At 42.2% G+C, this 72,089-nt stretch overlaps 4 protein-coding genes across 11 annotated transcripts in view; 2 read left to right on the forward strand and 2 right to left on the reverse strand.

Moving 5' to 3' along the window:
* Nucleotides 1-4,053, forward strand: part of LOC106584797 (acyl-CoA Delta-6 desaturase) — a 21,168-nt gene extending 17,115 nt beyond the window's left edge. For all 4 annotated transcript variants that reach the window (XM_045705980.2, XM_045705978.2, XM_045705981.2 and 1 more), the window contains one exon: nt 61-4,053. In XM_045705980.2, coding sequence (XP_045561936.1) covers nt 61-112 — 52 coding nt within the window. In that variant the 3' untranslated portion in view covers nt 113-4,053. The remainder of the gene's footprint in view (nt 1-60) is intronic.
* A 9,232-nt stretch (nt 4,054-13,285) lies between these two features.
* On the reverse strand, nt 13,286-36,233 carry fadsd5 (delta-5 fatty acyl desaturase). 3 transcript variants are annotated; one of them, NM_001123542.2, is given in 14 exon segments: nt 13,376-14,501; nt 14,631-14,756; nt 15,167-15,246; nt 15,484-15,580; nt 15,742-15,839; nt 23,197-23,273; nt 23,402-23,462; nt 23,717-23,842; nt 24,183-24,284; nt 26,440-26,637; nt 34,342-34,452; nt 34,726-35,037; nt 35,401-35,503; nt 36,036-36,053. In NM_001123542.2, coding segments are annotated over 12 exon segments (1,365 nt in total). In that variant the 5' UTR covers nt 34,963-35,037; nt 35,401-35,503; nt 36,036-36,053; the 3' UTR covers nt 13,376-14,449.
* A 21,500-nt stretch (nt 36,234-57,733) lies between these two features.
* Nucleotides 57,734-68,320, forward strand: d6fadc (delta-6 fatty acyl desaturase-like). Its single transcript, NM_001171780.1, is given in 12 exon segments — nt 57,734-57,979; nt 59,107-59,217; nt 60,205-60,402; nt 62,095-62,196; nt 62,539-62,664; nt 63,930-63,990; nt 64,119-64,195; nt 64,402-64,499; nt 65,791-65,887; nt 66,122-66,201; nt 66,614-66,739; nt 66,870-68,320. Coding segments are annotated over 12 exon segments (1,374 nt in total). The 3' UTR covers nt 66,922-68,320.
* Nucleotides 68,321-68,595: 275 nt separating this feature from the next.
* The window catches only part of LOC106584800 (epidermal growth factor receptor kinase substrate 8-like protein 2), a 102,480-nt gene continuing 98,986 nt past the window's right edge, over nt 68,596-72,089 (reverse strand). For all 3 annotated transcript variants that reach the window (XM_082968196.1, XM_082968195.1, XM_082968194.1), the window contains one exon: nt 68,596-70,886. In XM_082968196.1, the coding sequence (XP_082824322.1) occupies nt 70,812-70,886 (75 nt within the window). In that variant the 3' untranslated portion in view covers nt 68,596-70,811. The remainder of the gene's footprint in view (nt 70,887-72,089) is intronic.

Below are 72,089 nucleotides of genomic sequence, written 5' to 3' on the forward strand. Positions count from 1 at the left end.
CTGCTGCTCTCAGTTTCCTGTGATTTACCTGGTTTGTTATCCACCTTTGTTCTTCTCCAGGTCACTGAAGAAGTCAGGGGATCTGTGGCTGGATGCATATCTCCATAAATAAATCCCTTCCTGACTCTGGACGGGATTTTAAATCCATCGCAGATTAACAACCTGCGAACAGAGAAGACATTTCCTAGATGTTTTTGATGATAATAATCGCTGCAAACATTATTGTGATATAATTGTTTTAATCCTTGGCAGCAGTGAATGGGGATCCATAGCATAAATAGAGGGTTTATATAGTAGGGCCAGGCGTTTAAAAAAAAATAAAAACTGTTTTTATTGACCTATATTTCAAGCATTATCCACTGGGTTTGATGCAGGCAGAAAATCCTAGGAAATGCTCTGTAATTGACACAAGTCTCAGTCATTCCAGTCTGGTTGTCCGTTCGTTTTTGGTGGAGGGATCGCTTAACTTCTAGCGTCCCACCTGCGGGACACAGCCAGTGAAATATCAGGGCGGAAAATTCAAAAACAACCAAATGTCATAATTCAACTTTCTCAAACATACAACTATTTTACACCATTTTAAAGATAAACTTCTCGTTAATCTAACCACATTGTCCGATTTCAAAAAGGCTTTACAGCGAAAGCAAAACATTAGATTATGTTAGTAGAGTACATAGACAAAAATAATCACACAGCCATTTTCCAAGCAAGGACATGTGTCAATAAAACCCAAAACACAGCTAAATGAAGCACTAACCTTTGACGATCTTCATCAGATGACACTCCTAGGACATTATGTTACACAATACATGTATGTTTTGTTCGATAAAGTTCATATTTATATCCAAAATCAGCATTTTACATTGGCGCGTGATGTTCAGAAAATGTATTCCCACCAAAATGCCCTGTGAAATTGCACATCAATTTACAAAAATACTCGTCATAAACGTTGACAAAATATATAACAATTATTTAAAGAATTATAGATAGACTACCCCTGGATGCAACCGCTGTGTCAGATTTTAAAATAGCTTTACGGAGAAAGCACATTTTTCAATATTCTGAGTACATAGCTCAGCCATCACGGCGAGCTAATCGGACACACGCCAAGTTTGGAGCAACCTAAACTCAGAATTAGTATTACAAATATTCTCTTACCTTTGCTGATCTTCGTCAGAATGCACTCCCAGGACTGCTACTTCCACAAGAAATGTTGTTTTTGTTCGAAATAATCCATATTTATTTACAAATACCTCCGTTTTGTTTGTGCGAACAGATCACTTATCCAAAGGCATAACGCGCGAGCGCGGAACGAGAGACGAAAAGTCAAAATGTTCCATTACCGTACTTAGAAGCATGTCAAACGCTGTTTAAAATCAATCTTTATGGCATTTTTGACGTAAAATTGCGATAATATTCCAACCGGACAATAGCATATTCATTCAAGAAGAAAAAGAAGGAACGGCGTGCTCGCGTGACTGCGCATATCCAATCCCTTTGTTGCCAGGCAGACCACTCAGTAACTGAGCTCCTATACTCTGCCCAGTGACAGGAAATTGCTGAAACCACTATCTGAAGGCTTTAGACAGCCAATGGAAGCCTTAGGAAGTGCAACGTCCCCCACAGACACTGTAGCTTCGATAGAGAATTAAAAGAAGAACTACAATTCTCAGACTTTCCACTTCCTGCTTGGAATTCTCTCAGGTTTTTGCCTGCCATATGAGTTCTGTTATACTCACAGACACCATTCAAACAGTTTCAGAAACTTCAGAGTGTTTTCTATCCAAATCTACTAATAATATGCATATTCTAGTTTCTGGGCCAGAGTAGTAACCTGTTTAAATTGGGAACGTTTTTCATCCGGCCGTGAAAATACTGCCCCCTAGCCCTACAGGTTAATACATCTAGATGTTCCACCTCTCCAATATCCAATGATAGGGCATGGCGCGAATTACAAACACCTCAGAAATCCAAAAACTTCAATTTTTCAAACATATGACTATTTTACACCATTTTAAATACAAGACTCTCCTTTATCTAACCACATTGTCCGATTTCAAAAAGGCTTTACAACAAAAACAAAACATTAGATTATGTCAGGAGAGTACCCAGCCAGAAATAATCACACACCCATTTTTCAAGCTAACATATAATGTCACAAAAACCAAAACCACAGCTAAATGCAGCACTAACCTTTGATGATCTTCATCAGATGACACTCCTAGGACATTATGTTATACAATACATGCATGTTTTGTTCAATCAAGTTCATATTTATATCAAAAAACAGCTTTTGACATTAGCATGTGACGTTCAGAACTAGCATACCCACCGAAACTTCCGGTGAATTTACTAAATTACTCACGATAAATGTTCACAAAAAACATAACAATTATTTTAAGAATAATAGATACAGAACTCATTTATGCAATCGCGGTGTCAGATTTTAAAATAGCTTTTCGGTGAAAGCACATTTTGCAATATTCTGAGTAGATAGCCCGGCCATCATGGCTAGCTATTTTGACACCCACCAAGTTTGGCACTCACCAAACTCAGATTTACTATAAGAAAAATTGGGTTACCTTTGCTGTTCTTCGTCAGAATGCACTCCCAGGACTTCTAGTTTACACCCAATGTTGTTTTGGTTCCAAATAATCCATAGTTATATCCAAATAGCGGCGTTTTGTTCTTGCGTTCAAGACACTATCCGAAGGGTGACGCGCCGGCGCATATCGTGACAAAAAATGTCAAAATATGCCATTACCGTACTTCGAAGCATGTCAAACGCTGTTTAAAATAAATTTTTATGAGATTTTTCTCGTAAAATAGCGATAATATTCCGACCGGGAGACGTCGTTTTCGTTCAAAGACTGAAAATGTAAAATGGACTCTTCACATGCACGCGCGCACTCGTTTCATTGTTCTCAGATCGACCACTATCCAAATGCGCTACTGTTTTTCAGCCAGGGACTGCATCATTCCCCGTTCTGGCGCCTTCTGAGAGCCTATGGGAGCCTTAGAAAATGTCACGTTACAGCAGAGATCCTCTATTTTCCATAAAGAGGCTATAGAAGGCCAAGAAATGGTCAGAGAGGGCACTTCCTGTATGCAATCTTCTCAGGTTTTGGCCTGCCATATGAGTTCCGTTATACTCACAGACACCATTCAAACAGTTTTAGAAACTTTAGGGTGTTTTCTATCCAAATCAAACAATTATATGCATATACTAGTTTCTGGGCAGGAGTAATAACCAGATTAAATCGGGTACGTTTTTTATCCGGCCGTGAAAATACTGCCCCCTATCCTAAACAGGTTAAACCAGGGGAGGCGCAGCATACGAATCTTAATTTCACAAAGCCTATTATTTAGCAGGGAATGCTGTTTGTAGATGAGTGATTTTACACCTCGTTTTTCTCAAGCTGATCGCCTCCAACAGACAATTCCTGATCACAGGAAGTTATATAAATGGGGAAATTAGGACACGTAAAGGAGAAAGACTATGAATCCAAGCAGAAAATAGAAGTGTACAATAAAAATCTCTATCGCTTGAAATTCCCCGCCGGGATGCTCATTGCAGACTACAATATATTCTGCAAAACTTGCAATTTAGCGTTACATTTTCAATGGAAAGACAGGATAGACAGCCATCTGAAATAATTATGCCCTCTCAGAAGAATGCTTCGACCTTGAAACGTTGTGGAGGACATAGTGAAACAGTCTCGTCCGTACATAACAAGACAACATCAATCAACAACAATATTTCACAACGTAATCGTTGTCTGTTAATAACATATGGGTATGATAGGCATTTTTCTATCAGAAAATGTAGAGGGTGAAATATAGACTATTTTCAGAATACTAATGGCTCGCCTATTTTCATTCACTATAGAAATAACCCAATTTATCCATCTGTTTTTAACGTCTTCACCCAGCTCTCATACACAATGTGTGTCAGTGGATTTGTCCGTTACTATGCTTTCCGTTGTGTTTTTACCGGACTGCGGCTCCGTTCTTTACGTGTGTTAATGAATAAACGCAATTTGGGATTGTCAACTTTTTCGAGAGGGATGTTGGCGCTTGCAAAAGCCATATATATCCTCATCATTGACGTTTGTACCTGTGTTTAATGAAAATGGCTAGTTTGTACGGCTATATTTTCTTAGATAACATGCCTATTATTCCTTTATAATTTTGATAACAGACAATTAGTATCTAAAATATTTATGCTGGTTTGTCTATAGGCTAATAATTTGCTGCATTAGGCTAAAGTGTATGTTGTTGATGCAAATAATTTTATTTAATCTCATCTGGAGTCAATCCACATGGTTGGGAATTGATTTTGGACTAATTGGACAATTATGTTAGATGATCATGGTGTGAGAAGGTTCTATATCGGACACTTGATGATGGAAATGCGGGGTAGAAAAACAACAACCGAAGAACAACCAAAACGCCTGGCCCTAATCATTGGTGCCACCCTGTTTTAACAACATTTATGTATTTATGTATATTTAAATAAATATGTGTTTAAGCCTTATATTACATATATTTAAATATCTGGACATATTACAAAATTGGCCTTTTTGATATATTTCTACATATATGTTTATATATTTAAATATATGGAAATACATTTTGATAGCATGCTGTGGTAGCTAGTAAAATAAATGCCCAAATATATTTCATAAATATATGTTGCCATGTATTTTAATGAATGGAAATGTTTTCTTTTTACCTTAATACTGTAGCTAGGCTACATTAAAAAAAAATCAATGCATAACACTACAAAGGTCAGGACTAAATCACAATAGCCTGCTGTGGTATACTTTGAAAAATCTGAATGAATGACTAATGACTGATAACTAAAAGAGTGCTTTCAATATTCTTCATTGTTTGCTCAAATAACTTGGTCCATTGTTGAATTGTTGTTACATGGGAGTCATCGGAAGGTCGCATCTGAAACAATATAATGTATATAATTACCTCTGTACACTTAACATCTGTATTTGGAAATGATGTCTTTGTACATTCCAATTGATACTTACGACGTCGATTCCTTCACCTCCAGTGTCCATTTTCAGACTCACAAGTTGACAGTTACCCTGTGGATAATGCTGAGACAGGTTGACAGTTACCCTGTGGATAATGCTGAGACAGGTTGACAGTTACCCTGTGGATAATGCTGAGACAGGTTGACAGTTACCCTGTGGATGATGTTGAGACAGGTTGACAGCTACCCTGTGGATAATGCTAAGACAGGTTGGCAGTTACCCTATGGATAATGCTGAGATAGGTTGACAGTTACCATGTGGATAATGCTGAGACAGGTTGGCAGTTACCCTGTGGATAATGCTGAGACAGGTTGCCAGTTACCCTGTGGATAATGCTGAGACAGGTTTACAGTTACCACGTGGATAATGCTGAGACATGTTGGCAGTTACCCTGTGGATAATGCTGAGACATGTTGACAGTTACCCTGTGGATAATGCTGAGACAAGTTGGCAGTTACCCTGTGGATAATGCTGAGACAGAGGATCAGTGAAACAATTCCCCACAAGATGAAGAAGAAATAAGGAGTTAATGTTCATGAACATATTTTAATCATTTCACATTTTTATTTGTCAAATGATTTGCAAACAGTGGCTTTCAACGTGGCACCGTCATAGAATTCCACCTTTACAACAACTCAGTTCGTCAAATTTCTGCCCTGCAAGAGCTGCCCGGGTCAACTGTAAGTGCTGTTATTTTGAAGCGGAAAGGTCTAGAAGCAACAACAGCTCAGCCGGGAAGTTGTAGGCCACAGAAGCTCACAGAACGGGACTGCCGAGTTGTGAAGCGCGTAAAAATCGTCTGTCCTTTGTTGCAACACTCACTACCGAGTTCCAAACTGCCTCTGGAAGCAACGTCAGCACAATAACTGTTAGTCGGGATCTTGATTAAACGGGCTTCCATGGCCGAGCAGCCGCACACAAGCCTAAGATCACCATGCGCAATGCCAAGCATCGGCTGGAGCGGTGTAAATCTCGCTGCCATTGGACTCTGGAGCAGTGGAAACGTGTTCTCTGCAGTGATTCATCAAGCTTCACCATGTGGCAGTCCGACGAACGGATCTAGGTTTGGCGGATGCCAGGAAAACGCTACCTCCCGCAATGCAAAGTGAGAAATGGAAAGGAGTAATGCTCTTGGGGTGATTTTTATGGTTCAGGCTGTAAAGTTTGGTGGAGGAGTAATAATGTGCTAGGCCCCTTAGTTCCAGTGAAGGGAAATCTTAATGCTACAGCATACAATGACATTCTAGATGATTCTGTGCCTCCAACTTTGTGGCAACAGTTTGGGGAAGGTCTTTTCCTGTTTCAGCAAGACAATGCCCCCCCCCCCCTGCACAAAGCGGTGCCACTCTTCAGAATTGTAGTCTGTGGATGTCCCGGAGTAGGCTGATACCCCGTTTCATCGACCCAAGACCCATAGGTAATACTGTACAGAGCATTTAAGTATGCCCCCAATCCAATACTGAAGTCTAATACATCAACAGTGGGATTTCAACAGTTGTTTTTATCTTTGTGTAAAATTCAATATGGCCTGTTCCCATTATTTGTATCCGTTTGCATCACGTTCAATGGGGAACTTTTATTTTGAAGGCAAACTGCAAATTCCACTATTGTGACTGATCCTTATTGTGCTAACTTCACATAGGTGTGAATTCCCGAAGTCAGTTGCATCCCGCAGTTGTAGCCTATAGCATGCTGCCGACAGTATCTAAAGTGGCCACAAATGGTGGTTAAGGCTAAGGTTAGATTGAAATCACATTGTAAGAAGATAAATTGTAGAAATAGGCAGCCTGTATGACTTTGTGGCTGTGGTAACTAGTGACGGCTTAGAATTAGCTTGATCCTATTTGCTGCCCTGGTGACACAGATGGCTTCATCAACAACAGTAATGTGTGATGTGTGAAAAGTTGTACAAAAAAATACCCGGTAAGTTAAACTAGTTACCCAGCCAAGCAGATACCACTAGTAGAGTGATTTTGGTTGTGAAGTGCATTAGTAAAAATGCACTTGGGGTTCCCGAGTTGCGCAGCGGTCTAAGGCACTCCATCTTGGTGATAGAGGCGTCACTACAGACCCTGGTTTGATTCCAGGCTGTATCACAACCGGCCGTGATTGGGAGATCCACAATTGGCCTAGCGTCGTCCAGGTTAGGGTTTAGCCGGGGTAGGCTGTCATTGTGAGTAAGAATTTGTTCTTAACTGACTTGCCTAGTTAAATAAAGGTTAAATAATAATACAAGATGATGAATACTGTGACCAGGCTGGTTCCACCAGGCTGGGTTATGAAGGTGAATTGGGACAGGTTGGTTCCACCAGGCTGGGTTATGAAGGTGAATTGGGACAGGTTGGTTCCACCAGGCTGGGTTATGAAGGTGAATTGGGACAGGTTGGTTCCACCAGGCTGGGTTATGAAGGTGAATTGGGACAGATTGGTTCCACCAGGCTGGGTTATGAAGGTGAATTGGGACAGGTTGGTTCCACCAGGCTGGGTTATGAAGGTGAATTGGGACAGGTTGGTTCCACAAGGCTAGGTTAAGAAGGTGAATTGGGACAGGTTGGTTCCACCAGGCTGGGTTATGAAGGTGAATTGGGACAGGTTGATTCCACCAGGCTGGGATATGAAGGTGAATTGGGACAGGTTGGTTTCACCAGGCTAGGTTATGAAGCTGAATACTGTGACCAGGTTGGTTCCACCAGGCTAGGTTATGAAGGTGAATTGGGACAGGTTGGATCCACCAGGCTGGGTTATGAAGGTGAATTGGGACAGATTGGTTCCACCAGGCTGGGTTATGAAGGTGAATTGGGACAGGTTGGTTCCACCAGGCTGGGTTATGAAGGTGAATTGGGACAGGTTGGTTCCACCAGGCTGGGTTATGAAGGTGAATTGGGACAGGTTGGTTCCACAAGGCTAGGTTAAGAAGGTGAATTGGGACAGGTTGGTTCCACCAGGCTGGGTTATGAAGGTGAATTGGGACAGGTTGATTCCACCAGGCTGGGATATGAAGGTGAATTGGGACAGGTTGGTTTCACCAGGCTAGGTTATGAAGCTGAATACTGTGACCAGGTTGGTTCCACCAGGCTAGGTTATGAAGGTGAATTGGGACAGGTTGGTTCCACCAGGCTGGGTTATGAAGGTGAATTGGGACAGGTTGGTTCCACCAGGCTGGGTTATGAAGGTGAATTGGGACAGGTTGGTTCCACCAGGCTGGGTTATGAAGGTGAATTGGGACAGGTTGGTTCCACCAGGCTGGGTTATGAAGGTGAATTGGGACAGGTTGGTTCCACCAGGCTGGGTTATGAAGGTGAATTGGGACAGATTGGTTCCACCAGGCTGGGTTATGAAGGTGAATTGGGACAGGTAAAATGTCACCAGCCTGATTCAAGTGTCCTCACTGATCCATTTACAGCCCAGTTAATCATAGAAGCTAATCATAAAACAATGACTGTGTGTTCACAGATGCATCTATGGAGCCAGCATATGGAGACTTGCAAGATGATGTGATGGAGTCCTGATCGACAGACAGAGCTGATAGTGACACCTCTGAATGGAGAGAGACCTGGTACTCAGAATTAACATTTTACTAAGCACAACTTTCACTTTTATTGTCTTTTTTTATTGATTGAATTAAATGGTATCAGTCAATATGCGGAGGGAGAAACACTGTGTATTCTGCACCAGGATCAGGGAACTCCTGTTGTATAATGGACACCACACAGGAAGGTATAACCACTCTGACATGTTACCATAGTAACCCCATTACCACCAGACAGGAAGGTATGACCACTCCGACATGTTACCATGGTAACCCCATTACCACCACACAGGAAGGTATGACCACTCTGACATGTTACCATGGTAACCCCATTACCACCACACAGGAAGGTATGACCACTCTGACATGTTACCATGGTAACCCCATTACCACCAGACAGGAAGGTATGACCACTCTGACATGTTACCATGGTAACCCCATTACCACCACACAGGAAGGTATGACCACTCTGACATGTTACCATGGTAACACCATTACCACCACACAGGAAGGTATGACCACTCCGACATGTTACCATGTGTCATGAGGTTGGCCTGAGTGGGGGAAGTTTATGACCCCCATAAATACCTTTCCCCTTTTTCCTCTCTCTACTCTACCGATGTGACTATTGAAAATCCCTTGGTTGACATTGAGAGAGAGTCTGGTGACATCAAAAGATGGGAAACGGAACCATATTTCGGTAATCCAACCAGTTGAAAATATGTGTTGCTACGTAATGAATATGATGTCAGATCAGTTGGCGTCTGAGACATGATTACTGATGACATAAACTGTATCTTGGAAAATCTACACATTCTAGTTATCAGATTCACATGGAATTGTTGTGCAATTTAAATGTTTAAATATGAAACTATTTGTGAAAAGATTAAATGTAATTTTTAGCTTCTTAATGAGAGAACGGTTTGTCAGAAGAACACCACTCTGCTCACTCAGAGGCCCTGCCCATGTGAACAGACATTGGTTGTAAACGATGAAACACGCCCTTCTTTCACCACTATATAAACCCGTTGACGAAAATTCAACTTTCTGTTCTGAGGACGTTAAGGCGACAGTCCTACGTTAAAAGGGCTCAGATAATAAGCTGTTCCAAGGACGTGTGGACTTGAAAGGACAAAGACCACCTACAGAACTAAGCCAACCTCAGCAAGAATCTAACGAAATTAGCATTGAATTTCAATGTGAAGGTGATGACCAGAAGGATGAATTTCGACTATACCAGCCAAAATATAGCATGAGCTTAAAGTATGGCAAATTGGTATGAACTTTGAACTCTTATTCACTAAAGAAGTGATACCACCTAGCCGTCGCGTTAGCGCTGCGACTGTAAATGTGGGCTAGGAGATGACGGACAGAGTATTTGTTCTACCACACGATGACGGTACTACCAAGTATCCATTCTACTAGATCCATGCTGGACAAACCTGCCTTCTATCGACGACCAATCTACCGAAGCGCAGCTCAGAGTAAATATTTATTGCATGCTCCTTTTTCAAATGGGTGGTTATTTAGAATGCATGAGATACTGTATTTACGATAGCATAGCTTCTCCTTTTGTTCCTCAGTCTTCCCGCTCTTTCACTCAAACCCAACCCCCTCTCTTTGTGTAACCAGCCGTCGTATCTGTTCCATCCCCCAGGGATGTTTTCTTTATGACATAATTTGTAATCAATGTATGATCCATTCTGTGTGATTATTTAGGTATTTAGTAAATAAATAATTAAACCAAGTTTTGTATTGCTGATTCAAGTTGTTAGCCAGGGTTCGTGAAGATAACCAAAAATGTACATCTTTCAGATGAGACTAAATAAGGTGACGATTAAATATTGACTGCAATTGAGGTAAAGGATTACTAGGTCTTTAAGAGCTTATTCGGAAGATAACAGCTCTATAAACATTCTTTCGTGGTGCCCCGACTTTCTAGTTAATTATCTACCCGATTAGCTTAATCAGGTAATATTAGTTACAGAGAAATTATTTTATAGAATAGCATGTCATATCACTTAATCCGGCATAGCTAAAGACACGACACATGGTAACCCCATTACCACCACACAGGAAGGTATGACCACTCCGACATGTTACCATGGTAACCCCATTATCACCACTCCGACATGTTACCATGGTAACCTCATTATCACCACTCCGACATGTTACCATGGTAACCCCATTACCACCACACAGGAAGGTATGACCACTCTGATATGTTACCATGGTAACCCCATTACCACCACACAGGAAGGTATGACCACTCTGACATGTTACCATGGTAACCCCATTACCACCACACAGGAACGTATGACCACTCTGACATGTTACCATGGTAAAACCATTACCACCAGACAAAATGCAGATAGGCACAGTATGCAGATAGTCACAGTATCTTTAATGCCAAGAGTGTACAAAGCTGTCAAGGCAAAGGGTGGCTACTTTGAAGAATCTCAAATATAAAATATATTTTGATTTGTTTAACACTTTTTTTGGTTGCTACATGATTCCATGTGTGTTATTTCATAGTTTTAAGGTTTTCACTATTATTCTACAATGTAGAAAATAGTCAAAATAAAGAAAAAACCCTGGAATGAGTAGGTGTGTCCAAACTGCTGACTGGTACTGTATATAAATTCAACAATTTCATTCTCCTCATATTACTCTGTAGGCTACTGACCTATTCAAAACTTCCTCTGGCATCTCACCATACATTCTATCTGAATGTAGTTATTGAACTCAACCTGCAGGAGGTTTGTGTGTTGTGATTGAGTGGAGGAGGGAGTGGAGGGAAAACAACTGCTGGCAAGATTCTGACAGATGGGTGTGTCTTGGTGGTAGCAAGGATACACCCAAGACACACCCACATTAAACCACACCCCCAAACCAACTCAGGTTTGGCTTGTCATGGTCGCCTGCATTTCTTTAGGAGCAAGCCAAAACATTTGGCTAAATCAGTGGGTGCAGTTCCCCTTTAAAGGAGATTTGCCATATCAAAATCTCGTGTAAGGCAAGATTCTGTTCCAAGAGACACCCAACCCCTCTCTAAAGCTAGCAAGCAACACATTGCTTGGCTAGTTAAGATACATTTGTAATTAATTTTTTTAATTTTTAACAATAGCTTTGGCAATTAAATGATATTTAATACATACTTGACATTAACTGAACTCTACTCAACTTTAATTTTCATAACAATTCTTACCTTGGTTAGTCACACTGCACATTTGTGGCAAGCTAAAGAAGGAGCTAGCTAGCTAGCTAGTTGTTTTAGCAAGCTTAATGAAAACTTTTGCTTGCAGTTGAAGAAATCTTTTCCTCTGTCACCAAACAGGTTAAAAACATATTTTAATAACATTTTATGAATGTTTAGTCAAATAAAATAATCCAAGAGAAAGCTTTTTGGCATGATTTATCTTTTCCTTCTGAATAAAATTCTAAATTGTAAGGCTATTCTGTCAGTTGAAGCTGGGGATGGGGCTCGGGACCATTTCAAATTGTGATGGACAGCTCAGGACACCAAGGATGGACAGATAATATATTTACGAATATGTTCTACGTTCAAGTGCTTTTCGAAATAAACATCTTGTTTATTTTTACTATGTTTCATAAGTGGCAGGTAGGCTATACCTCAATGGCTGCAGAATTTATTTTCCACTAAAACATGTGTATACACAAAACACCACTTTAGAAACCTAATGCTGGGTACAATAGAGGTCAATAGAGCCTCAACCAGTGGTGGAGCTATAGGAGGACAGGATCATTGTAATGGTTGGAATGGAATGATTGGAACGGTATCAAAGACATGGAAACCATATGTTTGACTCCGTTCCATTGATTCCATTCCAGCCATTACAATGAGCCCATCCTCCTATAGCTCCTCCCACCAGCCTCCATTGGACTCAAACATCATCAGGGTAGAGAAGTGTGTATTTTACATATATATTACAAATATATTTACATGTTAAACTTATATTTTATGAACTTTTAAGTTGTCATTCATTATTCTGTTGTCAAACTTGTGAAAGTATAAGGCTGAACTTGGTAGTTTTATGCACTGGATTTTAATGTAGCCTAGCTACAGTATTAAGGTAAAAAGCAAACATTTCCATTCATTAAAATATGGCAACATATATTTATGAAATATATTTGGGAAATTATTTTACTAGCTACCACAGCATGCTATCAAAATGTATTTCCATGTATTTAAAGATAGAAACATATTTGTAGTCATATGAAAAAGGCCAATTTTGTAATATGTCGATATATTGAAATATATGTAATATAAGGCTTAAACATATGTTTAGATATCTGTAATTTACGTATACGTAAATACATGTTGTTAAAATATATATCAATATATTTTTCCGTTTGGGGAGGAATAGTCTATCTAGCCACCAATGATTAGGGCCAGGCGTTTCGGTTGTTGTTTTCCTTCCCCGCATTTCGATAAACCGACCTTAAGTGTCCGATATAGAACCTTCTCACACCATGATCATCTAACATAATTATCCAATTAGTCCAAAATCAATTCCCAACCATGTGGATGGACTTCAAATGAAATAGTTGCCAACAATTATTCTCATCAGCAGTATTAGCGTATTATAAGGACATTATCGAAATAATATTTTACTTATTCATTGCCAGGTATTAACATTACAATGGGAATAATATGTATTTTGATCTAAGAAAATGTAACACATTAAAGAACAAAGTAAGGCATTTTTAATTTGCTATAGAATAAATTATGAGGATATGGCTTTTGCAAGCTCCAACATCCCTCTCTAAAAAGTTGACAATCCCAAATTGCGTTTATTCATTAACACACGTAAAGAACGGAGCCGCAGTCCGGTAAAAACACAACGGAAAGCATAGTAACGGACAAATCCACTGACACACATTGTGTATGAGAGCTGGGTGAAGACGTTAAAAACAGAGATGGATAAATTGGGTTATTTCTATAGTGAATGAAAATAGGCGAGCCATTAGTATTCTGAAAATAGTCTATATTTCACCCTCTACATTTTCTGATAGAAAAATGCCTATCATACCCATATGTTATTAACAGACAACGATTACGTTGTGAAATATTGTTGTTGATTGATGTTGTCTTGTTATGTACGGACGAGACTGTTTCACTATGTCCTCCACAACGTTTCAAGGTCGAAGCATTCTTCTGAGAGGGCATAATTATTTCAGATGGCTGTCTATCCTGTCTCTCCATTGAAAATGTAACGCTAAATTGCAGGTTTTGCAGAATATATTGTAGTCTGCAATGAGCATCCCGGCGGGGAATTTCAAGCGATAGAGATTTTTATTGTACACTTCTATTTTCTGCTTGGATTCATAGTCTTTCTCCTTTACGTGTCCTAATTTCCCCATTTATATAACTTCCTGTGATCAGGAATTGTCTGTTGGAGGCGATCAGCTTGAGAAAAACGAGGTGTAAAATCACTCATCTACAAATAGTATTCCCTGCTAAATTATAGGCTTTGTGAAATTAAGATTCGAATGCTGCGATCCCTCCACCAAAAACGAACGGACAACCAGACTGGAATGACTGAGACTTGTATCAATTACAGAACATTTCCTAGGATTTTCTGCCTGCATCAAACCCAGTGGATAATGCTGGAAATATAGGTCAATAAAAACAGTTTTTAGTTTTTTTTAAACGCCTCGCCCTACTATATAAACCCTCTATTTATGCTATGGATCCCCATTCACTGCTGCCAAGGATTAAAACAATTATATCACAATAATGTTTGCAGCGATCATTATCATCAAAAACATCTAGGAAATGTCTTCTCTGTTCGCAGGTTGTTAATCTGCGATGGATTTAAAATCCCATCCAGAGTCAGGAAGGGATTTATTTATGGAGATATGCATCCAGCCACAGATCCCCTGACTTCTTCAGTGACCTGGAGAGGAACAGAGGTGGATAACAAACCAGGTAAATCACAGGAAACTGAGAGCAGCAGGTATCACCTTATGATGTACAATCTATTCCCAGAGGATAGCACTTCAAATATTCATTTAAAACACTTTACCTGACAACATCAGTCATGCCTTTCTGCAAAGTCTTGACCTGATAGGGAACTCCATGTTTCTCACACAAAGTACGCACCAGAGGAGCCACCAGGTGGTAGTTATGACGGGGCATGGTAGGAAACAGACTGGGAGACAGAGGGGGAGACAGAGAAAGAGAGGCAGAGAGAGAGAGTGGGGGGCAGGGGGAAGGTGACAGAGGGAGAGAGAGATTAGAGAAAGAGGCAGAGAGAGAGAGAGAGGGGGGTGGGGGAGGAGGAAGGAGAGAGAGGGAGGGAGAGACAGAGAGAGCAGACGTTATCAGAGTTTTTCAGAGAAACCTCAGTTTCTGAGTAGGATTGTATCGATATTATATCTAAACACTATTACGAGGTAGAGTAATTAGCACAAACAACTGTTAAGTTATATTTAAGATCAAATGAAGCTGAATACTGCTTAAACTATAACTTTAGTATGTCAGTGACCTGATAAATGACCATATAAATACAGTATATCCTGTTGACAGACAACAGTAAGGTGGGATATTTGTTCCACTTACTGGTGTTCAATCTGAAAGTTGAGGTGTCCACTGAACCAGTCGTTGAAGGTTGACTGTTCAATGTTGCAAGTAGCGCTCAACTAAGACCACAGAAAGAGACACGTTATAGCTCCCTCTGCTGGAGAACTACGGATGGCACAGCCCCAGAAAACACTCCTGGGCCTGTATTCAGGACTGCTGTTCTCAGATCAGTTTAGCCTTTTAAGATGATAATGAATAGGAATGTAAGGACAGGGGGAACCTGATCCTAGATCAGCTCTCCTACTCCAAGACACTGTGTATATGGACCCAGTTGTCTCATAATGATGACATGTTACCTGCATGGTGAGCCAGTCCTGGTGTCTCTCATGATCCATCTCCATAGGAAGGTGATTCATCTGGGTCACCCATACAAACCAGTGGCTTTCCAAAAACCTATATACAGTACAACATTCACAATACAATTATTCAGCCACAATATTATGTTACATTATTACATTAAGCACAGCATTGTGCTGTTTTCTAATACTGTAGATAGTTTGAATACAGTGAATGAATGAGTTAATCTTTGAGCTCCCTCTCAGTTCATACTTTACCTGACGAAGCTGATCAATGCTACTGAGCCAAAGAAACCAAAGAAGGGATAGTAACAGCAGAAGAAGCGAAGGTAGAAACTCATCGACCACGCCAGATCCTTCACAGGAGACAAAGATTGATATTACGGCCAGACATTATCAAAGCAACAATTATCACATCTGGGGTTCCTACCAAAGCAACAATTATCACACCTGGGGTTCCTACCAAAGCAACAATTATCACATCTGGGGTTCCTACCAAAGCAACAATCATCACACCTGGGGTTCCTACCAAAGCAACAATTATCACACCTGGGGTTCCTACCCTGGGGTTCCTACCAAAGCAACAATTATCACACCTGGGGTTCCTACCAAAGCAACAATTATGTTGATTAGGAAGTTGGTCATTTCTGATGGTACACTAACATTGAGTGGCTGCTGCCAACATACGGACTCAAATCTCTGACCACTTTAATAATTAAAAATTGATGTAATAAATGTATCACTAGTCACTTTAAACAATGCCACTTTATATAATGTTTACATACAGTGAGGGAATTTTTTTTTTTGATCCCCTGCTGATTTTGTACGTTTGCCCACTGACAAAGAAATGATCAGTCTATAATTTTAATGGTAGGTTTATTTGAACAGTGAGAGACAGAATAATAACAAAATAATCCAGAAAAACGCATGTCAAAAATGTTATAAATTGAAAGATTTAAAGATTTCTGGCTCCCAGGTGTCTTTTATACAGGTAACGAGCTGAGATTAGGAACACACTCTTAAAGGGAGTGCTCCTAATCTCAGTTTGTTACCTGTATAAAAGACACCTGTCCACAGAAGCAATCAATCAGATTCCAAACTCTCCACCATGGCCAAGACCAAAGAGCTCTCCAAGGATGTATGGGACAAGATTGTAGACCTACACAAGGCTGGAATGGGCAACAAGACTACAAGACCATCGCCAAGCAGCTTGGTGAGAAGGTGACAACAGTTGGTGCGATTATTCGCAAATGGAAGAAACACAAAAGAACTGTCAATCTCCCTCAGCCTGGGGCTCCATGCAAGATCTCACCTCGTGGAATTGCAATGATCATGAGAACGGTGAGGAATCAGCTCAGAACTACACGGGAGGATCTTGTCAATGATCTCAAGGCAGCTGGGACCATAGTCACCAACAAAAACAATTGGTAACACACTATGCCGTGAAGGACAGAAATCCTGCAGCACCCGCAAGGTCCCCCTGCTCAAGAAAGCACATATACATGCCCGTCTGAAGTTTGCCAATGAACATCTGAATGATTCAGAGGACAATTGGGTGAAAGTGCTGTGGTCAGATGAGACCAAAATGGAGCTCTTTGGCATCAACTCAACTCGCCGTGTTTGGAGGAGGAGGAATGCTGCCTATGACCCCAAGAACACCATCCCCACCGTCAAACATGGAGGTGGAAACATTATGCTTTGGGGGTGTTTTTCTGCTAAGGGGACAGGACAACTTCACTGCATCAAAGGGACGATGGACGGGGCCATGTACCGTCAAATCTTAGGTGAGAACCTCCTTCCCTCAGCCAGGGCATTGAAAATGGGTCGTGGATGCGTATTCCAGCATGACAATGACCCAAAACACACGGCCAAGGCAACAAAGGATTGGCTCAAGAAGAAGCACATTAAGGTCCTGGAATGGCCTAGCCAGTCTCCAGACCTTAATCCGATAGAAAATCTGTGGAGGGAGCTGAAGGTTCGAGTTGCCAAACATCAGCCTCGAAACCTTAATGACTTGGAGAAGATCTGCAAAGAGGAGTGGGACAAAATCCCTCCTGAGATGTGTGCAAACCTGGTGGCCAACTACAAGAAACGTCTGATATTACTGCACGGTCGGAACTAGAAGCAGAAGCATTTCGCTACACTCACATTAACATCTGCTAACCATGTGTATTTGATAAAATTTGATTTGATTTAGTCATGTCTGATGGTACAGTCAGTGTGTTGTTGGTGGTGCAATATTATGCTCGCTAGCTTTAGTGAGCAATGAACAAGGATTTAGTGCCCCCAGGTGTCAGCATAATCATATCTATCCTGCCCTGCCTTTCTAAGGTCTACGAAAGCCAAGTTAACTTCTTTGGGATAGGGGGCAGTATTTTCACGGCCGGATAAAAAACGTACCCGACTTTATCTGGTTACTACTCCTGCCCAGAAACTAGAATATGCATATAATTAGTAGATTTGGATAGAAAACACTCTAAAGTTTCTAAAACTGTTTGAATGGTATCTGTGAGTATAACATAACTCATATGGCAGGCAAAAACCTGAGAAGATTCCATGCAGGAAGTGCCCTGTCTGACAATTTGTTGTCCTTCTGTTGCATCTCTATTGAAATTACAGCATCTGTGCTGTTACGTGACACTTTCTAAGGCTTCCACTGGCTCTCCAAAGCCGCCAGAAAGTGGAATGGGGTGTCTGATGTCTCTGGGCAAAGTATAGGAGCAGAGTTTGTAAGTGGTCTGCCTGGGGACAGTGAAACTGGAGATGCGCAGTCACGAGAACTCGCCATTTTTTTCTTTCTCTCTTTGAATGAATACAACGTTGCCCGGTTGGAATATTATCGCTATTTTACAAGAAAAATAGCATAAAAATTGATTTTAAACAGCGTTTGACATGCTTCCAAGTACGGTAATGGAATATTTTGAATTTTTTTGTCACGAAATGCGCTCGCGCGTTACCCTTCGGATAGTGACCTGAACGCACGAACAAAACGGAGGTATTTGGATATAACTATGGATTATTTGGAAACAAAACAACATTTGTTGTTGAAGTAGAAGTCCTGGGAGTGCATTCTGACGAAGAACAGCAAAGGTAATCCAATTTTTCTAATAGTAATTCTGAGTTTAGGCTGCCCCGATGTTGGCGGGTCTGAATAGCTAGCCTTGATGGCCGAGCTATGTACTCAGAATATTGCAAAATGTGCTTTCGCCGAAAAGCTATTTTAAAATCGGACATAGCGATTGCATAAAGGAGTTCTGTATCTATAATCTATCCAGCACAGAAAAAAAATATATGAAATGTATGAAATTGTATGAAATGTATGCATTCACTACTGTAAGTCGCTCTGGATAAGAGCGTCTGCTAAATTACTCAAATGTAAATGTATAATTCTTAAAATAATTGGTATGTATTTTGTCAACGTTTATCATGAGTAATTTAGTAAATTCCCCGGAAGTTTTCGGTGGGTATGCTAGTTCTGAACATCACATGCTAATGTAAAAAGCTGGTTTTTGATATAAATATGAACTTGATTGAACAAAACATGCATGTATTGTATAACATAATGTCCTAGGAGTGTCATCTGATGAAGATCATCAAAGGTTAGTGCTGCATTTAGCTGTGGTTTTGGTTTTTGTGACATATATGCTTGCTTTGAAAATGGCTGTGTGACTATTTTTGGCTATGTACTCTCCTGACATAATCTAATGTTTTGCTTTCGCTGTAAAGACTTTTGGAAATCGGACAATGTGGTTAGATTAACGAGAGTCTTATCTTTAAAATGGTGTAAAATAGTTGATTGTTTGAGAAAATTTAATTGTGGTATTTTAGTTGGTTTTGTATTTCGCGCCGTGCGATGCCATTGGCTGTTGGCTAGGGGTTCCAACAGGTTAACAAACAGATCACAGAACATTTCGAATCCCACCGTACCTTCTCCGCTATGCAATCTGGTTTCAGAGCTGGTCATGGGTGCACTTCAGCCATACTCAAGGTCTTAAACGATATCATAACCGCCATCGATAAGAGACAGTTCTGTGCAGCCGTATTCATCGACCTGGCCAAGGCTTTCGACTCTGTCAATCACCACATTCTTATCGGCAGACTCAACAGCCTTGGTTTCTCAAACGACTGCCTCGCCTTGTTCACCAACTACTTCTCAGACAGAGTTCAGTGTGTCAAAACAGAGGGCCTGTTGTCCGTACCTCTGGCAGTCTCTATGGGGGTGCCACAGGGTTCAATTCTCGGGCTGACTATTTTCTCTGTATAAATCAATGATGTCGCTCTTGCTGCTGGTGATTCTCTGATCCACCTCAACACAGACGACACCATTCTGTATACTTCTGTCACGCCCTGACCAGGTGAACTCGGGTATTTTGGTCAAGGTGTGTCATGTTGGGTATTTTTCCTTGGTTTGTTTTCTATGTTTGTGTTATAGCCTTGTGTTAGCTCTATCTGGGTTATTTCTATGTTGGGTTCTATCGATTCCCAATCAGAGACAGCTGTCGCTAGTTGTCTCTGATTGGGATCACATTTAAGTTCCTTTTTCCCCCACGCTGTTTGTGGGGTGTTGCCTCTTTGTGTTTGAGCAGTTAACGTATCGGCCTTGTCTTGGTTTTGTGTACGTGTTTATTTCAGTGTAAAGAATAAACATGTGTTCGCACCCAGCTGCGTTTTGGTCCGCTTCCTCATCACCCGACGATGATCGTTACAGAACACCCCACCAAACCTGGACCAAGCAGCGGGAGGATAAGGAGCGCGAGAGATGGGCTCGCGAGGGGAAGGAGTTCTGGACCTGGGAGGAGATCATGTCGGGGAAAGGACCCTGGCGAAAGGATTCCCAGGTCGAGGAGGTAATGCCAGCCGGTGGACGGAGTCGCAGGCGGCGGTCGAGGAGGCCCGGAAGACACCCCCAATAATTTTTTGGGGGGGGGCTAATGGGGTGGTCCGGAAGGGCAGAGGAAGAGCCCAGACCACTGCTCTCGTGGGGTATGACGGCGGAGGAGGAGACGGAGATGAGGCGGTTGATTGAGGACCTGCTGAGGGAAGATCTGAGGGAGGAGCCATGGGATGCGGAGTTGCGCGCTGTGTCGCCAGTGCGCCCGCACAGCCCGGTGCGTCCGGTGGACATGCCCAGCACATGCCGTGCTAGGATGGGCATCCAGCCAGGACGAGTGGCTAAACCGGCTCCACGCTTCAGTTCACCAGTGCGTGTTCACAGTCCTGTCTGGCCCGTCCCTGCTCCCCGCACCAAGCCCACGGTGCATGTCCACAGTCCTGTCCGGCCCATTCCTGTTCCCCGCACCAAGCCCACGGTGCGTGTCCACAGTCCTGCCCGGCCCGTCCCTGCTCCCCGCACCAGGTCAGTGGTGCGTGTCCCCAGTCCTGTCCGGCCCATCCCTGTTCCCCGCACCAAGCCCATGGTGCGTGTCCACAGTCCTGTCCGGCCCGTTCCTGTTCCCCACACCAAGCCCACGGTGCGTGTCCCCAGTCCTGTCCGGCCCGTTCCTGTTCCCCGCACCAAGCCCACGGTGCATGTCCACAGTCCTGTCCGGCCCGTTCCTGTTCCCCGCACCAAGCCCACGGTGCGTGTCCACAGTCCTGTCCGGCCCGTCCCTGCTCCCCGCACCAAGCCCACGGTGCATGTCCACAGTCCTGTCCGGCCCGTTCCTGTTCCCCGCACCAAGCCCACGGTGCGTGTCCACAGTCCTGTCCGGCCCGTCCCTGCTCCCAGCACCAAGTCAGTGGTGCGTGTCCCCAGTCCGGCCCGGCCCGTTCCTGCTCCCCGCACCAAGCCAGTTGTGCATGTTCCCAGTCCGGCACGGCCCGTGTCCGGTCCACCGGTGCCCAATCCTGTTCCGGTCGACGGCTCCGCTCCGGAGCCTGAGCATGCCGCTCCACAGTGGTCCAGTCCGGGCCAGAGGGGTAGGGCTAAGGTGGAGGCGGGGGAAAGAACACGCCCGGGGCCAGAGCCTCCACCGAGGGTGAGGCGCCCACCCGGGTCCCCCCCTAATAGACTTAAGTTTGGTGCGCCGGGAGTACGCACCGTTGGGGGGGGTACTGTCACGCCCTGACCAGGTGAACTCGGGTATTTTGGTCAAGGTGTGTCATGTTGGGTATTTTTCCTTGGTTTGTTTTCTATGTTTGCGTTATAGCCTTGTGTTAGCTCTATGTGGGTTATTTCTATGTTGGGTTCTGTCGATTCCCAATCAGAGACAGCTGTCGCTAGTTGTCTCTGATTGGGATCACATTTAAGTTCCTTTTTCCCCCACGCTGTTTGTGGGGTGTTGCCTCTTTGTGTTTGAGCAGTTAACGTATCGGCCTTGTCTTGGTTTTGTGTACGTGTTTATTTCAGTGTAAAGAATAAACATGTGTTCGCTCCCAGCTGCGTTTTGGTCCGCTTCCTCATCACCCGACGACGATCGTTACAACTTCTGGCCCTTCTTTGGACACTGTATTAACTGACCTCCAGACGAGCTTCAATGCCATACAACTCTCCTTCCGTTGCCTCCAACTGCTCTTAAATGCAAGTAAATGCATGCTCTTCAACCGTTCACTTCCCACACCTGCCTGCCCGTTCAGCATCACTACACTGGATGGTTCTGACTTAGAACATGTAGACAACTACAAATACTTAGGTGTCTGGTTAGACTGTAAACTCTCCTTCCAGACTCACATTAAGCATCTCCTATCCAAAATTATATCTAGAATCGGCTTCTTATTTCACAACAAAGTATCCTTCACTCATGCTGCCAAACATACCCTCGTAAAACTTACGATTCTACCGATCCTTGACTTCGGCGATGTCATTTACAAAATAGCCTCCAACACTCTACTCAGCAAATTGGATGCAGTCTATCACAGTGCCATCCGTTTTGTCACCAAAGCCCCATATACTACCCACCACTGCGACCTGTATGCTCTCGTTGGCTGGCCCTCGCTTCATATTTGTCGCCAAACCCACTGGCTCCAGGTCATCGATAAGTCTTTGCTAGGTAAAGTCCCGCCTTATCTCAGCTCACTGGTCACCATAGCAGCACCCACCCATAGCACACGCTCCAGCAGGTATATCTCACTAGTCACCCCCAAAGCCAATTCCTCCTTTGGCTTCCTTTCCTTCCAGTTCTCTGCTGCCAATGACTGGAAAAAACTGCAAAAATCGCTGAAGCTGGAGACTCATATCTCCCTCACTAGCTTTAAGCACCAGCTATCAGAGCAGCTCACAGATCACTGCACCTATACATAGCCCATCTGTAAATAGCCCAACCAACTACCTCATCCCCCATACTGTTATTTATTTTATTTATTTTGCTCCTTTGCACCGCAGTATCTCTACTTGCACATTCATCTTCTGCACATCTATCACTCCAGTGTTTAATTGCAATATTGTAATTATTTCACCACTATGGCCTATTTATTGCCTTACCTCCCTTATCCTACCTCATTTGCACACACTGTATATAGAATTTTTCTACTGTATTATTGACTGTATGTTTGTTTATTCCATGTGTAACTCTGTGTTGTTGTTTGTGTCACACTGCTTTGCTTTATCTTGGGCAGGTCGCAGTTGTAAATGAGAACTTGTTCTCAACTGGCCTACCTGGTTAAATAAAGGTGAAATAAATAAAAAATATATATCATTACTCTCTCGTGGAAGCCTTATGTTCCAGATATGAATGAAGAGGATTAAGTTTACATTTAATTGGTATGATATCTCACCACCCAGTCCCGTTGTGAAAACATGGTCCGGAATATCTGGATGTTGAAAAACACTGGAACGATTAGTGGAGGTCCAACTGAGAGACAGAAGGAAAATATTGGTATTACATACATACATCAGTGGTCTGTCTTTTACTTGTATGTGTTCAATTGAAGTTGATGTGATTTATATACAGAAATCCATGAAACGTGTTCAGAAACTTACTGAGGAAGAAGTACTGGTGTTGGTGATGGTAGGGCATGTACTTCAACTTCTTTATACCATACTGCAATAGACAGAGACAAGGAGTCAGATGGATCTTACACAGAAACACTAATACTGTTTTAACACTACTGAGCCAAACTGTTACATGGATATCATTACATGGTTATTTCATGAATATTACATTAATCTAATGAACTATTACATGGATATTTAGATTATTATTCAAATATGACATGGAGTCAGATGGGTCATAAAGCACTACGGTTGTGGGTCCAGTTGGGGCAGGGTTCACAAATATAATATATTGATAACTACCTCTACAGGCTGTGTGTCTCCCAGGACGAAGACATGCAGTGAGTTGATATCAGGATCTTTACGAAACACGTTGGGTTTAGCGTGGTGCTGGAAGTGACGATGGTTCCACCAGTTAGCAGAGGCACCCTGGAAACACACAGCTAATGTTACTTATTAATGGTACACACAATTACACTTACTGTAACTTACAACTGTTGGACACTACACGAAATAAGGCTAATGTATAGCAGTCAACTTGGAAATGTAACACTGGTGAATGTGGGAAAGTGAAAGGGACAGTTTCCTGAACAAAGATTTAACATAGTCCTGGAGTAAAATGTAATTTCAAAGGAGATCATCCATTGAGAATGGTTTTCAGTCCAGGACTGGGTTTAAACTGTGTCCGGTTAACTTATCCAAAGATTAGCAGAAGATCAGCCTATAGAAACAGTAATGTCAAATGTCCAACCATTGTCCAGTAGCCTACCTTTAGGTGTCCAATGACAAACTTGTGCAGTTTGTGGTTCCAGCTGGATTTCTTGCAGACTGACAGGTGGCCGTAGTCATGCTGCAGCCAGCCAGCCTGGGCCTGAGAGGGAAAAAGAAAGGCAGATTTTGAACGGTGTCTGAAAGGTGGTTTGGTAACCTTATCTCTCTTCTCCCTCTTTTACCCCTGCCCCGCTACAAAGTTTCTCCCTGCAGGCGGTCACTGAGTCCGAGTTGCTAAGGGAGTTCCTGAAACTTGACCCCCCCAAAAAATTGAGTCAGATGGTTTAGACCCTTTCTTCTTTAAGGTTGCTGCCCCTATCATCGCCAAGCATATCTCTGACCATTTTTAACCAGTCTCTCCTCTCTGGGAAGGTTCCCATTGCTTGGAAAGCAGCCATGGTCCGTCCTTTATTGAAAGGGGGAGATCAAGCTGATCAAGCTGATAGGCCTATTTCTATTTTGCCCTGTTTATCAAAAGTGTTGGAAAAACTTCTCAATAATCAACTGACTGGCTTTCTTGATGTCTATAGTATTCTCTCTGGTATGCAATCTGGTTTCTGCTCAAGTTATGGATGTGTCACTGCAACCTTGAAGGTCCTCAATGATGTCACTATTGCCCTTGATTCTAAGCAATGTTGTGCTGCTATTTTTATTGACATGGCCAAAGCTTTTGATACGGTAGACCATTCCATTCTTGTGGGCCGGCTAAGGAGTATTAGTGTCTCTGATGGGTCTTTGGCCTAGTTTGCTAACTACCTCTCTCAAAGAGTGCAGTGTATAATGTCAGAACATCTGCTGTCTCAGCCACTGCCTGTCACCAAGGGAGTACCCCAAGGCTCAATCCTAGGCCCCATTCTCTTCTCAATTTACATCAATAACATAGCTCAGGCAGTAGGAAGCTATCTTATCCATTTATATGCAGATGATACAGTCTAATACTGAGCTGGCCCCTCCCCGGATTTTGTGTTAAATGCTCTACAACAAAGCTTTATTAGTGTCCAACAGGCTTTCTCTGTCATGTGGTTTGGTAAGAAGAATGCCCCTCTCCCTACAGGTATGATTACTACCTCTGAGGGTTTTGAGCTTGAGGTAGTCAGCTCATACAAGTACTTACTAACCCTGATTCAGATGACCATCCTACCCATGCTAGATTACGGAGACATAATTTATAGATGGGCAGGTAAGGGTGCTCTCGAGTGGCTAAATGTTCTTTACCATTCAGCCATCAGATTTTCAACCAATGCTCCTTATAGGACACATCACTGCACTCTATACTCCTCTGTAAACTGGTCATCTCTGTATACCCGTCGCAAGACCTACTGGTTGATCCTTATTTATAAAACCCTCTTAGACCTCACTCCCCCCTATCTGAGATACCTACTGCAGCACTCATCCTCCACAAACAACACCCGTTCTGCCAGTCACATTCTGTTAAAGGTCCCCAAAGCACACACATTTATGGGTCGCTTGTCTTTTCAGTTAGCGACTGGAACGAGCTGCAAAAAAACACTCAAACTGGACAGTTTTATCTCAATCTCTTCATTCAAAGACTAAATCATGGACACTCTTACTGACAGTTGTGTCTGCTTCGCGTGATGTATTGTTGTCTCTACCTTCTTGCCCTTTGTGCTGTTGTCTGTGCCCAATAATGTTTGCACCATATTTTGTGGTACTACCATATTGTGCTCCTGCCATGTTGTGTTGCTACCATGCTGTGTTGTCATGTGTTGCTGCCATGCTATGTTGTTGTCTTAGGTCTCTCTTTATGCAGTGTTGTCTCCCTTGTCGTGATGTGTGTTTTGTCCTATATTTTTTTTAAATTATTATTATTTATTTTTTTAAATCCCAGCCCCGGTCCCCGCAGGAGATTTTTTGCCTGTTGGTAGACCGTCATTGTAAATAATAATTTGTTCTTAACTGACCTGCCTAATTAAATAAAGGTAAATAAAAATGACATGTAAAAATTCAACCTAAACCCTTACCCTTAATCTTAACCTATTCATCTAATTCTAACCTTAATCCTAAACTTAACCCTAACCTTAATCCTAACCCTAACCTAATCCTCTAATTCGAACCTTTATCCTAAACCTAACCCTAACTTAAACCGTTACCCTAATCTTAATCTTAACCTATTCCTCTGATTATAACCTCATTCCTGAACCTAACCTTAACCCTAACCTTAGATCCCTATGCCTAACCTTTGAATCTGCCTGTCAACTATCTTCTTGTACTCCCTAATAATATGGTAATGGTACCTGAGACGTGGCCAGCATGAGGGAACAGAGCAGTGTGAGGCTCCAGCTGGTCCCCCAGACCCAGAGCAGGCCCAAAGCCAGGGCCTCTAGTAGCAGGATGTGGCCCAGGTAGAGGCTGAAGAACAGGAGGCGGGCACGGAGGAGACCCTCCCTCTCCACATGGTCACGCAAGGCCTGGAAGTCCTGCACCAGAGCTGCCTGTATGGGTTAGAGGTGATCAATAATCAATTAAGACGTATGAAGTAAGTCTTTCTCAATTAAACTGTCCTTGATTTGAGGAGGCGAGATGATAGGATGCAAGGAATTGCAGAAAGACCAACTGTGATAGAGCAAAGTAGATGAACCAGGAGGAAAGCGGCTGATGGTAGAGAGATGAGAATTGAGGGAGTGGAGAGGAGGAGAGGAAGAGGACAGGAGAGGGATAAGGACAGTGTAAATTGAGAAGAGAAACCTGTAGAGAACAAGAAGAATAGAATAAAACTTCATTATTCATCCAGGATGGACATTTTTCTTTGGCATCACCTTCATTAAAATAATCACATACACATACAGTTGAAGTGGGAAGTTTACATACACCTTAGCCAACTACATTTAAACTCAGTTTTCACAATTCCTGACATTTAATTCTAGTACAAATGCTGTGTCTTAGGTCAGTTAGGATCACCACTTTTTTTAAGAATGTGAAATATCAGAATAATAGTAGAGAGAATGATTTATTTCAGCTTTTATTTCTTTCATCACATTCTCAGTGGGTCAGAAGTTTACATACACTCAATTAGTATTTGGTAGCATTGTCTTTAAATTCTTTAACTTGGGTCAAACATTTCAGGTAGCCTTCCAAAACCATCCCAAAATAAGTTGGGTGAATTTTGGCCCATTCCTCCTGACAGAGCTGGTGTAACTGAGTCAGGTTTGTAGGCCTCCTTGCTCGCACACAGTTTTTCAGTTCTGCCCACATATTTTCTATAGGATTGAGGTCAGGGGCTTGTGATGGCCACTCCAATACCTTGACTTTGTTGTCCTTAAGCCATTTTGCCACAACTTTGTAAGTATGCTTGGGGTCATTGTCCCTTTGGAAGACCCATTTGCGACTTAGCTTTAACTTCCTGACTGATGTCTTGAGATGTTGCTTCAATATATCCACGTAATTTTCCTACCTCATGATCCATCTATTTTGTGAAGTGCACCAGTCCCTCCTGCAGCAAAGCACCCCCACAACATGATGCTGCCACCCCCATGCTTCACGGTTGGGATGGTATTCTTTGGCTTGCAAGCCTCCCCCTTTTTCCTCCAAACATACTGATGGTCATTATGGCCAAATAGTAATATTTTTGTTTCATCAGACCAGGGGCCATTTCCCCAAAAATTATGATCTTTGTCCCCATGTGCAGTTGTAAACCATAGTCTGGCTTTTTTATGGCGGTTTTGGAGCAGTGGCTTCTTCCTTGCTGAGCGGCCATTCAGGTTAAGTCGATATAGGACTCGTTTTACTGTGGATATAGATACTTTTGTTCCTGTTTCCTCCAGCATCTTCACATGGTCCTTTGCTGTTGTTCTGGGATTGATTTGCACTTTTTGCACCAAAGTACATTCATCTCTAGGAGACAGAACGAGTCTCCTTCCTGAGCGGTATGATGGCTGTGTGGTCCCATGGTGTTTATAATTGCGTACTATTGTTCGTACAGATGAACGTGGTACCTTCAGGCGTTTGGAAATTGCTCCCAAGGATGAACCAGACTTGTGGAGGTCTACAATTTCTTTCTGAGGTCTTGGCTGATTTCTTTTGATTTTCCCATGATGTCAAGGAAAGAGGCACTGAGTTTGAAGGTAGGCCTTGAAATACATCCACAGGTATACCTCTAATTGACTCGAATGATATCAATTAGCCTATCAGAAGCTTCTAAAGCCATGACATCATTTTGAAGAATTTTCCAAGCTGTTTAAAGGCACAGTCAACTTAGTGTATGTAAACTTCTGACCCACTGGAATTGTGGTCCAGTGAATTATTGTGAAATAATCTGTCTGTAAACAATTGTTGGAAAAATTACTTGTGTCATGCACAAAGTAGATGTCCTAACCGACTTGCCAAAACTATAGTTTGTTAACAAGAAATTTGTGGAGTGGTTGAAAAACGAGTTTTAATGACTCCAACCTAAGTGTATGTAAACTTCTGACTTCAACTGTACATTCTTACATCATACACATCTAAACCAGTCAGTCCATCATGTTGCATACACTAACAACATAGAGGACATTAATACATTCACTCACAACGACCACGTGAGGATGCTCTCCACCAGCTCAGATTACCAGACTGTCATATTGAACGTGAGGATGCTCTCCACCAAACTGCTGTACACCCTCTCCAGAAAATCCTGGTTGACTCCAAACTCCTTTAATTTCCTGATTAAAAACAGGCGTTGGCTTTCTTTAAAAAAAATACAGTCTGCTTTCTCTGTAAAAAAAACTCAGCTTGTCGTCAATGTGTGTCCCTAGGTGTTTAAAACACTCAACCACCTCCACTGGTTGGTCGTTCAGAGACAGTGGTTGGGACATTGGTAAGTTGTTGCCATTGATGATCAGCTCTTTTGTCTTTTCCACATTGATGTGGAGGGAGTTTGCCGGACATCATTCTTGAAGGTGGTTGGTTTGTTTTAAAATAGCTGTCCCCATCTGACGAAGCATCTTTAAAAAAAAAAAGATTCCTACCAGAGCCATGTCATCCGCGTACATAAAAAAAAGCTCACATTGTTTCCTCGGATCTTCATCTCATTAGTGTAGATAGAGAACAACAACAACAATGGTGAAAAGACACCCCCCTGGGGTGTCCCTGTGTTCAGGGTCAGTTCATCAGAGAGAGGACACCCCCCTGGGGTGTCCCTGTGTTCAGGGTCAGTTCATCAGAGAGAGGACACACCCCTGGGGTGCCCCTGTGTTCAGGGTCAGTTCATCAGAGAGAGGACACACCCCTGGGGTGTCCCTGTGTTCAGGGTCAGTTCATCAGAGAGAGGACACACCCCTGGGGTGCCCCTGTGTTCAGGGTCAGTTCATCAGAGAGAGGACACACCCCTGGGGTGTCCCTGTGTTCAGGGTCAGTTCATCAGAGAGAGGACACACCCCTGGGGTGCCCCTGTGTTCAGGGTCAGTTCATCAGAGAGAGGACACACCCCTGGGGTGTCCCTGTGTTCAGGGTCAGTTCATCAGATAGAGGACACACCCCTGGGGTGCCCCTGTGTTCAGGGTCAGTTCATCAGAGAGAGGACACACCCCTGGGGTGCCCCTGTGTTCAGGGTCAGTTCATCAGAGAGAGGACACACCCCTGGGGTGCCCCTGTGTTCAGGGTCAGTTCATCAGATAGAGGACACACCCCTGGGGTGTCCCTGTGTTCAGGGTCAGTTCATCAGAGAGAGGACACACCCCTGGGGTGCCCCTGTGTTCAGGGTCAGTTCATCAGAGAGAGGACACACCCCTGGGGTGTCCCTGTGTTCAGGGTCAGTTCATCAGATAGAGGACACACCCCTGGGGTGCCCCTGTGTTCAGGGTCAGTTCATCAGATAGAGGACACACCCCTGGGGTGCCCCTGTGTTCAGGGTCAGTTCATCAGAGAGAGGACACACCCCTGGGGTGCCCCTGTGTTCAGGGTCAGTTCATCAGAGAGAGGACACCCCCCTGGGGTGCCCCTGTGTTCAGGGTCAGTTCATCAGAGAGAGGACACACCCCTGGGGTGCCCCTGTGTTCAGGGTCAGTTCATCAGAGAGAGGACACACCCCTGGGGTGCCCCTGTGTTCAGGGTCAGTTCATCAGATAGAGGACACACCCCTGGGGTGTCCCTGTGTTCAGGGTCAGTTCATCAGAGAGAGGACACACCCCTGGGGTGCCCCTGTGTTCAGGGTCAGTTCATCAGAGAGAGGACACACCCCTGGGGTGTCCCTGTGTTCAGGGTCAGTTCATCAGATAGAGGACACACCCCTGGGGTGCCCCTGTGTTCAGGGTCAGTTCATCAGATAGAGGACACACCCCTGGGGTGCCCCTGTGTTCAGGGTCAGTTCATCAGATAGAGGACACACCCCTGGGGTGCCCCTGTGTTCAGGGTCAGTTCATCAGATAGAGGACACACCCCTGGGGTGCCCCTGTGTTCAGGGTCAGTTCATCAGATAGAGGACACACCCCTGGGGTGCCCCTGTGTTCAGGGTCAGTTCATCAGATAGAGGACACACCCCTGGGGTGTCCCTGTGTTCAGGGTCAGTTCATCAGATAGAGGACACACCCCTGGGGTGCCCCTGTGTTAAGGGTCAGTTCATCAGAGAGAGGACACACCCCTGGGGTGCCCCTGTGTTCAGGGTCAGTTCATCAGAGAGAGGACACCCCCCTGGGGTGCCCCTGTGTTCAGGGTCAGTTCATCAGAGAGAGGACACACCCCTGGGGTGCCCCTGTGTTCAGGGTCAGTTCATCAGAGAGAGGACACACCCCTGGGGTGCCCCTGTGTTCAGGGTCAGTTCATCAGATAGAGGACACACCCCTGGGGTGCCCCTGTGTTCAGGGTCAGTTCATCAGATAGAGGACACACCCCTGGGGTGCCCCTGTGTTCAGGGTCAGTTCATCAGATAGAGGACACACCCCTGGGGTGCCCCTGTGTTCAGGGTCAGTTCATCAGATAGAGGACACACCCCTGGGGTGCCCCTGTGTTCAGGGTCAGTTCATCAGAGAGAGGACACACCCCTGGGGTGCCCCTGTGTTCAGGGTCAGTTCATCAGAGAGAGGACACCCCCCTGGGGTGCCCCTGTGTTCAGGGTCAGGTCATCAGATAGAGGACACACCCCTGGGGTGCCCCTGTGTTCAGGGTCAGTTCATCAGAGAGAGGACACCCCCCTGGGGTGCCCCTGTGTTCAGGGTCAGTTCATCAGATAGAGGACACACCCCTGGGGTGCCCCTGTGTTCAGGGTCAGTTCATCAGATAGAGGACACACCCCTGGGGTGCCCCTGTGTTCAGGGTCAGTTCATCAGATAGAGGACACACCCCTGGGGTGCCCCTGTGTTCAGGGTCAGTTCATCAGATAGAGGACACACCCCTGGGGTGCCCCTGTGTTCAGGGTCAGTTCATCAGAGAGAGGACACCCCCCTGGGGTGTCCCTGTGTTCAGGGTCAGTTCATCAGAGAGAGGACACCCCCCTGGGGTGCCCCTGTGTTCAGGGTCAGTTCATCAGATAGAGGACACACCCCTGGGGTGTCCCTGTGTTCAGGGTCAGTTCATCAGATAGAGGACACACCCCTGGGGTGCCCCTGTGTTCAGGGTCAGTTCATCAGAGAGAGGACACACCCCTGGGGTGCCCCTGTGTTCAGGGTCAGTTCATCAGAGAGAGGACACACCCCTGGGGTGCCCCTGTGTTCAGGGTCAGTTCATCAGAGAGAGGTCACACCCCTGGGGTGCCCCTGTGTTCAGGGTCAGTTCATCAGATAGAGGACACACCCCTGGGGTGCCCCTGTGTTCAGGGTCAGTTCATCAGAGAGGGCCCCATTCATGTGGAACCTCCGTGGGCTGTCAGTTAAAAAAGTCCTTGATCCAACCTGCCAGGCTTCCGTTGACGTTCAGGTCCAGTAGTCGTTTCAGCAGTGTGTATTAAAAGCTGAACTAAAATCAATAAATGAAACGGGATATTATTTTGCATATTGAAGGTGACTATCCACCATGTTCACCAAGGTCAGGGTAGCATCCTCAGTCCTCCTCTGTGATGATATGATTTAGCATGTTGAAGGTGACTAGCCACCATGTTCACCAAGGTCAGGGTAGAATCCTCAGTCCTCCTCTGTGATGATATGATTTAGCATGTTGAAGGTGACTATCCACCATGTTCACCAAGGTCAGGGTAGAATCCTCAGTCCTCCTCTGTGATGATATGATTTTGCATGTTGAAGGTGAATAGCCACCATGTTCACCAAGGTCAGGGTAGCATCCTCAGTCCTCTCTCTGTGATGATATGATTTAGCATGTTGAAGGGGAATAGCCACCATGTTCACCCAGGTCAGGGTAGCATCCTCAGTCCTCCTCTGTGAAGATATGATTTAGCATGTTGAAGGGGAATAGCCACCATGTTCACCAAGGTCAGGGTAGCATCCTCAGTCCTCCTCTGTGATGATATGATTTAGCATGTTGAAGCCACCATGTTCACCCAGGTCAGGGTAGAATCCTCAATCCCTCTCTGTGCCTTATAGGCAAACTGTAACAGGTCCAGTTGATCTGATATGGACAGGGTAAGGTGCTTACTGACAACCCTTTCCATGTATTTGGCCAAAAGGGGCGTGAGGGCCACAGGTCGAAAGTCATTTGGTGATTTGGCCCCTGACTTCTTAGGCACTGGTACAATGGTTGACAATCTTCCAGGATTTTGGCACTGTACAGGTGCTCAGCAGGAGTTGAAACAGTTGTGTGGAGCAGACCAGCTCAAGAAGAAGAAGAAGAAGAGGAAGAAGAAGGGTAAGGAAATAGAAGTAACAGAAAGCTGAAGAGTACCAGGATAAGATGTAAGACTCCTGAATAGATAAACAGACAGCGGGCAGCGGGGCATCTGGGCACATAGACAGGCTGGTATAATGTGCCCTAGTTATAGGGGCATCTGGGCACATAGACAGGCTGGTATAATGTGCCCTAGTTATAGGGGCGTCTGGGCACATAGACAGGCTGGTATAATGTGCCCTAGTTATAGGGGCATCTGGGCACATAGACAGGCTGGTATAATGTGCCCTAGTTATAGGGGCATCTGGGCACATAGACAGGCTGGTATAATGTGCCCTAGTTATAGGGGCATCTGGGCACATAGACAGGCTGGTATAATGTGCCCTAGTTATAGGGGCGTCTGGGCACATAGACAGGCTGGTATAATGTGCCCTAGTTATAGGGGCATCTGGGCACATAGACAGGCTGGTATAATGTGCCCTAGTTATAGGGGCATCTGGGCACATAGACAGGCTGGTATAATGTGCCCTAGTTATAGGAGCATCTGGGCACATAGACAGGCTGGTATAATGTGCCCTAGTTATAGGGGCATCTGGGCACATAGACAGGCTGGTATAATGTGCCCTAGTTATAGGGGCATCTGGGCACATAGACAGGCTGGTATAATGTGCCCTAGTTATAGGGGCATCTGGGCACATAGACAGGCTGGTATAATGTGCCCTAGTTATAGGGGCATCTGGGCACATAGATAGGCTGGTATAATGTGCCCTAGTTATAGGGGCATCTGGGCACATAGACAGGCTGGTATAATGTGCCCTAGTTATAGGGGCGTCTGGGCACATAGACAGGCTGGTATAATGTGCCCTAGTTATAGGGGCATCTGGGCACATAGACAGGCTGGTATAATGTGCCCTAGTTATAGGGGCATCTGGGCACATAGACAGGCTGGTATAATGTGCCCTAGTTATAGGAGCATCTGGGCACATAGACAGGCTGGTATAATGTGCCCTAGTTATAGGGGCATCTGGGCACATAGACAGGCTGGTATAATGTGCCCTAGTTATAGGGGCATCTGGGCACATAGACAGGCTGGTATAATGTGCCCTAGTTATAGTAGATGACTGAAGATTACACACTACTTCTCTAGGAGGTCAATCTTGTCTTGAAATATCTCCATCCACATCATACCTGCTCTTACCACACTCTGACACATTATAGAAAGTAACATTCTGCACAGCATTCTGTCTGAGAAGCATGGAATTCCCTATCAGCCAGAGAAAGACAGGCCTCACATTGGTCCCTGGGTCCCTACCTAAACCTACAGTATGTTAGAGTGGGCGTGGGGCTATGTCAGAGGGAGAGACGCTCTAGGCTTCACATTCTATGTTTCATTATGTAGCCTACAACGATGTATGTTATGTAGAGGGAGAGAGAAAGATGGGCCTCCTCACATTTTTCCCATGGTCCTGGCTGGGCTCTGTCGGTGCCAGCTCTCCAATCAGCAACGGCTTCAGAAACTTCCTGACAAAATTAGCATCAAGATGGAATGCGGAAAATGCTTCCTACAAATCAGAGATATAGACTAATTAATCTAGAAATACATACAAATGTCCTTTATTTGTCTCTCAGTTAATTTAACAAATATTTTTTTTAAAGTACAAATAAATACTAATTAACTGTGAGATTAGTTAAGAGATTATCATGAAATTAGGATCCAGTAATGTACAATCCACTAACAACTAGTGTAATATGTCATACCTACAACATTAGAACATTTTCAAAAAGTCTTCCTGGAAAAGCTTGAGAACATTTCACCAACAACTTCCACTACTGACCGTGGCATCTTCTCCAGCAAAGTGACTGATGACCCTGATGCCACCCGGGTGTCTCTTTGCCCACTGGGTAATATTATAGACCTTCCTGTCGATGACCAACCACTGGTCGCTTCTGTGGGAGTGCCTCTGGACCTCTTCCCAGGTGTAGACTGCACTGCCACCTTGCCCTCCATCGGGCTCAAGCCCGTCACCCTTGGCCGGCTCGCTTGACTCCGTCTGCTGGCCTCCGCCCCCCATCCTCGGTTCTCTCTGCTCCACTCACACCGTCGCTGTGTCAGCTACGCTCTGTCCAGTCTGTCCAACTGAAGCACACTGAGGACCAGTCAAATGCAACGTACAGAGAGGAAGTCAGGGAATGGAATCAGAATCAGATGATGCTGTCTGAGCCAAGTCACACCTACATGGTGAAATGGTGTGACTCTTCTGCAGCTTGATGTTTACTGGGATGAGTCTTGTCCTGGAGGCAGAACTGAACAATTTCCGCTCATGGGCCAGCTTCAAAGTAAGTGAAAATCACCTATATTTAATAAATTCATGAAAACAAAATTTGATTTTTGGTCTTAATTTAAGATTAGGGTTGGGTTTAAAATCTAATTGTATGACTGTGACTGTGCAAACTAGTGACCATTCTGCAGAGCTGCCTCCAGAACAACATTCATGATGAAAAACGCTAACCTGCGATTCTTTTGACTGAGGGAAGGGAGATGTTTTCCAGACAGCGTTGTACAACAAAATATGTTGTTCAATTAATTTGCTGAAAATATCGAATGAAGAATACCTGTAGAGGCGCAAGAATGTTAGCCAGTCTGGGTTCTGTAATTCTGTGGAGTTTCTATTCTAACAACATCGAAACCATTAAATATGTTGTTGAAAATATCTAATAACGAATACCTGTAGCATTCTGTATGGAGTTCCTATTCTAATCTAATGTTGAGCATCGATGCAATTTACCACGATGTTTATTTGTAACATTATATTAGAATAGAGACAAAGAGCATTGAAATGTTCTCATCAATAAATAATAAAGAATACGGAGATGCGCCATTGTTTAGGCATGGACTCCTCTTCCGTTCCGCATATGTTCCCCGAGTTTTATATGACACACAGTGCAAACCTTTATGAGTGTTTCATTTGAATGTCTCTATAATGACACGCATGATAAAATCTAATAGTCCGTTGTCGTGTCAACCCTTACAGAAATCCCCAGGCTACATGACATAACATTAAATCAGGCTATACTGTTATCAACAATATAACGCAATTATACAATGATGATGTGTATATAGAATGAATAGAATAGCTGCACTCACCAACATATCCAGATGTGCAATCCTCTCCTCGCTCCGTCTCTTATTCATAAAAATACATTTACTTCTTTCTGATCACCAGTCTCATCATCTATCCAATCAAATCATCAGTAGGCTCCTAACTGTATATTTCGTTACATAACTAACTTTTCTTCACCCGGTCATTCACCCACCCACAATTTCCCTAAACAATTCCATGCCGATCATTCGAGTCTCTCGTCCAATGGGGTTGTTTCACTAGACCGCTGGCATGTCTGTAATTGGTTCACAACAGCCTTTCCGAATTGTAAAAAAAAAGTCCGTCCCTATCAATCTGATTGGCCTTCAGGACTGCCAAAGGCTTGCCTATTCCATCCAATCAGGACGCTCTTGGACGCCCTCACGCTGACACAAGAAGAAGATAGGACAGCACCGTTTATGTTTTCTCCAGTTGAAGTTTAACACTTAATTCTTCACTTTAGTTACATACGTGTTTTTTTTTTAGAGATCCATCAATCCACTCCGTTCAATAAATGTAACCCGAGTCATCATTATCTAGTGCATAGAAATGAACTAAACCAAACATTTGCCGTGCTACCCTTTTACAGTCATAAAGGGTTAATTTAACTACGGTATTAGTGTAACGAGTTACAGTCTACAGCCCATAAGGGTTAGCTAAGGTATGGTGCGCGGCCTTTGGACATTAATAAAATGAGTAAAGTCCCCTTGGTATGGATTTTTCCTCCTGTTCTCTTTATGGAGTTCTTGATTTGCGTTCTCCATTTTCATTTCCCCGCACCACACACACCCCAGTAGCATCCACCAGTCACATACAAAATAAGAATACCATTTCATACACTTCAATAAAACTTTGCTCTAATGACTAACATCATTAAGATGACCAGACTACCATATCAGATGGAGCAGTATGTCCTCACTCTACTTACGAATGCTTTCTCTGAGCAGGCCCCTGATATCCTGTTGCCAAAGGCACGTCTTATACATAAAACATAACATAATACAATAATAGGCAATTACAGCTGAAGGACAGAACTACATCAAATTATATAATACATAACATTAATAGACAATTACAGCTGAAGGACAGAACTACATAAAATGATATAATACATAACAGTAATAGACAGGTACGGAACTGTATAAATTAGATATTAAAAAAGACAGTAGATCAACAGAGTGGAGGTGTCATAATACCCATAAAACCTTGGTCCAACTGTGAAATGTTTTCCATCGTTTTCCACCATTCATTTTTCCCATAGGGGATTTTAGGAACACTGAAACAATGAATGGTGGAAAAATTATTGGAACCATTTCCCTGTTTGACCGTTAGGTTTTGTGGGTATTGTGACTTATACTGTGGTAGACTGAACAAAAATATAAATGCAACATGTAAATCATTGGTCCCATGTTTCATGTGCAGAAATAAAAAAATTCTTGACATTTTCCATACACACAAAAAGGCTTATTTCTCTCAAATGTTGTGCACAAATTTGTTTACATCCTTGTTAGTGAGCATTTCTCCTTTGCTAAGATAATCCATCCACCTGACAAATGTGGCATATCAATAAGCTGATTAAACAGCATGATCATTACACAGGTGCACCTTGTGCTGGGGACAATAAAAGGCCACTCTAAAATGTGCAGTTTTGTCACAACACAATGCCACAGTTGTCTCAAGTTTTGAGGGAGCGTGCAATTGGCATGCTGACTGCAAGAATGTCCACCAGAGCTGTTACCAGAGAATTTAATGTTGATTTCTCTACCATAAGCCGCCTCCAACGTTGTTTTAGAGAATTTGGCAGTATTTCAAACTGGTCTCACAACCGCAGACCACGTGTAACCACACCAGCCCAGGACCTCCACATCCAGCTTCTTCACATGTGAGATCGTCTGAGACCAGCCACCCAGACAGGTGATGAAAACTGTGGGTTTGCACAACCAAACAATTTCTGCACAAACTGTAAGAAACCGTCACAGGGAAGCTCATCTGCGTACTCGTCATCCTCACCAGGTTCTTGACCTGTCTGCAGTTCGTCATCGTAACTGACTTCGGTGGGCAAAAAGTTCACATTTGATGGCCACTGGCATGCTGGAGAAATGTGCTCTTCAATGATTAATCCCAGTTTCAACTGTACCGGGAAGATAGCATTATGTGGGCGAGTGGTTTTCTGATGTCAAAGTCGTGGACAGAGTGCCCCATGGTAGCGGTGGGGTTATGGTTTGGGCAGGCATAAGCTTTCAGACGTCGAACAGAATTGCATTTTTATCAATGTCAGTTTGAATGCATAGAGATACCGTGACAAGATCCTGAGGCCCTTAGTCGTGCTATTCATTCACCACCATCACCTCATGTTTCAGCATGATAATACACGGCCCCATGTCACAAGGATCTGTACACAATTCCTGGAAGCTGAAAATGTCCCAGTACTTCCATGGCCTGTATACTCACCAGACATGTCTCATACTGAGCATGTTTGGGATGCTCCGGATTGACATGTACGACAGCGTGTTTCAATTCCCGCCAATATCCCGAAACTTCACACAGCCGTTGAAGAGGACTGGGACAACATTCCACAGGCCACAATCAACACCCTGATAAACTCTATGCAAAGGAGATGTGTCACGCTGCATGAAGCAAATGGGGGTCACACCAGATACTGACTGGTTTTCTGATCCACACCCCTACCTTTTTTTTAAGGTATCTATGACCAACAGCGGCATATCTGTATTCCCAGTCATGTGAAATTCATAGATTAGGACCTAATTAATTTATTTCAATTTACTGATTTCTTTCTATGAACTGTAACTCAGTAAAATGTTTGAAATTGTTGCGTGTTGCGTTTATATTTTTGTTCAGGGTAAATTTTAAATAAGAATACATACTTTCATATTCTTATGCCTTAGCAATCCATGCAAAATGTACTCATAATAATGGCTACATTCAGTTGCTTACTGTTACAATTGCAGATCCTAAATACTGTTGAAGTAATATGGCTACAGGTTCATCTGCCTCACCTAAAGCCCTTTCTGGTGGGAAGCTGCTATAGACCACCAAGTACTAACAGTCAGTATTTGGATAATATGTTTGAAATGCTTGATAATGTACATGATATCAACAGAGGGGTATATTTTCTGACTGACCTAAATATTGACTGGCTTTTGTCATGCTGCCCACTCAAGAAAAAGCTTCAAACTGTAACCAGAGCCTGCAACCTGGTTCAGGTTATCAGTCAACCTACCAGGGTATTTACTAACAGCACAGGAATTAAATCATAAACATGTATTGATCACATCTTTACTAATGCTGTAGAAATCTGCTGTAAAGCAGTATCCAAATCCATCAGATGTATTGATCATAATATAGAAGCCATATCTAGGAAAACCAAAGTTCCCAAGGCTGGACCTAATATTGTGTATAAGAGGTCCTACAATATGTTTTGTAATGATTCCTATGTTGGAGATATAAATAATATTTGCTGGTCTGTGGTTTCTAATGAGGAGCAACAAGACTCTACACTTGATAGATTTATGAAATGACTTACTCCAGTTACTAATAGACCTTTTCTTCTTTAAGGTTGCTGCTCCCATCATCGCCAAGCATATCTCTGACCATTTTTAACCAGTCTCTCCTCTCTAGGAAGGTTCCCATTGCTTGGAAAGTAGCCACGGTCTGTCCTTTATTGAAAGGGGGAGATCAAGCTGATCCTAACTGTTATAGACCTGTTTCTATGTTGCCCTGTTTATCAAAAGTGTTGGAAAAACTTCTCAATAATCAACTGACTGGCTTTCTTGATGTCTATAGTATTCTCTCTGGTATGCAATCTGGTTTCTGCTCAAGTTATGGATGTGTCACTGCAACTTTGAAGGTCCTCAATGATGTCACTATTGCCCTTGATTCTAAGTAATGTTGTGCTGCTATTTTTATTGACTTGGCCAAAGCTTTTGATACGGTAGACCATTCCATTCTTGTGGGCCAGCTAAGGAGTATTGGTGCCTCTGAGGGGTCTTTGGCTCGATCCCAAGGCTCGATCCTAGACCCCACACTCTTCTCAATTTACATCAACATAGCTCAGGCAGTAGGAAGCTCTCTCATCCATTTATATACAGATGATACAGTCTTATACTCAGCTGGCCCCTCCCTGGAGTTTGTGTTAAACGCTCTACAACAAAGTTTTCTTAGTGTCCAACAAGCTTTCTCTACCCTTAACCTTGTTCTGAACACCTACAAAAACAAAGGTCATGTGGTTTGGTAGGAAGAATGCCCCTCTCCCCACAGGTGTGATTACTAACTCTGAATGTTTAGAGCTTGAGGTAGTCACCTCATACCTCATACACCTCGTAACAAAATGTTACGTTTGAGAGGGATGAGGCAAAAGGGATGTCAAATAAGTCTGGTTGTCTAACCGATTACCAAACCTACTGCAAATTGAGAAATCATGTGACTAAACAGAACAAAAAGAAGACGAAACAAATATAAATGATATGAAGAATGATAGTAAAACGTTTTAAATGAAATTTTGGGCAAAAAGGCAAACTCAACACCATCATTCATTGAATCAGATAGATATCACAAAATTCACTGATATTGCCAACTACTTTAATGATTTTTTCATTGGCAAGATTAGCAAATTTAGGCATGACATGCCAGCAACACACGCTGAACCTGCCCATTCAATTATAACTGACAAAATTATGAAAGACAAGCATTGTAATTTTGAATTCCATGAAGTGAGAGTGGAAGAGGTGAAAAAAGTATTGTTGTCTATCAACATTGACAAGCCACCTGGGTCTGACAACGGATGGAAAATTACTGAGGATGATAGTGGACAATATTGCCACTGCTAGTCAATCTAAGCCTACTAGAAAGTGTGTGCCCTCAGGCCTGGAGGGAAGCAAAAGTCATCCCGCTATCCAAGAATAGTAAAGCCCCCTTTACTGGCTCAAATAGCCAACCAATATGCCTGTTACCAACACAAAAACGTATGTGTTATGGCTTTACACCTCCTGCTATATTGTGAATTGAGAGTTACCTGTCTAACAGAACACAGAGGGTGTTTTTTAATAGTTGCCTCTCCAACATAATTCAGGTAGAATCAGGAATTCCCCAGGGCAGCTGTCTAGGCCCTTTACTTTTTTCAAACTTTACTAATGACCTGCCACTGGCTCTGAGTAAAGCCTGTGTCTATTTATGAGGATGACTCAACACTATACACATCAGCTACTACAGTGATTGAAATCATTGCAATACTTCACAAAGAGATGCAGCTAGTTTCAGAACGGGTGGTAAGAAATAAGTTAGTCTGACATATTTCAAAAACTAAAAGCAAATCATTCACTAAGCCCTAAACCTCAACTAAATCTTGTAATGAATAATGTGGAAATTGAGCAAGTTGAGGAGCCTAAACTGCTTGGAGTAACACTGCATTGTAACCTGTCATGGTCAAAACATATTGATACAACAGTAGCTAAGATGGGGAGAAGTCTGTCTATATTAAAGCGTTGCTCTGCCTTCTTAACAACACTATCACCAAGGCAGGTCCTACAGGCCCTAGTTTTGTTGCACTTGGAATACTGCCCAGTCGTGTGGTCAGGTGCCACAAACACTAGCGGTTCTGGGGGGCCAGTGCCCCTGTGACAACAATTTTGGACCCCTTGTGGCCTCCCTAAATGTGCAGTATGAAATAATTTTTACATAACACATTTTTGCTATCGTTCTTTTTTTACATCCGTTATTAGACAGTGGCAACGATGATGATTATGAACATGGTATTTTGCCTGCTAATGCAGTGAATGAAACGATATAACAACAATAACGTCTAATGTAACTGGCCCCTCTAACAGTACAACTGGCCCCAGCTTGGCCCCCCCAGTATGAAATGGTCTAGAACCGCCACTGGCCACAAAGAGGGACAATTACAATTGGCCCAGAAATGGGCAGCATGGCTGGCCCTTAATTTAGATGTAGAGCTAATATTAATGATATGCATGTCAATCTCTCATGGCTCAAAGTGGAGGAGAGACTGACTTCATCACTACTTGTTTTTGTAAGGAGTATTGACATGTTGAATGCACCGAGCTGTCTGTCTAAACTACTGGCACACAGCTCGGACACCCATGCATACCCCACAAGACATGCGATCAGTGGTCACTCCACAGTCCCAAAGTCCAAAACAGACTATGGGAGGCACACAGTACTACATAGAGCCATGACTACATGGAACTCTATTCCACATCAAGTAATTGTTGCAAGCAGTAAAATCAGATAAAAATAACAGACACAAATACAACTTATGAAACAGCGAGGACTGTGAAGTGTCACACACACAGGTACAAACACACATAACATACACACAATACACACACATACACCTGGATAGTGTGTAGTAGAGTAGTGGCCGGAGGACACACACTTCATGTGTTGTGAAATCTGTTGTAAAATGTATTTTAATGTTTAAAATTTGAATTATAATGTATATTGGTGCCGTAATTTTTGCTGGACCCTAGGACAAGTAGCTGCTGCCTTGGCAAGAGCTAATTGAGATCCATAATTAATACAAATACAAATCTATCAGAACAATAACGGCTGGTCCTCCATTTTGTTGCTCTTAATAACGTCTACAATTGCAGGTCAGGATCCTAATCTCTCAAAACCAGTTGTTCTGTTTACACTGGTGAGAATCTCACAACATTAGGAACTACCCGTGTCCTTGGTTCTCCCGTTTGACGTCAATACTGTTCATAATAATAGTAATGTGATTCATAGACGCTACTGAATGTAGCAAGTGTAACAAAAATGACAATAGAAATGCAACAATTCCTCCGGCTAACCACAGCTTTGACCCTTGCAACTTTTATTTTACCTTTATTTAACTAGGCAAGTCAGTTAAAAACAAATTCTTATTTTCAATGACAGCCTAGGAACAGTGGGTTAACTGCCTTGTTCAGGGGCAGAACGACAGGTTTTTACATTGTCAGCTCGGGGAGTCGATCATGTCCAATGCTCTAACCACTAGGCTACCTGCTGCCCCAACTGTGCCACTCAGCTCATAAATGGCCTCATATGGAGTTTCCTCCCCGCTAAGGCTTCAACTGAATCCTTCACCTCAGCAAATGTGTTGGAGTTTCCAGCCATGTTGGAGTTTCCAAATGTGATGGAGTTTCCAGCCGTGTTGGAGTTTCCAAATGTGTTGGAGTTTCCAGCCATGTTGGAGTTTCCAACCGTGTTGGAGTTTCCAAATGTGATGGAGTTTCCAGCCATGTTGGAGTTTCCAAATGTGATGGGAGTTTCCAGCCGTGTTGGAGTTTCCAAATGTGATGGGAGTTTCCAGCCGTGTTGGAGTTTCCAAATGTGATGGAGTTTCCAGCCGTGTTGGAGTTTCCAAATGTGATGGAGTTTCCAGCCATGTTGGAGTTTCCAACCGTGTTGGAGTTTCCAGCCATGTTGGAGTTTCCAACCGTGTTGGAGTTTCCAGCCATGTTGGAGTTTCCAACCGTGTTGGAGTTTCCAAATGTGATGGAGTTTCCAGCCATGTTGGAGTTTCCAAATGTGATGGAGTTTCCAGCCGTGTTGGAGTTTCCAAATGTGATGGAGTTTCCAGCCGTGTTGGAGTTTCCAAATGTGATGGAGTTTCCAGCCGTGTTGGAGTTTCCAAATGTGATGGGAGTTTCCAGCCATGTGTGGAGTTTCCAAATGTGATGGGAGTTTCCAGCCATGTGTTGGAGTTTCCAAATGTGATGGGAGTTTCCAGCCGTGTTGGAGTTTCCAAATGTGATGGGAGTTTCCAAATGTGATGGAGTTTCCAGCCATGTGTTGGAGTTTCCAAATGTGATGGGAGTTTCCAAATGTGATGGAGTTTCCAGCCATGTGATGGAGTTTCCAAATGTGATGGAGTTTCCAGCCATGTGTTGGAGTTTCCAAATGTGATGGGAGTTTCCAACCGTGTTGGAGTTTCCAAATGTGATGGGAGTTTCCAACCGTGTTGGAGTTTCCAAATGTGATGGGAGTTTCCAACCGTGTTGGAGTTTCCAACCGTGTTGGAGTTTCCAACCGTGTTGGAGTTTCCAGCCGTGTTGGAGTTTCCAAATGTGATGGGAGTTTCCAAATGTGATGGGAGTTTCCAAATGTGATGGGAGTTTCCAGCCGTGTTGGAGTTTCCAAATGTGATGGGAGTTTCCAGACGTGATGGGAGTTTCCAACCGTGTTGGAGTTTCTAGCCACATATGTGTACTTTTTTAGAGCTCCATCACTCCACTCCTTTCGATAAATTGAACAGAGTCATCATTAAGATCAGATGGGCTTCACTTACGTCCTTCGCCCTTCCTACTGAATAGAAATGAACTAAACCAAACATTTGTGGCGGGTTCCATGTGTGGCTTTCGATCATTTATTTGGATTCCTCATGTCTAAATCATTGTTAGAAAAAGTTTGGGCCAAATTGGATGTTAGGTACTATATTAATTCAATATTATATGAATCCTATAAATTAAAATGGCACATTTTTTGGGCAATCAATTAGGTTAATTTCTCAGAGATTAAATTATATTTCAACAAAATTATGTTGCAGGAATGCTAATCTTATCCATTTGTAACAACAGAATCGATTTCAGAACAATCTGTGTTACAGTCTACAGACCATAAAGAGTTAACTGAGGTATAGTGTAATGTGTTAAAGTCTACAGACCATAAAGAGTTAACTGAGGTATAGTGTAATGTATTAAAGTCTACAGACCATAAAGAGTTAACTGAGGTATAGTGTAACGTGTTAAAGTCTACAGACCGTAAAGGGTTAGCTAAGGTATAGTGTAATGTATTAAAGTCTACAGACCGTAAAGGGTTAGCTAAGGTATAGTGTAATGTATTAAAGTCTACAGACCGTAAAGGGTTAGCTAAGGTATAGTGTAATGTATTAAAGTCTACAGACCGTAAAGGGTTAGCTAAGGTATAGTGTAATGTATTAAAGTCTACAGACCGTAAAGGGTTAGCTAAGGTATAGTGTAATGTATTAAAGTCTACAGACCGTAAAGGGTTAGCTAAGGTATAGTGTAATGTATTAAAGTCTACAGACCGTAAAGGGTTAGCTAAGGTATAGTGTAATGTATTAAAGTCTACAGACCGTAAAGGGTTAGCTAAGGTATAGTGTAATGTATTAAAGTCTACAGACCGTAAAGGGTTAGCTAAGGTATAGTGTAATGTATTAAAGTCTACAGACCGTAAAGGGTTAGCTAAGGTATAGTGTAATGTATTAAAGTCTACAGACCGTAAAGGGTTAGCTAAGGTATAGTGTAATGTATTAAAGTCTACAGACCGTAAAGGGTTAGCTAAGGTATAGTGTAATGTATTAAAGTCTACAGACCGTAAAGGGTTAGCTAAGGTATAGTGTAATGTATTAAAGTCTACAGACCGTAAAGGGTTAGCTAAGGTATAGTGTAATGTATTAAAGTCTACAGACCGTAAAGGGTTAGCTAAGGTATAGTGTAATGTATTAAAGTCTACAGACCGTAAAGGGTTAGCTAAGGTATTGTGCGCTGCCTTTGGACGAAACTCCCTTGATATGGAGTTTCCTCCGGTTTTCTGATGGAGATGTTTTTTTCCATTTTCATTCCCTGCAGCACCACCAGTCACATACAAGATAAGAATACCATTTCATACACTTCAATAAAACTTTGCTCTAATGACTAACATCATTAGATGACCAGACTACCATATCATATGGAGCAGTATGTCCTCACTCTACTTACGAATGCTTTCTCTGAGCAGGCCCCTGATATCCTGTTGCCAAGGGCACATCTTATCTTGAACTTTAACCCAAACACCTGATGTGAGGGAGGGAGATGCTACAGCTATTTAGGTCAGAGGCATTGTGCTGTGATGTGCTGTGCTGGTTTATTAGTCTCAATTCGAGTTCAATGCTATTGTGACTACATATTACCGTGTGTTTTTTATGAATATCACATTTACATACACTACCGTTCAAAAGTTTGGGGTCACTTAGAAATGTCCTTCTTTATGAAAGATAAGCAACATTTTTTGTCCATTAAAATAATGTCAAATTGATCAGAAATACAGTGCAGACATTGTTAATGTTGTAAATGACTATTGTAGCTGGAAACGGCAGATGAATCATCCATCTGACACACACACACACACACACACCACACACACACACACACACACACACACACACACACACACACACACACACACACACACACACACACTATTAGGAGTGTTCCCCTATTTCCATGTTTGTGTGTGTGTGTCAGATGGATGATTCATCTGCCGTTTCCAGCTACAATAGTCATTTACAACATTAACAATGTCTGCACTGTATTTCTGATCAATTTGACAATTTGACCACCCTGCCAGATCTCTGACCTCCTCCCAATAGGCTGTCTCACCGTCGTTGGTGATCAGGCCTACCACCGTTGTGTTGTTGGCAAAGTTAATGATGCCGTTGAAGTTATGCGCGGCCAGATTGTCATGGGTGAACAGGGAGTACAGGAGGGGTCTGACCACGCACCCCTGAAGGACCCCCGTGTTGAGGGTCAGTGTGGCGAATGTGTTGTTGCCTAACCTCACCACCTGGGGGGCGGTCCGTCAGGAAGTCCAGGATCCAGTTGTGGAGGGAGGTGTTCAGTCCCAGGGTCCTTAGCTTAGTGATGAACTTGGATGGCACTATGGTGTTGAACGCTGAGCTGTAGTCAATGAACAGCATTCTCATGTAGGTGTTTCTTTTGTTTATGTGTGAAAGGGCAGTGTGGAGTGCAATAGAGATGGCGTCATCTCAGGATCTGTTGGGGAGGTATGCAAATTGGCGTGGGTCTAGGGTTTCTGGGATGATGGTGTTGATGGTGTTGATGTGAGCCATGACAAGCATTTCAAAGCAGTTCATGGCTACAGATGTGAGTGCTACGGCGTGGTAGTCATTTAGACAGGTTACCTTAGTGTTCTTAGGCACAGGGGACTATGGGGGTTTGCTTTAAACATGTAGGCATTACAGACTCTGTCAGAGAGAGTTTGAAAATGTCAGTTAAGCCACTTGCCAGTTGGTCAGTGCATGCTCTGAGTACACATCCTGGTAATGTTTAAAGGTCTAATCACATTGACTACGGAGAGCATGATCAAACAGTCGTCTGGAAGGTCTGGATGAACATTGTCTTGTTTGCTTATGGTCGTATACAGCTCGTTGAATGCAGTCTTAGTGCCAGCATCTGCTTGTGGTGGTAAATTTACAGCAAACAAATCTAGATGAAAACTCTCTTGGTAAACAGTAAGGTCTATAGCTTATCATGAGATACTCTAACTGAGCCGAGCAGAACCTCCTGTCTTCCTTAATATTACAGGTTGTGCACCAGCTGTCGTTAATAAAGAGACACAAACCACCCTCCACCCCGGTCTCACCAGACTCTGCCGTTCTGTCCTGCCAATGCAAAGAAAAACCAGCTAGATGTACTGTGTATTATCCATGTCCTTGTTCAACCATGACTCTGAGAAGCATAGGATGTTAAAGTTCTTAATGTCCCGTCGATAGGACAGTCTCGAACGGAGCTCGTACCGTTTATTCTTCAGCGATTGCATCATTTCGCCAATATAACGCAGGGTAGAGGAGGAAGTGTGGGATAAGGGGAGATTCTGAGAGTTGGACTTTCTAAATCTATGTTTACAGTTTCTGTTTTTCCAAACTGTCTCTGAATCTGGAGACCCTGGAGGTGTTTGGGCTGGAGATGACAGTTGACTCAGTGGAGAACATTCCAGCCACTTGGCAGTGTTGGCACTGCTACTTCATACCTGATGTGTAAGAGGACCTCACTTCTACTTATACAGTAACAATCAATCAAGCAAATGTTATTTACATGTAGGCCACCACTCCTCCAGCCATCTCTTTCACATGCACGCACGCACGCACGCACGCACGCACGCACGCACGCACGCACGCACACACACACACACACACACACACACACACACACACACACACACACACACACACACACACACACAAACACACTATTAGGAGTGTTCCCCTATTTCCATGTTTGTGTGTATGTGTCAGATGGATGATTAGCCAGTGTTTAAGAAGAGAAACATCTGGTGGGTTAGGAGGACATGCAGATGCACGCTGATATCCTAGACAGAAAGGTGACATTGTCTTTCTTTGCACCCTACCATGACAGCCTACTCTAACCCTGGCCTAGCCCCTTGTCTGTCCGTCTCTGTTCATTTTTGGAAGTGAGGACCAAGTGTTTTCCTTTCAATGACAGCCTAGGCCTGACCTATATATAAATCTGATAAAAGTTTCTCAGTGAACATCACTAAGATAGAATGAACGTTATGACAGGTGTTTGTTTCTCTGTGCTCTTTGGCTCCCCTTAAAGGACACACATGTGTACTGCAGTGAGAGTTTCTAATTGGCTGGCAGAAAACTTAGCGATTTTTCCAATTGGACCACAGCGTCTGGTTCAGGAATTTTTGTGATTGGCTAGAATTTGCCATTTGAGCATATGGAGGGAGGGAAGAGGCGTGGATTGGAGCGTTGTTAACAACATTTACACAATAATGGCAACTGACTGATGAATCCAAAACAGAATAACTTGATCACTGTTAACAGCTAACCAACCAAACCTTGCTGAGTTCATCACCTATTTATCTCTCAATGTATGTATACACATATACGGTATATACAATATGTATATAAAAAAAAAAATTGTCCAAATAATTAACGTTTTATCACTATTATCCAGATTAAATGCATATAATTGTGTTTAACTTGACATCATAATATTCCATTTCAATTCAAGTCTTTTGTATTTTACAACCAATTTAGTCATTTAAAAAAATATATTTTAATGCCAAATGCTTCTTTTTATTTGTTTTGTCAGGACATAGTCTTCCACAGGTCAGGGTATGTGTAGCTTTGGCATATTACTGAATAGATTTTAGAATCTTTTGAAAATGTGACATGTCTGTTGGAATATTGATAGATTTTTGGGAGGGGACAATTGTAGCTACAGCCAATCAGTGATCAGGTTCCCTTCCCCCCCTCTCTGCTCTCTCCTTCACAACTCCCTGACCTAAAATACAAAAAGGCCTTGGATCAATCTGGATTATAAACTTCTATGAACTGTCCTGAAGTCAGATATGTGTAGCTAAAATAAGCCTTTTGTGGATATGAACTGATTCTAGATCTGTGTAACCTCATAATATCTACAGCAAAACAACGTATTTTGTTTACTTCTGTATTAGAGAGCATGTGAAAAGGCCCAGATGGATTTGAATCTGGTTGTTTAAAATGACATATTTGAATAGCAAATGCTTTGTTTCTTCTGTCAGTGCATAGTCTTCCACAAGACAGGGGGTGTTTCTCAATATTTCTACATTTACATTTTAGTCATTTAGCAGACGCTCTTATCCAGAGTGACTTACAGTAGTGAATGCATACATTTCATACATATTTCTTTCCCCCGTACTGGTCCACCGTGGGAATTGAACCGACAACCCTGGCGTTGCAAACGCCATGCTCTACCAACTGAGCCACACGGGACCACAATATGCATACTACTGTGCTCCACACTCTCATGCTCCAAGTCTATTCTCCGAGGACGTTCATTTGAGTACATTCTTGTGAGGACGAGAGTGTGGAGAACACATAAAACATTACTGCTGTATTACCTCACGCTGCACCTCCCCATTCACTGACCCTTCCTCCAGCCAGGACAATGGCAACAATAGAGACCAAACGTTTTACTTCATAATTATCAGCTAGATATATATGAATCAACAGTTTTTATCCCCAAGCCATAAGACTCCTGAACAGGTAATCAAATGGCTACCCAGACTATTTGCATTGTGTGCCCTCCCCCTGCCTCCCCCTGCTACTCTCTGTTTATCTTATATGCATAGTCACTTTAACTATAGGTTCATGTACATACTACCTCAATTGGCCCGACTGACCAGTGCTCCCGCACATTGGCTAACCGGGCTATCTGCATTGTGTCCCACCACCCGCCAACCCCTCTTTTAACACTACTGCTACTCTCTGTTCATCATATATGCATAGTCACTTTAACCATATCTACATGTACATACTACCTCAATCAGCCTGACTAACTGGTGTCTGTATGTAGCCTCGCTACTTTTATAGCCTCGCTACTGTATATAGCCTGTCTTTTTACTGTTGTTTTATTTCTTTACTTACCTACACACACACACGCACGCACACACGCACGCACGCACACACGCACACACGCACACACACACACACACACATACCTTTTTTTTTTACTATTGGTTAGAGCCTGTAAGTAAGCATTTCACTGTAAGGTTGTATTCGGCGCACGTGACAAATAAACGTTGATTTGATTTGATTTGATTCGATTTGAGTCGTAATCGTAAGCTAGCCAGCTAGCTAGCTAAACAGGCAAAAATTACCTAAAACTAATGTTACGCAAGGTAGATGTCCATTCTTCGTTGGTAGCTAGTTAACAATTCTTCATGGTTAGCAAGCTAGCCAGTTAGCCCTATTGACTTAGTATGGACTGGCCCTTCCTTCTTCTGGGCCAGGCCAATAGAGATGAATCAAGATACACAAAGCAAATGTTTTACTTCATAACTATCAGCTAGCTCTATGTGAATCGTAGTAATGTAGCTAATCAGATAGTATAACAGGGCAGCACGTCATTCCGAAGTCGGAGTGTATTTTCTCTGCTTAAATAATGTCCGCCATTGATTTAAAGGAAATGTTAGTAATATTTACATTGTTGCGTCATATTTCTTTGCATACTTTCCATTGAAGATTGCATCGATGCATGCTTCAAAATATGTACAAACGGAGTACGCATTCGAGAAGTGCCCTCCGTTTGTTATTGTAACTGTCTGGTAGGGCCCAAATCATTCCATTTGGTAATAATAATAATAATAATAAATTAATCAAAAATTATTTATTAATAATTAATAAATATAATTGAAAATCCATAAACCACTTGCATTTCAGCAGCACGTTTAGCAAGCAGATTTGAAATCATGTTGCGAACTGAAACAGGAGGAACTTGACTACAATAAGATGATGTTTCAGCAAACTTTCCAAAAGGCCACTGTTTAAAAGAACACTTTTCTTGTGCCCCTACCCACCACTATTTTGGGCACGAATTAAGAATTGTCTTTGAGTTGTTTATTGAAAACATTTATACATTTGTGTTACCCTCTGTTGTCATTTGTCTAAGCCTCAATGTACAGAGCCACTGTAACACAGGGAAAACAATTACTATTTAATTATCAAAATGCATCTCTCCAGTATGAATCATTTCACAAGAAATATGAAGACAGTTCATTTAAAGTTCAAGCTTCAGTCAAATAGGCTAACTTTCATTATATAATTTTTTTAAATCTCTATGGGATCGGTGTCCCCCCCATGGGACGGTTGAGCTAACATGCGCTAATGTGATTAGCATGAGGTTGTAAGTAACAAGAAAATGTCCCAGGACATAGACATGTCTTATATGGGCAGAAAGCTTCAATTATTGTTAACCTAAATGCAGTGTCCGATTTACAGTAGCTATTACAGTGAAAACATACCATGATATTGTTTGAGGAGAGTGCACAGTTATGCACTTGAAAATGTATATTTTGACCAATTAGGCACATTTGGGCAGACTTCATAAAACACCTTGAACAGAATGTTCATTGAATCAGTCTAAAACTTTGCACACACACTGCTGGCATCTAGTGGCCAACATCTAAATTGCGCCTAAACTGAAAAAATACAATGTGGCCTTTCAAACGCATGTTATGTTTCTTTGTATTATCTTTTACCAGATCTAATGTGTTATATTCTCCTACATTAATTGCACATGTACACAAACTTCAAAGTCTTTCCTTTCAAATGGTATCAAGAACATGCATATCCTTGCTTCAGGTCCTGAGCTACAGGCAGTTAGATTTGGGTATGTCATTTTAGGCGAACATTGTAAAAAAGGGTCCGATCCTTCAATCATGTAGTGTAACTGGAATTATAAACACATTTCAAAGTCACTACAGCCAATCAGTGAGCAGCCCCAACCAAATGCCACTATTTGGCAAAAGAAGGACAATTCAAAAAAGGCAACTTACCTGAAATGAAAAACAAAACTTAGAGGTTTAATTATTGATTTATGGATTTATGGATTTTCAGTAGTGACGGGTGCCTTTCCAAAACATGTCCAATCTATTGAACTTACAACAGGTGGACTCCAATCAAGTTGTAGAAACACCTCAAGGAGTATAAATGGAAACAGGACGCACCTGAGCTCGATTTCGAGTCTCATAGCGAAGGGTCTGAATACTTACACTACCATTCAACAGTTTGGGGTCACTTAGAAATGTCCTTGTTTTTTAAAGAAAAGCACAAAAAAAATTGTCCATTAAAATAACATCAAATTGATTAGAAATACAGTGTAGACATTGTTAATGTTGTAAATGACTATTGTAGCTGGAAATGGCAGATTTTTTATGGAATATCTACATAGGTGTACAGAGGCCCATTATCAACAACCATCACTCCTGTGTTCCAATGGCACGTTGTGTTAGCTAATCCAAGTTTATCATTTTAAAAGGCTAATTGATCATTAGAAAACCCTTTTGCAATTATGTTAGCACAGCTGACAACTGTTGTTCTGATTAAAGAAGCAATACAACTGGCCTTCTTTAGACTAGTTGAGTATCTGAAGCATCTGCATTTATGGGTTTGATTACAGGCTCAAAATGTCCAGAAACAAAGTACTTTCTTCTGAAACTCATCAGTCTATTCTTGTTCTGAGAAATGAAGGCTATTCCATGCGAGAAATTGCCAAGAAACTCTAGATGTCGTACAACGCTGTGTACTACTCCCTTCACAGAACAGCACAAACTGGCTCTAACCAGAATAGAAAGAGGAGTGGGAGTCCCCGGTGCACAACTGAGCAAGAGGACAAGTACATTGGAGTGTCTAGTTTGAGAAACAGACACCTCACAAGTTCTCAACTGGCAGCTTCATTAAATAGTACCCGTAAAACACCAGTCTCAACGTCAACAGTGAAGAGGCGACTCCAGGATGCTGGCCTTCTAGGCAGAGTTGCAAAGAAAAAGCCATATCTCAGACTGGCCAATAAAAAGAAAAGATTAAGATATGCAAAAGAACACAGACACTGGACAGAGGAACTCTGCCTAGAAGGCCAGCATCCCTGAGTCGCCTCTTCAAAAATTTGGAGAACCTGATTTGTCTTCCCTGTGGCTCAGTTGGTAGAGCATGGTGTGTGCAATGTCAGGGTTGTGGGTTTGATTCCCACGGGGGGCCAGTCCAAAAAAAATAATACAAAAAAATGTGCGAAATGTATGCATTCACTAGTGTAAGTAGCTCTGGATAAGAGCGTCTGCTAAATGACTAAAAATAAAAAATGGGCTTTGTCATCATGGAATATTATGATGAGATACATCCACAGTGTGATTTCAACAGTTTTTAAAAATGTTTGTGTCAAATTAACTCATTATTGTCTTTTGTTTCATTTATATAACAACATTACGACCTTGTTTAGCATTATCTAGTCCAAATATGGCATGTTTCCACAATTTTAATCCGTTTGCATCACTTTCAAATGGGGGACTTTTATTTTGAAGGCAAACCGCAAACTCCACTTTTGTTGCTAATCCTGATTATGGCTAACTTCACATAGGTGTGAATGCCGAAATCAGTTGCTTCCACTGAGGGACAGTAAGAGCTGGAGAAACAAGATGTCCGACAGTTGACAGGGAACAGCGCGGGTAGTGACTATATCATCACCTTTAACCAAAAACATGGCAGAGATCGTCCGGGTTGGGCTGGGGTAGACCGTCATTGTAAATAAGAATTTGTTCTTACCTGAATTGCCTAGTTAAATAAAAGGTAAAAAATAAATAATAAAAAATAACAATATTGGTATTAACAATCTGGATGTCACATTGATAGTCTACTGTTCAATGGTAGGAGTAGTTTAGCCAATATCAGAGTGATAGCTAAAACAGTTATTGTGGCTAGCATTTCGCTACACCCGCAATAACATCTGCTAAACATATGTATGTGAGCAATACAATTTGATTTGATTTTATTGCAGTCATTTTCACCAAAACAATGTAGCGACTACGCCATTAAAATCTAAATGTTTTATTTATAAAAAAAAAATATATATATATAAAAAAATGATTCCCTTCAAAACGGAATGATTATGAACCCTCTCACCTGTTTATAATAGGTGTCACTAGTTAGCCTAACACAGCCACAAAGTAAATATGGGCTACATCATAAAAATGTATGAAAACCAAAATTAGATTTTTGGTCTTAATTTATGTTTAGAGTTAGGAATAAGGTTAGGGTGTGTTTAGGTTAAAAATCAGATTTAAGAAGATAAACTGTTGAAATAGGCGGGGTTTATTACTTTGTTGCTGTGGTAACTAGTGACGACCCTGATAATGCCGCCAAAATATTTTGTGTTGAAGGGAATTTACGGTTTTGGGACAGAGCCAACTACTGTTCCCTGATTGGTTACTTGTGGTTTGAGGTGTAGAGGCGGAGCTTATTATAGACAGAAAGCTGCTCCTCCTACCTGTGTGACGGTGCTCTCTCTCTCTCTCTCTCTCTCTCTCTCTCTCTCTCTCTCTCTCTCTCTCTCTCTCTCTTTCTCTGTCTCTCTCTCTTTCTCTCGCTCTCTCTCTGTCTCTCTCTCTCTCTCTCTCCGTAACGCAAAGCTCATCTCTCGAAAAGAAGAGGAACATCACAACATGGAAACACTAATGACGACGAATAGAAGCCCCATATAACTCGATTGTGTTAAGCGCTTTCATAATCATTGCCATTGCTTAATACATACATTCGAGGTGTGTTAATGTTTATTTTTATTTTTAACTCGACACAACTCGTTACTTGCCCCACGTTTTCATTATACGATGTGTAAATTCTATAGTTGCATTTTGAATATTTTGTATTCTCCATATTAGTAGCCTACTGATGATTTGATTGGATATATGATCAGAAAGAACTGAATGTATTTTTATGAATAAGAGGAGCTAGGAAAAGAGAGAAGATTGCACATCTGGAAATGTTGGTGAGTGCAGCTATTATATTCATTCTATATACACATCATCATTGTATAATTGCGTTATATTGTTGATAACACTATAGCCTGATTTAATGTTATGTCATGTAGCCTGGGGATTTCTGTAACGGCTGACACGACAACGGACTATTAGATTTTATCATGCGTGTCATTATAGAGACATTCAAATGAAACACTCATAAAGGTTTGCACTGTGTGTCATATAAAACTCGGGGAACATATGCGGAACGGAAGAGGAGTCCATGCCTAAACAATGGCGCATCTCCGTATTCTTTATTATTTATTGATGAGAACATTTCAATGCTCTTTGTCTCTATTCTAATATAATGTTACAAATAAACATCGTGGTAAATTGCATCGATGCTCAACATTAGATTAGAATAGGAACTCCATACAGAATGCTACAGGTATTCGTTATTAGATATTTTCAACAACATATTTAATGGTTTCGATGTTGTTAGAATAGAAACTCCACAGAATTACAGAACCCAGACTGGCTAACATTCTTGCGCCTCTACAGGTATTCTTCATTCGATATTTTCAGCAAATCAATTGAACAACATATTTTGTTGTACAACGCTGTCTGGAAAACATCTCCCTTCCCTCTGGCAGAAGAATCGCAGGTTAGCGTTTTTCATCATGAATGTTGTTCTGGAGGCAGAAAGGTCACAAGCTGGCACAGCCACAGTCATACAATCAGATTTTAAACCTAACCTTAACCACACTGATAACGTTAATGCCTAACCCTAAATGTGACCCACCACCTGGATTGTTGTCTTAGGTCTCTCTTTATGTAGTGTTGTGTTGTCTCTCTTGTCGTGATATGTGTTTTGTCTTATATTTTTATTTTATATATTTGTATCTTTAATCCCAGCCCCTGTCCCCGCAGGAGGCCTTTTTCCTTTTGGTAGGCCATCATTGTAAATATGAATTTGTTCTTAGCAGACTTGCCTAGTTAAATAAAGGTTACATAAATAAATAAAAGATGTAACAACATTTTTACATTGTGTTTTTTACATTGGATAAAGGTAGAGACTCAGAGATAGAAAACTGTGTATCATACACTGCAGTTGAGGAACAATGGGAAAGTAATTTTGCTTTGAAAGTTGATGAACTTGTAACCCCACTTTTGAGAAAATGGTCCTTGAATGTTTTGGTACACCTACTGGAGAGCTCTTCTTTGTCTACCCCCATTCAGCACCATTCACACCCTCTTAAGCCTTAGCCCCACCCATCTCTTTAAGGATTCACACCTGAGGCCATGTGCTAAACAGAGTGAGTAGTGTGGTAAACAACCAAAGATTTCAAGACTAAAAGTGGGGAAAGTAGTAGCCTACAATAAGGAAGAAACTCCAGGTAAAAATACACTTTTATCTAGTCCTTGGCCTGTATCCTAATCTGACTTTGGTACAGGTCATGTTGTTCTTCACATTACCATCTCTGGTTAACACACACTATATCAAATAAAATCTACGTTGATTTGTCACATACATAGGATACAGGATATAGGATATATATATATATAGGATACAGGATATATATATATATATATATATAGGATACAGGTGTAAATGGTACAGGGAAATGGTTACTTGCATATTTTTATAGTAGCAATATCAAAACCAGAAAGTGTCCAGATAAAAATATTTTATAAATATTAGATGATGCTTACACAGACACACTTGTCTAAATTGATGGGTCATGAGAAGGAAAAACTATAACCCCAGACACATCTAGCTAAGTGGATGGGTCACTATTGTCTAGACATGTACACATGTTCATGAAATACAATAGATGGCTGTAATCACCCCCCAGACACACCTGGTGAACTTGATGGGTCATGTAATCATCTGAGGCTTGTTTAGACATGTAGCTAGCTAAACAATGAACCGGAATAATCCCAACTCATAATACCACCAATACAAATATTGTCATAGCTGTAGTATGAATCTGCAGGTAGCTAAAGCTAACCAACTAGGTTCAATGTTAGTTAGCTAGCTAATATTAGGCTATAACTAGCAATGCAAAGGAGTTTCTGATTCAAATAATATTACGACACGTAACGTTAGCTAGCAAGCCAGCAGGCTAACGTTCGCTAGCGAGCTAACAGTACGCTTTAACTTGCAATGAAAATGACTTTTTGACCAAATATAAAACTTATAATATCTGAAAATGTAGCTAAACTCTTACCTGAATACATGGATTTGTAATTTTTTTTTAAAAGATCTTCAAATGACTCTCCTGTGAAGTAGTGACGTTTGACATACGCCGAGCTTCCTGAAACGGGTCACAAATTAAGTCTGTTTGTTTTCATGAATTTTTACGATATAGCAAATTTGGACTTCTGGTCCATCAAGTTGAAATCTCTCAGTTCTGCCTCCAGGACAAGACTCATCCCAATAAACATCAACCTGCAGAAGAGTCACACCATTTCACCATGTAGGTGTGACTTGGCTCAGACAGCATCATCTGATTCTGATTCCATTCCCTGACTTCCTCTCTGTACGTTGCATTTGACTGGTCCTCAGTGTGCTTCAGTTGGACAGACTGGACAGAGCGTAGCTGACACAGCGACGGTGTGAGTGGAGCAGAGAGAACCGAGGATGGGGGGCGGAGGCCAGCAGACGGAGTCAAGCGAGCCGGCCAAGGGTGGCGTGGTTGGGCCCGGTGGAGGGCGAGGAGGGCGAGGTGGCAGTGCAGTCTACACCTGGGAAGAGGTCCAGAGGCACTGCCACAGAGGCGACCAGTGGTTGGTCATCGACAGGAAGGTCTATAATATTACCCAGTGGGCAAAGAGACACCCGGGTGGCATCAGGGTCATCAGTCACTTTGCTGGAGAAGATGCCACGGTCAGTAGCCTAACTATGGAAGTTGTTGGTGAAATGTTCTCAAGCTTTTCCAAGACTGTTTGAAAATGTTATAATGTTGTAGGTATGACATATTACACTAGTTGTTAGTGGATCGTACATTATGACTGTATGACATATTACACTAGTTGTTAGTGGATCGTACATTATGACTGTATGACATATTACACTAGTTGTTAGTGGATCGTACATTATGACTGTATGACATATTACACTAGTTGTTAGTGGATCGTACATTATGACTGTATGACATATTACACTAGTTGTTAGTGGATCGTACATTATGACTGTATGACATATTACACTAGTTGTTAGTGGATCGTACATTATGACTGTATGACATATTACACTAGTTGTTAGTGGATCGTACATTATGACTGTATGACATATTACACTAGTTGTTTGTGGATCGTACATTATGACTGTATGACATATTACACTAGTTGTTAGTGGATCGTTGCTGGATCCTAATATCACGATAATCTCTTAACCATGAATGAATCATCATACATTTTTACTTAGAGACATACACTGAGTGTACAAATCATTAGGAACACCTTCCTAATATTGAGTTGCACCCCCTTTTGCCCCCAGAACAGCCTCAATTCGTCCTGGGAATGGACTCTACAAGGTGTCGAAAGTGTTCCACAGGGATGCTTGCCCATTTTGACTTCAATGCTTTCCCACAGTTGTGTCCAGATGGCTGGATGTCCTTTGGGTGGTGGACCATTCTTGATACACACGGGAAACTGTTGAGCGTGAATAACCCAGCAGCGTTGCAGTTCTTGAAAACAAACCCGGTGCGCCTGGAACCTACTACCATACCACGTTCAAAAGCATTTAAATATTTTGTCTTGCCCATTCACCCTCTGAAAGGCACACATACACAATCCATGTCTCAAGGCAAAAAAAAATACTTCTTTATCCTGTCTCCTCCCCTTCATCAGGTGACATCAATAAGAGATCATAGCTTTCACCTGGATTCACCTGGTCAGTCTATATCATGGAAAGAGTTCTTAATGTTTTGAACACTCACTTTTTTTACTGAGAGGACATTTGTATGTATTTCTCTTAAACAACATAGATGAATCTATGTCTCTAATTTCTAGGACGCATTTTCCGCATTCCATCCTGATCCTAATTTTGTCAGGAAGTTTCTGAAGCCGTTGCTGATTGGAGAGCTGGCACCGACAGAGCCCAGCCAGGACCAGGGGAAAAATGTGAGGAGGCCCATCTTTCTCTCTCCCTCTACATAACATACATCGTTGTAGGCTACATAATGAAACATAGAATGTGAAGCCTAGAGCGTCTCTCCCTCTGACATAGCCCCACGCCCACTCTAACATACTGTAGGTTTAGGTAGGGACCCAGGGACCAATGTGAGGCCTGTCTTTCTCTGTCTTTCTCCATGCTTCTCAGACAGAATGCTGTGCAGAATGTTACTTTCTATAATGTGTCAGAGTGTGGTAAGAGCAGGTATGATGTGGAAGGAGATATTTCAAGACAAGATTTACCTCCTAGAGAAGTAGTGTGTAATCTTCAGTCAACTACTATAACTAGGGCACATTATACCAGCCTGTCTATGTGCCCAGATGCCCCTATAACTAGGGCACATTATACCAGCCTGTCTATGTGCCCAGATGCCCCTATAACTAGGGCACATTATACCAGCCTGTCTATGTGCCCAGATGCCCCTATAACTAGGGCACATTATACCAGCCTGTCTATGTGCCCAGATGCCCCTATAACTAGGGCACATTATACCAGACTGTCTATGTGCCCAGATGCCCCTATAACTAGGGCACATTATACCAGCCTGTCTATGTGCCCAGATGCCCCGCTGCCCGCTGTCTGTTTATCTATTCAGGAGTCTTACATCTTATCCTGGTACTCTTCAGCTTTCTGTTACTTCTATTTCCTTACCCTTCTTCTTCCTCTTCTTCTTCTTCTCTACAGGTTTCTCTTCTCAATTTACACTGTCCTTATCCCTCTCCTGTCCTCTTCCTCCCCTCCACTCCCTCAATTCTCATCTCTCTACCATCATCCACCTTCCTCCTGGTTCATCTACTTTGCTCTATCACAGTTGGTCTTTCTGTAATTCCTCTCATCCTAATTTCTCACGTCCTCAAATCAAGGCCAGTTTAATTGAGAAAGACCCCTTACTTCATACGTCTTAATTGATTATTGATCACCTCTAACCCATACAGGCAGCTCTGGTGCAGGACTTCCAGGCCTTGCGCGACCGTGTGGAGAGGGAGGGTCTCCTCCGTGCCCGCCTCCTGTTCTTCAGCCTCTACTTGGGCCACATCCTGCTACTAGAGGCCCTGGCTTTGGGCCTGCTCTGGGTCTGGGGGACCAGCTGGAGCCTCACACTGCTCTGTTCCCTCATGCTGGCCACGTCTCAGGTACCATTACAGTATTATTAGGGAGTACAAGAAGATATTTGACAGGCGGATTCAAAGGTTAGGCATAGGGATCGAAGGTTAGGGTTAAGTGTCACGTTGTATAAATGATTGGAGACAGGCGCAGGAATACGTAATAGGGGGTTTTAATACTCCACCCAAAATATACAACATGCCATGAAAGGCACAGGGACCAAGCCCAAAACAAACACGTATACAAAATCACAGAGATGCAACCCAAACAAAAGAGCGAGGTTAAACCTCTAATAAATACACGGGACGAGGCCCGTAATAACGAGAGACGGGACGAGACCCGTAATAACAATACACGGGATTAGACCCGTAATAACAATACACGGGACGAGACCCGTAATAACAATACACGGGATTAGACCCGTAATAACAATACACGGGACGAGACCCGTAATAACAAGAGACGGGACGAGACCCGTAATAACAATACACGGGACGAGACCCGTAATAACGAGTGCACAACAATACACGCTGCACGAAAGCCGAAACAACAGAGCACAGGTACTCACAAGACCAACGGACATGGGAACAATAACCGACAAGGACAATGGAGAACAGAGGGCACATATATACACATACTAATCAGGGGGAATGGGAACCAGGTGTGAGTAATGAGGCAAGACAGTCCGGGGTTGGTGGTAATGATCCAGTTCAGTGAAGCCTAGAAGGCCGGTGAAGTAGACCTCCGGAGCTGGTGAACGGAATGAGCAGCAGTACCGGGGAAATCCGTGACATTAAGGTTAGGGTTAAAGTGAAGGTTAGGGGATTAGGTTAGAGTTAAGGTTAGGGTTAAGGTTAGGGGATTAGGTTAGGTTTAAAGTTAGGGGATTAGGTTAGGGTTAAGGTTAGGGGATTAGGTTAGGGCTAAGGTTAGAGGATTAGGTTAGGGCTAAGGTTAGGGGATTAGGTTAGGGTTAAGGTTAGGGTTAAGGTTAGGGGATTAGGTTAGGGTTAAGGTTAGGGGATCAGGTTAGGGTTAAGGTTAGGGTTAAGGTTAGGGGGTTAGGGTTAAGGTTAGGGGGTTAGGGTTAAGGTTAGGGGATTAGGTTAGGGTTAAGGTTAGAGGATTAGGTTAGGGTTAAGGTTAGGGGATCAGGTTAAGGTTAAGGTTAGGGCTAAGGTTAGGGGATTAGGTTAGGGTTAGGGTTAAGGTTAGGGTTAAGGTTAGGGGATTAGGTTAGGGTTAAGGTTAGCGGGTTAGGGTTAAGGTTAGAGGATTAGGTTAGGGCTAAGGTTAGGGGATTAGGTTAGGGTTAAGGTTAGGGGATTAGGTTAGAGGATTAGGTTAGGGTTAAGGTTAGGGGATTAGGTTAGGGTTAAGGTTAGGGTTAAGGTTAGAGGATTAGGTTAAGGTTAGGGGATTAGGTTAGGGTTAAGGTTAGGGTTAAGGTTAGGGTTAAGGTTAGAGGATTAGGTTAAGGTTAGGGGATTAGGTTAGGGTTAAGGTTAGGGGATGAGGTTAGGATTAAGGTTAGGGGATTAGGTTAGAGGATTAGGTTAGGGTTAAGGGTAGGGGATTAGGTTAGGGTTAAGGTTAGGGTTAAGGTTAGAGGATTAGGTTAAGGTTAGGGGATTAGGTTAGGGTTAAGGTTAGGGGATGAGGTTAGGATTAAGGTTAAGGTCAGACACCATTCAAAATCTGCCTTTCTTTTTCCCTCTCAGGCCCAAGCTAGCTGGCTGCAGCATGACTTCGGCCACCTGTCAGTCTTCAAGAAATCCAGTTGGAATCACGTACTGCAAAAGTTTGTCATTGGACACCTAAAGGTAGGCTACTGGACAATGGTTGGACATTTGACATTACTGTTTCTTTAGGCTGATCTTCTGCTACTCTTTGGATAAGTTAACCCGGACACAGTTTAAACCCAGTCCTGGACTGAAAACCATTCTCAATGGATGATCTCCTTTGAAATTACATTTTACTCCAGGACTATGTTAAATCTTTGTTCAGGAAACTTTTCCCTTTCACTTTCCCACATTCACCAGTGTTACATTTCCAAGTTCACTGCTATACATTAGCCTTATTTCGTGTAGTGTCCAACAGTTGTAAGTTACAGTAAGTGTAATTGTGTGTACCATTAATAAGTAACATTAGCTGTGTGTTTCCAGGGTGCATCTGCTAACTGGTGGAACCATCGTCACTTCCAGCACCACGCTAAACCCAACGTGTTTCGTAAAGATCCTGATATCAACTCACTGCATGTCTTCGTCCTGGGAGACACACAGCCTGTAGAGGTAGTTATCAATATATTATATTTGTGAACCCTGCCCCAACTGGACCCACAACCTTAGTGCTTTATGACCCATCTGACTCCATGTCATATTTGAATAATAATCTAAATATTCATGTAGTAGTTCATTAAATGAATGTAATATTCATGAAATTACCAGTGGTGGAAAAAGTACCCAATTGTCATACTTGAGTAAAAGTAAAGATACCTTAATAGAAAATTACTCAAGTAAAAGTGAAAGTCACCCAGTAAAATACTACTTGAGTAAAAGTCTACAAGTATTTGGTTAAAAATATACTTAAGTATCAAAAGTAAATGTAACTGCTAAAATATACTTAAGAAACAAAAGTAAAAGTAAAAATAATTTCAAATTCCTTATATAAAATAAACCAGATGGTACCATTTTCTTGTTTTGAAAATGTATGGATAGCCAGGGGCATACTCAGACATCATTTACAAACGATGCATGTGTCACGTCCTGACCAGTAAAGGACTTATTTGTTCTTGTAGTTTGGTCAGGACGTGGCAGAGGGTATTTGTTTTATGTGGTTCAGGGTGTGTTTGTGTATGTGTTCATGTAGAGGGGGTATTTGGTTTATATGGTTTGGGCTATGTATTTAGTTAGAGGGGTATTTGATTTATTAGTCCAGGGTTTTGGTTATTGTTCTATGTTAGTTTTTCTATGTTCTGTCTAGGTGTTTGAATTTCTATGTTTTGGTAATGGGGATTGGGGCCTTCAATTGGAGGCAGCTGTCTATCGTTGCCTCTGATTGAAGGTCCTATATATAGGAGTGTGTTTTGTCATGGGATTTTGTGGGAGATTGTTGCTGTGTATAGCTTTGTGCCTGACCGGCATGTTCTTTGTCGTTGTGTTTTTGTAGACGTTTTTGGTTTTCCTTCTTTGTCCATTAATAAAAGAAGATGAGTATACATTTTCCCGCTGCGTCTTGGTCTAAACCCTACGACAGCATGTGTGTTTAGTGAGTCAGCTAGATCAGAGGCAGTAGGGACAACCATGTGTTCTCATGACAAGAGTGTGAATTGGACCATTTTCCTCTCCTGCTAAGCATTCAAAATGTAACTAGTATTTTTGGGTGTCATGGAAAATGTATGGAGTAAAAAGTATATTATTTTCATCAGGAATGTAGTGAAGTAAAATAAAAGTTGTCAAAAATATAAATAGTAAAGTAAAGTGCAGATAGCCCCAAAACTACTTAAGTAGTACTCTGAAGTAAGATCCATCTGACTCCTTGTCTCTGTCTGTTGCAGTATGGTATAAAGAAGTTGAAGTACATGCCCTACCATCACCAACACCAGTACTTCTTCCTCAGTAAGTTTCTGAACACGTTTCATGGATTTCTGTATATAAATCACATCAACTTCAATTGAACACATACAAGTAAAATATAGACAACTGATGTATGTATGTAACACCAATATTTTCCTTCTGTCTCTCAGTTGGACCTCCACTACTTATTCCAGTGTATTTCCACATCCAGATATTGCGGACCATGTTTTTACGACAGGACTGGGTGGTGAGATTTCATACCAAATAAATGTAGACTTAATCCTCTTCATTCCCATCTGGAACATAAGGCTTCCATGAGAGAGTAATGATATGACTGTGCTAACACCTGGGGGCACTAAATCCTTGTTCACCAGATGTGATAAATGTTGCTTTGGTAGGAACCCCAGATGTGATCATGTCTGACCATAATACCAATCTTTGTCTCCTGTAAAGGATCTGGCGTGGTCGATGAGTTTCTACCTTCGCTTCTTCTGCTGTTACTATCCCTTCTTTGGTTTCTTTGGCTCAGTAGCATTGATCAGCTTCGTCAGGTAAAGTATGAACTGAGAGGGAGCTCAAAGATGAATTCATTCATTCATTCACTGGTTCGCTAACTCACTCACTCATTCGCTGATTCATTAATTGTATTCAAATTATCTACAGCGGGGCTCTCCAACCCTGTTCCTGGAGAGCAACCATCCTGTACAGTGGCTTGCGAAAGTATTCACCCCCTTGGCATTTTTCATATTTTGTTGCCTTACAAACTGGAATTAAAATCAATTTTTGGGGGATTTTGTTTCATTTGATCTACACAACATGCCTACCACTTTGAAGATGCAAAATATTTTATATTGTGAAACAAACAAGAAATTAGACAGAAAATTTTTAAACTTCAGCATACATAACTATTCACCCCCCCAAATCCAATACTTTGTAGAGACACATTTTGCAGCAATTACAGCTGCAAGTCTCTTGGGGTATGTCTCTATAAGCTTGGCACATCTAGTCACTGGAATTTTTGCACATTCTTCAAGGTAAAACTGCTCCAGCTCCTTCAAGTTGGTTGGGTTCCGCTGATGTACAGCAATCTTTCAGTCATTCCACAGATTCTCAATTGGATTGAGGTATGGGCTTTGACTAGGCAATTCCAAGACATGTAAATGTTTCCCCTTAAACCACTCGAGTGTTGCTTTAGCAGTATGCTTAGGGTCATTGTCCTGCTGGAAGGTGAACCTATGTCCCAGTCTCAAATTTCTGGAAGACTGAAGCAGATTTCCCCCAAGACTTTCCCTGTATTTAGCACCATCCATCATTCCTTCAATTCTGACCAGTTTCAAAGTCCCCGTAGATGAAAAACATCCCCACAGCATGATGCTGCCACCACCATGCTTCACTGTGGGGATGATGTTCTCAGGGTGATGAGAGGTGTTGGAGAGATACTGTCCTGTTTTCACTCCAACCCTAAACTAGCACACCTGATTCTAATAATTAGCTAGTTGAGATTAACCTGGGGTTGGAGTTAAAACCTAGAGGAGGGTATCTCTCAAGGAACAGGGTTGGACTTAAAACCTACCGGAGGGTATCTCTCAAGGAACAGGGTTGGAGTTAAAACCTACAGGAGGGTATCTCTCCAGGAACAGGGTTGGAGTTAAAACCTATAGTAGGGTATCTCTCCAGGAACAGGGTTGGAGTTAAAACCTACAGGAGGGTATCTCTCCAAGAACAGGGTTGGAGAGCCCTGATCTTAAGTATTATAAAACAACACAATGATGTGCTTGATGTAATAATGTAACGTAATATTGTGGCTGAATAATTGTATTGTGAATATTGTACTGTATATAGGTTTTTGGAAAGCCACTGGTTTGTATGGGTGACCCAGATGAATCACCTTCCTATGGAGATGGATCATGAGAGACACCAGGACTGGCTCACCATGCAGGTAACGTCATCATTACGAGACAACTGGGTCCATATACACAGTGTCTTGGAGTAGGAGAGCTGATCTAGGATCAGGTCCCCCTGTCCTTACATTCCTATTCATTATCATCTTAAAAGGCTAAACTGATCTGAGAACAGCAGTCCTGAATACAGGCCCAGGAGTGTTTTCTGGGGCTGTGCCATCTGTAGTTCTCCAGCAGAGGGAGCTATAACGTGTCTCTTTCTGTGGTCTTAGTTGAGCGCTACTTGCAACATTGAACAGTCAACCTTCAACGACTGGTTCAGTGGACACCTCAACTTTCAGATTGAACACCAGTAAGTGGAACAAATATCCCACCTTACTGTTGTCTGTCAACAGTATATACTGTATTTATATGGTCATTTATCAGGTCACTGACATACTAAAATTATAGTTTAAGCAGTATTCAGTTCATTTGATCTTAAATATAACTTAACAGTTGTTTGTGCTAATTACTCTACCTCGTAATAGTGTTTAGATATAATATCGATACAATCCTACTCAGAAACTGAGGTTTCTCTGAAAAACTCTGATAGCGTCTGCTCTCTGTCTCTCCCTCCCTCTCTCTCCTTCCTCCTCCCCCACCCCTCTCTCTCTCTCTCTCTCTCTCTGCCTCTTTCTCTAATCTCTCTCTCCCTCTGTCACCGTCCCCCTGCCCCCCCACTCTCTCTCTGCCTCTCTTTCTCTGTCTCCCCCTCTCTCTCCCAGTCTGTTTCCTACCATGCCCCGTCATAACTACCACCTGGTGGCTCCTCTGGTTCGTACTTTGTGTGAGAAACATGGAGTTCCCTATCAGGTCAAGACTTTGAAGAAAGGCATCATTGATGTTGTCAGGTAAAGTGTTTTAAATGAATATTTTTAAGTGCTATCCTCTGGGAATAGATTGTACATCATAAGGTGATACCTGCTGCTCTCAGTTTCCTGTGATTTACCTGGTTTGTTATCCACCTCTGTTCTTCTCCAGGTCACTGAAGAAGTCAGGGGATCTGTGGCTGGATGCATATCTCCATAAATAAATCCCTTCCTGACTCTGGACGGGATTTTAAATCCATCGCAGATAAACAACCTGCGAACAGAGATAGATTGAAAAATGGACATTTCCTAGACGTTTGTGTTGATAATGATCGCTGCAAACAGCGTGGATGTTAGCTCAAGCGTAAATCATCTTTTAAAAAAACTCAATCACAGTGCACAGGTCTGCATGTCAAACTTGATGTCTGTGGTGAACCCCCCCCCCCCCCCCACCCCCATCTTAAAACTGCCTACCAGACAGAGTACTTTAATGTACAGGTACTATATAGTATACTACTACTACATATAATACTACATAGTAGAGTAATAATGTAATAATGTATTGTGTTATTTGCTGATGTTGTTCAGATGTCACTGTTTTAACCTTGTTTGGACCCCAGGAAGAGTAGCTGTTAATGAGAATACAAATATTCTGTATTATATCTGAGTGGCCTGTCTGTGTGGTGATATCACTGTGTGGGTTACATTGCTGTGCGGTATTTTCTACCATAGTATAGTGTTAACCGAGTTTTCAAACATGTCTTATACACTGTAAAATTTGCATTGTCATTTTTTTTTAAATACCTTTTTTTTTTGTATTATTTGAGTACAAGACTATCATGTCAATCAACGACAGGACACTCACTGTTCTGTGAATGTGAGTTGCCTTCACTGAGTTCAGGGTCGTGTTCAGTTGAGAGAAAACGTTTTGAAACAAGGAGGTAGAACCTGAAATTGTCCAATAGGAATATTGATTTTTCTGTTGTCCGTTGCAAAACGTTTTGCTACAATATGCCCTATTGAAAACGATCCTAGATTATGTGGCTGAGCTATTGCTCTGTAAAGTATGGTGGTTAGTTTACAGCTATACACTAAGGGGAGCTCTATGGAGATAGGTTGCTGCGGTTACAACATTTTGGCAGTAATCTACCCCCCCCCCCCTCCATTGTGCTCACTCTGTCCATGGACCTGTTTTTGAAGGCAGAAGCTAATGGATTTCTCTTCTGTAAGAATCAGACTAGAATAAAACTCTTTGTCTTGTTTTTCTTTTTCCCCAGACAAAAGAAACAGGTTGATACTTAATGATAATCTACTTTCGAATTATCTTTTGGCTATGTCTTATATTTATTACAACAACAAACATTGTAGTAATCGTGCGGTGGCAGAATTGGGGTGTGCTGATGGATCTTCTCAAGGCTTAATGCTCTGTTCTGTGTTGGGACTGTGATGGAACTGTTGCTTTGTATAAAATAACTGTTGTGTAAACAATTTGATTGTATGATCACCTCCCATTATATAAGGGACATATAGCCATTTACTCTTAGAGCTCCTTTCCTGACTGCAACCAGAGAGAGACCTAACTTGCAGCTGCTCATATCTATTAAAGATTCACTATTATACAATTCAATTAGTGTCTGCCTAATCTTTTGTATCATATTTTCCACAACAGTAGTATAGAACAAATTTAACAAAAACTACGTTTTTAAAATGAAGACTTTCTCTCCCAATTCTATACCACCAATTAGCTGTATTTACACAACTACATGAATCATATCCTTTAAAAAAAGACACTGGGTTAAACATTTAAAAACCAGTTATCTACTCTCCACTACTTCAGATTACTCTGTGTGTGTGATTACCGACTTAAAAAAAAAAAGAGCATTGTCCACAAAGCTTGATCAGTTTGAATTTCGACCTTGGGTTTATTATCGGAGGAACAAACATGTACACAGAACAGAAATATGATTGGATTAATATTGTACATGTAAAGCATACTTCATATAGACCGTGAATATGTAAGCTGAATTACAGAAGTGTATTTAGTAATATAGAATATGTAAGCTGAATTACAGAAGTGTATTTAGTAATATAGAATATGTAAGCTGAATTACAGAAGTGTATTTAGTAATATACAATATGTAAGCTGAATTACAGAAGTGTATTCAGTAATATAGAATATGTAAACTGAATTACAGAAGTGTATTTAGTAATATAGAATATTTAAGATGAATTACAGAAGTGTATTTAGTAATATAGAATATGTAAGCTGAATTACAGAAGTGTATTTAGTTGAACAGCTGCAATTAAGTGTGACTGGATATGAGAATAAATGAATGGTCAAAGCGTACATACAGCGCTACGTATCATAAGGTATAACATTGTACTACTACTGTGGGTTAGAATAATCCGTTACATTAACATCTGATTTGACAATATACATTGAGGACCTTTATGCATTTGATTTTACAAAAAAAAAAGTCTTCCATAAATCCCTCGAGATAAAACATGGGAGAAATACAAGCCATAAAACACATACTCACTCAAAATTAATATGGTCCCTCACCACGATACAAAGTTAAGAGAGAGTAGCCAGGTTTTAATATGTTCCCTCACCACGATACAAAGTTAAGAGAGAGTAGCCAGGTTTTAATATGGTCCCTCACCACGATACAAAGTTAAGAGAGAGTAGCCAGGTTTTAATATGGTCCCTCACCACGATACAAAGTTAAGAGAGAGTAGCCAGGTTTTAATATGGTCCCTCACCACGATACAAAGTTACGAGAGAGTAGCCAGGTTTTAATATGGTCCCTCACCACGATACAAAGTTAAGAGAGAGTAGCCAGGTTTTAATATGGTCCCTCACCACGATACAAAGTTAAGAGAGAGTAGCCAGGTTTTAATATGGTCCCTCACCACGATACAAAGTTACGAGAGAGTAGCCAGGTTTTAATATGGTCCCTCACCACGATACAAAGTTAAGAGAGAGTAGCCAGGTTTTTCATCCAATTAGCGACAGATTTTCATGTAAATATTCTAACATCTGCATAAAACAATATTAGTATTTTCCCCACCAGAGATGTGTTTCCATCAAACTTAATTTTTGCGGATAAAAGACTGTGGCGTAGTGCACATAAAAAGTACTTTTGCTGTTAAATTCCCAATAGAAGTTAAATGGGTTTCCATCGCATTTTCAACTCTTGATGGTTTTGTCACAAAAAGAACAGATGTGTTATATAGCGAATGTGCCCACTCTGGTCTCTAGCCAACAGCTTGCAAATGCAGTACGAGTAGGATACCTACATTATGAGATTATTATGGATAAAAGCGATATTATCTTTTCATTTTGTTAAACGGCAACCAAGTATCTATCAACCTGTCACTGGAATAAGACCCTCGATATGTATTGGAAAGGCGCATCAAGCTCATCACCGTGCACATTCACCACCCTGTGAAGCTCATAATTTATTTAATCTGAAGCCTAATAAACTGCATGGTTTCCTGAGTCGTAGTGGGAGGACCACACAACATGTCATCGCCTGACTCCAAGTTGACTTCAATATGATGGTTATTATATCAATATTTAAGCATAAAGGCATTTCCACTACCATTTCTTGCATTATTAATTTTTCCGACACAAAATAGATCCCACCGTGTCGAACAAACAAATTGTCTGTCGGCATTTCTACAATTGTACCAGTATTTAATGTTTCCATCTAGCCCAGTCGTAACTTCTTTCATGCGTCAGGTAATTCATCCGCATGAAATGGTTGGATGGAAACGTGGTTAGTGTCAGACAGGGCAACAGTCATAATTACCAGAGAACATCATTGAAGAAAGAAGTAAACATACACATTCACAAACAATAAAAATAAATATACAATATAAAAAAAAATGTATATAACAACATTTATAGTACATGCCAATATTAAATGTCAATTGTCAGACAAAAAAAAACTGTTGGTTTGTGAAAGGGTAGGCGCTTCGGGAGGGGAAGGCTTATGGTTGGTTAGTACTGGAGAGGGTTGTTATGGTAACCAGCCATGCTGGGCTGTGATTGGTTGACAGTCAGCCAGGCTGGCCTGTGATTGGTTGAAAGTCAGTGAGCATGCCCAGATCAGTCCTTGCCGGCATCGATCTTCTCTTGTCGTCGTCTCATGATCTCTTGGAGCTCTGAATCCCCACTGCTCTTCTGGAGAACAGTATTACAGGCTTTAGTTAGTTTCACACGTCCCAACAAACACTGAACAAAAATAGAAACACAACATGCAACATTTTAAAGATTTTACTGAGTTACAGCTCATATAAGGAAATCAGTCTTTTGAGATAAATTAATTAGGCCCTAATCTATGGATTTCACATGACTGGGAATACAAATATGCATCTGTTGATAACAGATAACTTTTTTTAAAAGATAGCGGCGTTAATCAGAAAACCAGTCAGTATCTGGTGTGACCACCATTTGACTCATGCAGTGCAACACATCTCCTTCACATAGTTGATCAGGCTGTTGATTGTGGCCTGTGGAACGTTGTCCCACTCCTCTTCAATGGCTGTGCAAAGTTGCTGGATATTGGCGGGAACTGGAACACACTGTCGTACACGTCGATCCAGAGCATCCCAAACATGCTCAATGGGTGACCTGTATGGTGAGTATGCAGGCCATGGAAGAACTGTGACATATTCAGCTTTCAGGAATTGTGTACAGATCCTTGTGACATGGGGCCGTGCATTATCATGCTGAAACATGTGGTGTTGGCAGTGGATGAATGGCACGACAATGGGCCTCAGGATCTCGTCACGGTATCTCTATGCATTCAAATTACCATCGATAAAATGCAATTGTGTTTGTTGTCCGTACCTTATGCCTGCCCATACCATAACCCCACCATGGGGTACTCTGTTCACAATGTTGACATCAGCAAACCGCTCGTCTACACGACGACATACATGCTGTCTGCCATCTGTCTGGTACACATGAAACAGGGATTCATCTGTGAAGAGCACACTTCTTCAGCGTGCCAATGGCCATCGAAGGTGAGCATTTGCCCACTGAAGTCGGTTACGATGCTGAACTGCAGTCAGGTCAAGAACCTGGTGAGGGCGATGAGCACACAGATGAGCTTCCCTGAGACAGTTTCTGATAGTTTGTGCAGAAATTCTTCAGTTGTGCAAACCCACAGTTTCATCAGCTGTCCAGTGGCGGGTCTCAGACCATCCCGCAGGTAGAGAAGCCTGATGTGGAGGTCCTAGGCTGGCGTGGTTTAACATGACCTGCAGTTGTGAGGCCGGTTGGACGTACTGCCAAATTCTCTAAAACGTCATTGGAGGCAGCTTATGGTAGAGAAATGAACATTACATTCTCTGGTAACAGCTCTGGTGGACATTCCTGCAT

This window comes from Salmo salar, chromosome 23 (assembly GCF_965601325.2).
Source record: "Salmo salar chromosome 23, fSalSal1, whole genome shotgun sequence".
NCBI lineage: Eukaryota > Metazoa > Chordata > Actinopteri > Salmoniformes > Salmonidae > Salmo > Salmo salar.

What these genes read in the sequence shown, in the direction of transcription:
- fadsd5 (XM_014170387.3), bottom strand. Translation starts at nt 34,962, where the DNA reads ATGGGGGGCGGAGGCCAGCAGACGGAGTCAAGCGAGCCGGCCAAGGGT. An exon ending in GCCAGGACCATGGGAAAAAT is followed by an intron (nt 26,638 to 34,341) that starts GTGAGGAGGCCC and finishes TAACCCATACAG; the next exon opens with GCAGCTCTGGTGCAGGACTT. An exon ending in GAGACACACAGCCTGTAGAG is followed by an intron (nt 23,463 to 23,716) that starts GTAGTTATCAAT and finishes TGTCTATTGCAG; the next exon opens with TATGGTATAAAGAAGTTGAA.